Source organism: Marmota flaviventris, chromosome 6 (assembly GCF_047511675.1).
Source record: "Marmota flaviventris isolate mMarFla1 chromosome 6, mMarFla1.hap1, whole genome shotgun sequence".
NCBI classification, from domain to species: domain Eukaryota; kingdom Metazoa; phylum Chordata; class Mammalia; order Rodentia; family Sciuridae; genus Marmota; species Marmota flaviventris.
In genome coordinates, this window is record NC_092503.1 from 125,606,582 (window position 1) to 125,667,529 (window position 60,948).

Genomic DNA, 60,948 nt, shown 5'->3' on the forward strand with positions numbered 1-60,948 from the left:
TCCAGTGAGGACTCAGGCTCAGAAGAAAAGAGTTGTAGGGAAATCCTCTCTTCTCAGAGACTACTTAAGTGGTCATGAACAGAATGGTGTTAGAAATGTGAACAGTAAAGCCTATCATGATGATGTGTCAGGCAGAAATGAGAAATATATTAGCGGAAACTGGAGTAAAGTCTATTCTTGTTAGAATCTAACAAAGAGCTTGACTAAATTTTGTCCTTGTCATAGTCTTTTGTGAAAGACAGAATTAAGAGACTCAGACATCACATAAACCTTCATAATATCTTAATAAAATATTATCAGAATTTTAACAAAAATATTTATGTGAACAATGCAGAGCACTTTGTATTTTACAAAATACCTTTATGTTAGTATTTCCAGAAATTTTGTGAGAAAGGATTCTCCCCATTTATTTAAAAAAGAAAAATAAAGTCCAAAAAACAAGAAGCTAATCTGAGATTATGCAGGTAGATATTAGTAGAATCAGATTCCAAACCCATTTTTTGTTTGTTTTTTAATATTGTATTTATATATTTAAGCTACACAAAATTGTCATGGGTAAATGGTGACTGCAAGCTTCAAGTCTCATCTCCTGCGTTCCAACAAAAGAAAATGTAAAGTCAGTCACTAAAAGCCAAGCAAGAGAATTTTATTTTAAGTGAAGTAAGTTTCAGGCAACAACAAAAACACTCACAAGAAAGAGTGAATTGTATCCAAGTGGAAGAAACATAATGCTTCTTCCAAATTTATTACTGTTTGATGTTTCCCAGGAAAATAGGGATCTACCTTCTGTAATCATCACCATCCTGACACTTAACTCCTCCTTCATGTTGAGAAGGCTTGTTTTTGTCCTTTCAGTAACTGTTATGATGACCATCCCATTCAGGGGTATTTCATCTACAAGTATAACCTAAGTTAAAGGAGTGATGGAGTTGACCACCAGGCAAACTGTATCTTAGTGCCCCTGTGCTACTAATGAAATTTCCCTTCTGGCATACTTTAAGAAACTCATAGCTATAAATCCTTCCTTTACAATGATCCCAGTAGAATTAGCCCCACAGACCTTCTCTTCTTGACATATTTTTAATTGGCCTTGTTTCCACCTGTTTATTTCCAGGGTTAGTACACCTGTTGTTGTTCTACAATTTGCTTGATTAATCATTGGTCTTAAAGACAATTAAAAAAAAAAAAAACATGACCCTGATACATTACTGGTTTTTATTCCATTATTCTTTACTAAATACTGCCTAAAAACATAAGTTACATATAAAATGGTAAAATGGTACTAAAATGTTTACTATACTGAAGATTATCCTAAGCCTTCAATCTCAGTGTAATCCAAGATCTCCTTCCCCTGGCTATGGAAGGAGATCAAATATGTAGGACAAAAGATCCCTGAATATTTGTAATCCCCTGCTCATTGTGTTCACTAAGTATTCACTTCAATTGATGTCTTCAATGGCTTTTCATGGCATCCTGGAGTCCAGCCATGCCCACTTCTTGGGTAGCTCCAGCTAGCTATTAAACAATAGATGCAGTATCTTGACTAGCATGCTCACTAAGGACCATCCAGAACCTGTCTATGCTCAGTCTTCTACCTTATTCTGTTTGCTCTTTAGAAGCGAATTGCTTTGCTCAGCTACATGTTTTTTATACAGATTTTCATATTTAATGTCACCTTATAACTATAGAAAAATAATTTTTAAAAAATAATTGAGAGTGTGATCCAAACCAAGAATCCAGAGCTCCTTGGAATCTCTAACAGCATCAAAATCTCTAATCCCTTCCTTTTCATTTCTTTGTTGCTATTTTTCTATTGGTTTCCCTTCCATAAGAAGATATTAAGCCTGTTTTCAATGTGGTTCGAATACCATGGGTTGCTTTCCTAGATTGACACAGAATTAGAGAAATACTTCAGCTCAGGGAGCATTGTGCTAGACACTGCTTACTCACCAATATTTCAAAGTTTTTTCATACCTAAAAAGATTGTAAAATTTTTTAACCTGCTCAAAAATGATCTTGTCCATGTATCTTAATTTTGCCAAAGATAAAAGTGCCAAAGTGGTTGTGGTTCTGAGTAGAAGTGATAATGAATTGGAGATTAAACATGTATGCTTTATTCTTTACCTGTGAAACAGACTGAAATTAAGGGCACCTCTAAAATTGAGGGTCTCTTCCTCATATTGAAAGTGAAGGCTAAACAGGCTGACTTCAGGCCTGGGACACTGAAAGGAAGCTAAGAACAGAGATTTCTCCCTCTCCTATCCTGCCTAAAACAGGCTAACTAAATCTTCATGTGTACACTTCCTATCTTTCATTTCACTTTGCCACCTCTTCACTTTCAAAAGCTTTCCTCACCCCAAGAAACTCCCCAAAATGGAAAATGGATACAACAACAATAAAAATGTTTCTTTTATTTTCCTTCAAAGACAGCTTTGAATAAAACCTGTTTTCCCACCAATTTGACTACAAATGTTTGTGGATGAATGCAATGGAGCCTACCTCTTCTCCCAGGGTGCAGTAGTATGTCAGGTAACACCTGGACATGTGAAATATAAGAGTCTGTGATGATTGATTAACTATAGGCTCTGTGCTCCAGAGCCACATTTCTCTATGTTGTGTGATACTTAGGATTGAGTTATGAAAACTTTATTTTTTACCATTTGATTTTGCATTAACTTCTTCTAATAGGAATAACCAGTAAAGTTCTGAGGACAAAAGTAGATTGAAAGCAATTTAATTACATTTTCCTGTTGCTGCCCTCATTGCAACAGGGACCTCTTCCAAGTTCCTTAGGAACAACCCAAGCTTGGTCCAGTCCCTGGTAGAGCTGTGTACATTAGCTCTGCAGTGCTTCTCCTCCATGTTTCTTCATTTTTATTGCAGGTCTCTTTTTCCCTTCTTTTTTGACCTAGCTCTAGATGGCAACTGCTTCCTGCAATTATTACCTAGGGGTTCCCTGTTTTTGCCCTTAGATCTTTTTCTAACAAAAAAAAAGTATAAAAATTTAGAAAGGGCAAATAATCAATAAAAGTAGCAACATGAACAAATCTCAAGAGCATCATGCTGAATGAAAGATCCCAAATATAAATTTCCTGTTGTAAAATAGCAAAACAAATTTATAATGACAGCAGATGAGTGGCCACCTGAGGTTCTGTTGGGGGTAGGTTAGGAGGTTGATTGCAAAGAAGCATATGGAAACTTCTCAGTATTTAAAAAATATTTTAAATATTGATTGAGGTGGTAGTTACATCAAAGTATATATTTGTCAAATTTCATCAAACTGTACACTTAAAATGGCTACATTATTATATGTAAATTATTCCTCAATAGACTTAACTAAAAATCATAGAGACATGTCCTGAGATGAAGCTGGACCTTCTTCTGCCTGCCTCATTCTAAGCATAATCAACTTGGTGCCTCATCAAGATGCATTCTGTGTTCAAATTTAGAAAGTTATATATTAGCAAATGTTTTCAGAGAAAAGTTAGAAAGATTCCAAAGGTAAAAATAGACCAATACAGGGTCTAGTATAAAACACAATCCTACAAAATCCCTCTAGTGACACTTTGGGTCATATCCCAAAGTTGTCTTATCAGGAACTAAAGCCTTTACATCCCACATTGTCACTCACTATTTAAAGCTTATCACTTATGAGGGATAAATTCTCAGGCATGTCCATTGCTTTTGATATGAAAGAAGTGCAGATTCTGGCTGTCCATGGTCAATCCTCTGACAAAAAATGAAGTTACTGGATATTGAAAGTAAAAGAAAAAAAGCAAAACAGTGTTAATAATAACAATAATTTTTGAAAGAATATAGGCAGTGAATTAACAGAATTTGCCATCTTCTCCACTTGAATCACTCAGATCCATATTAAGATCCTCATTTTCAATTATTCTTCGGAATATAGATAAGGCAATAATTTCTAGGAGAAAATAATCACTAACAGAAAAGAGCATATAGGTAGAAAGACAGCCTTCACTCCTACAGGTGAATCTTAGGTCATTACTGACATTTATCTAAAATTTCCCTCTTCTACCACTAATTTAAACTCCCTTAACCATGCCAGAAGTCCTGTTTATCTAAGCTTTCATCTTATTATGTTTTTTAATCCAAAGGACCTGAACCACTATTTATTTTTACTTTATTAGTCTATGGATGCTAGTTTTTGTCATTCTTGCTTTAAACCTCACACCAGAACTTCAAGTGATTCAACACTGGATCCCCTGATTTCAAGTATGCAGCAGTAATTCTATCACCTCTGATGATTAAGGTCAATTATCACTATGGTAACTCTTTGTCTGCTGATACACCATATGAATAGTAAAAAGTGACTAGATAACATCTATAGTTTTGGGATTAGTGAAAATCATGTTGTATTAGCTGGTGGAAACATTATCCTTCTTAGATAGAACCTCTGCTTTCATTGAACTTAAACTTGCAAGGCAAGAAGCACAAAGCACTCAAGAGAAAATAAGTAATGATGTCATGGGCCACTTGTACTTTCATACATTCTTATATTCTCAACTATGTAGCAGGAACAAAGTAATAATATCTATTGGTAACACCAGTGACTACATAGAAAGGTGAGTTCCTTGCTGTGAAGTATTATAATAGACACCAGACCTTCTCTGAGCCATCAGAAATTGGTGCTCACACAAACCCTGTAGGAAGAAACTAAAGCTAAGCTTATTTTCTCTGCTTGCAGGTCATATACTTGGGAGTAGTACCTAGATTAACTTTGCTGGGATATAGCTTATGCAAATGGGCCCACATATAGCTTATTTCTTTGTCACCACAGATACTCTCTTTGTCACTTAAAGTTTAAGCACTTGGCAGTGAAAGACAACAGCTGGTAAACAACCAACCTTCCTGTTGTCTTTCCTGGGATACGACATGGAATTTTTATCCTTACAGATAATACTAGTACTGTGGCATCTCCTAGATCTTAACACTCTAAGCAATATGGTCACTTGTGTAGAATCTGGACTGCCTGAAAATCCCTATTTTATTGTAGGCTCTACTCAATGATGTTGGTCTTCTAAGCATCCAATAAATGGGCCAACAAAGTACTCCTAAATATGACTTATGCTGCCCCCAGAACTCAAACATGTCTCTAGGTTATAGAAGGTGCCATATTTGATGACTTGTTTTTTTTTTTTCATTAAAGAATAGTATAACATTCTCCAGATGACTCTACACCTTGAAACACTTCATCCATGAGCTTTTGAGAGTTTATCCCTCTGCCTGTAGAGTACATATTTCTTAAAAAGCCTCCACCACTTCCAGCTCAATAGGTCCAGTTGGCATAGTGTTGTCCATATGGTAAGTCAGTAATATTTTTGACAATATTTTCAGATGATAAATAGCCCATTGGATTATTCAGTGACAGATTCAGAGAATTAATATGGCCTTGAGACAAGACTGTGTATATGGACTGTTGTTCATCTCAAGAAAGTACAAATTACTTCTGATCCCTCTTACTAATGAGTACTGAAAATAATGCATTCACCAAATCACTCATGACAACTACCAAGTATAGGCAACTCAGTTGTATGGTCAGAAACCAAGAAATGGCTAGTGTTGTCCTGTGGAAATGGTGAACACACTGTGAGGTGGACTTAGAAAAGTGATCTTTTTGACCTTAATGCAGCAACACCCACTCTCCAGTCTAACACAGGACCATAAAAGCAGTCTGTGCTACCTGTTGCCATCTTGGTTAAGGCTATATAACCAAAGCTTCTAAAAGATCTGAATATTTCTTTTTCCAAAGTGTGCAATCACTCAGGTAAACAGACAAAGCTCTCTTTTGGACAAAAGCTAAGAAAAATTTTTGTTGCTATATATTCTTTCTGTGGTGCTGCATGTCTTCCTTCATGAGTACCCTGCATCTCCATCAATTGACAGCCTCTGAGAATTGGCTCAGGACTGGAAACTAAGTGAGGGAGGAATTGTGTTTTTTTTCCATTGAATCAGTTAATATCAACTTTCAGCTCACCCACTCCTGATATACAGCAAGCAGTCAATATTCATACTGGTTTGCGTAGAACTTTTCCCATGATCAGTTTGTCATTAGTATAAACCATGAAGGTCAAAATTCCCTGATTGTCTTTCCAAATTTGCTGCCTGCTACAATAATTTCATCCATTTTAGTCTGACAGATATTCTGCTAATCACATCTCTAAGGGGATACAATGTTTCTCTCCATCAACAACCATCTCATGCCAGTGGGCCAACATCATCATATTATCAGAATCACATATGGTTGAAAAGTGTAGAAGAATTAAGATAGTTTAAGGATACAGGGGACTACATGTATGTGTGCATAGGTGCATGTGTCTGCGTAAAAAGAGTGACAGACTGTAATGAATTCTGATACCAACTACTTGAAATTAGACCAAATTTCACATGTTATGAGCACAGTCCTCCAAAAGACTGTCCTCATTCCGGTATAAACTGTAGGTTTCAGGATCAAAAATGACCATCCTCACTCATGGACATGTAGCTACAATTTTGGAAGTCTCTATCACACCCTCAAGTGACTCATAGGACTGAAGAAAGTGATATACTTATGATTATAGTTTTATCAGAAGAAAGAATACACAAAGGGGAGACACACCAAGCAAGCTCTGTGAGGGTCCCAAACACACACCTCCTGCCTTGTTAAGGTACATTACTCTTCTGGCACACTGGTGTTCAAAACTGTGGACAATACTGCCATCCAAGAAGAGTGCCTGTATTTTAGTGTCAAGTTTCTACTTAGGCTTTCTTACATAGGCATATTGACTGAATTATTGACCATGTACCTAAAGTCAATCTCTATCCTCCCTCCTTGTCTCATGAAGGTCAGTATACTATCACCATGATTCAAAGCCCCAACTCTCCAATTATATGCATAATCACTCAAGCATGGTCAGCCCCCATCCTAAGCTAACCTGGGGCCTACCAAAAATCATGACATGAGGATAAACAAGTATGAACCAGGTGGTTCATGAATAACCAAGATACTTCTGCCACTTGGGAAATTCCTAGGTTTTTAGAAGCTCTATACTAGGAACCAAGACAAAGACCAGAGAAGTTTTTTATTATACATCAGGTACCTACTCTCATCCTTCCCTTTTCATCCTACTTTATTTTAGTTCTCCATAGGTCTTAATTTACCTGATAAGGGGTACTTATGGGTTTGTTTATTATATCCTCCCAGCACATTGAAAGTTAACTTTTATGAGTTGTGGAATTTGGTTCGTTCATTCCTATGTTTGTTGAACTTACTACACTGCATGATATAATACATGCTCAAAATTCCTGAGAGAAAAACAGAAATCAAATAAACAATCATTCATTACAGTAAAGTCATGAAAGTCTTAATGTAAAACAGATATAAGTCTCATTAGTCCCCTAGGTGCTAATGGCAATCTTTAAAGAGCTTCCTCCCAAAGATTTTCTTCAGAGCCAACATCACTTCTTTATTCCTAAGGGTGTATATCAGTGGATTCAGCACTGGGGTGACTGCACTGTATATGACAGCCACTGTCTGGTCCTCACCCATGGATGTGGCTGAAGCAGGATGAATATATGTAAAACCCACAGGTCCATAAAAGAGACACACCACCATAAAATGGGAGGCACAAGTGGACAGAGCCTTATGGAGTATCCTGCAGGACCTGCTCTTCAACACAAGGAAGCCAATAATGTAGAACTAGGAGAGGAGAGTGAGGAAGAAAGCTCCCATGGATATGCTCCCTGTGACAACAGAATAAATCCACTGGTTGAGTTCTGTGTTACTGAAGGCCAGTTCTAGGAGGGGTTTCACATGACAGAAGAAGTGGTTAAGTTTCAGAGAATGGCAAAAGTCCAGGCGTGCAGTCATGACAGAATGCATCAGAGCATAGAAGAAGCTAATGAGCTAGGCCACAGCTGCCAACAGGACACACAGCTGCGGGTTCATGATGACAGTGTAACAAAGTGGGTTGCAGATGGCCACAAAACGGACAAAGGCCATCAGTACCAGCAAGATGGCCTCAGTACTTCCCAGAAAGTGGAAGAAGTGTAGCTGAGTGATACAGCCTAGGAAAGATATGGCCCTTCGAGTGGACAGCAGGTTCATAAGCACCTTGGGCAGTGTCACCGAAGAATAACAAATATCCAGACAAGAAAGGTTTCCCAAAAAGAAATACATAGGGGATGGAGTTTGGTTTCCAAAATTACAATCATTAATATTGCTCCATTTCCAACTAAGTTGATCAGGTAAATAATTAAGAACATCACAAAGAAGACTGGCTGAAGCTCCTGAACACTGGTCAGGCTGAGTAAAAGAAACTCATCCACTGTAGAGACATTCTCCCTCACTCTGGGGAGCAAATGAAATAATATTTAGCTATTTTTTTCTAATGCTTAATTTTAAACTGTGTGGCATAAGTTAAGCAAGTTTACTATTTGGATTAATCTAGGGGTGAACTACAGTATCAGTAATGTTTAAGAATAGCAAAGGGATGGGATGTAGCTCAGTGGTAGAGCACTTGCCTAGCATGCTAGAGATCCTAGTTTTCATCCCCAGCACTTGAAAAAAATTGTAAAGCTGGTTTACATACAACAAAATTAAAAAGGTCAACATACCTAGTACATCCATAAAATGACTTTAGAATAATAAAAGCATCATATTATGAATAGATCAGGTATGGATAAAGGGAACTTTATTACATATGTATAGGACCTGACTATAATCTCATGTATAGCATTAGAATTAGAGTTTGGATAAGTTTTAAACATACAAAGGAAATAGCTATTCAATTTGTGATTGTAGGTTCTAGCAGTAATATAGATGTAATTTAATAGGAATTTCTCCACTTCTAAGGTGCAAAAATTTCACAGGAGATAGACACATCCTTCCTGACAACCTAAACCTTCAGTGAAACTAAGAGACATTAAAGCCCACAAAATTCTAATATTGTCTAAGTAGAGGGGGATAAACAGCAGAATTTGCATCATTATCCATAAGTTTGCAGCATGGCAATTAGGTCATGGGTGTAGTAGAGGAAACCTCAAAATAGTGAGAGGTACTAACAGTAGAAAAACTTTGAAAATGTCTCCAATATTTTAACCTAGAAGGAAAGAGCCCCACAATTAATGGAAAGTTCTGTTGGGGGTGGAGAGGAACTGGCAAGAATAAGACAAGGAATGGCCTAAACACAGAGGGAAATGGAGAGAAAAGGCATGGAAAATACAACACCAAAGGAAACTGCCATTTGTAAAAGAAAATAATCACTCCTGACTCGCAGGAAAAAGAAACTCTGGAACTAAGAAATTGATTGTTCAAATTTAACAACAACAACAAAAGAACAAGTCCAATCCACAATCATAATAAGAAGTTTTACCATATCTCTATACTTGAAGAACCAGCCAAAAAGCCAGTAAGGATGTAAAAATCTGAACAACAGAATTTACATGTTTGATGAACACATGTAGAACAATGAATTCAACAAGAAAAGAATTCACATGATTGTCAAGCACACATTGAACAATAACAAACATAGGCTGTCTTAAAAAAGAAAAATCTTCAAAAAATTGAAAAGAGGTCACTTCCAGCGGTCCCAAGGGCGCCCTTCAGTGAGGAGGGCAGCGGGGGCGGGGGCGTCCTGGTGGTGCAGGCTGCGCAGATGGTGGGGTGGACGCCAAGCTGGGGGCCGCATTCTTTGGGACAAAGGAAGCAGGGTGCTGTGGATTAGAGTGTCCTGATGGAGCCCATGGTGGAGAGGCTGTGAGCCCTGTGCAGGCCCAGGCCCTCGAGGAGGGGACAAAGGCCCCACCTTTGGGGAACTGTTAATAATGACCCTGGAGCTTGGAAAACCAGTCTGCAGCCCTCGCCTGGAATTCTGGTGCAGGGAGCAAGCATTTTAGTTCAGCACCTGGATAGATCTATTGCACGTTTTGATAAAGTAATAAAATATCACTGAAATGTAAAAAAGACACTGACTTCGCAGAAATTCCTCCCAGGGAGACCACTGCATTTCCTTGGAAGCCACTTCTTTGAAGTGCTGAGTAGACTTGGAAACCACCTGCTTCCAAGGGAAAATTGGCTTAGATTCGAATGCCTACCTGACCAGAGCCAAACCTCTGATGAAAGAATGATGAAAGGCTGAGCTCTGCCTGCAATCAATGCCCTTCCTCGCCTTAATCCTTGGCTTTTTCTCTAAATGAAGAAATACTTAAGAAATTTCAGATTAGAAGGGCCACACATTAACGTTGTCTGATCAGAAACAAAGAAGTCTTCCAACCTCACTGTTTAAACAATATGCAGATGACTTAGCGAAAACTGATTCAAGAATGCTAATATTTTCATCTGTGTTAGTGGAAAAACTGGCAAGCCCCTTCCCTTGATCATCATCAATCAGAATAAGGATTAAAATAAAAATAATAAAATGGAGTCTTTCAAAAAGCAAGCAAGCAAAAACACAAAAACAAAAACAAAAAAGCTTGAAAAGATTATACCATTCAAACAGTGTACTTTGACTATGATGGAATTAGAAAATAATAATAAAAAGATATACATTTGATATATATCTTTTTAATATGGATGCTAACAGACAACAAGAGGAGAAAATAAAAGTTTAGTGCATTAGATAAAGCAGAATGAAGGGAAGGCAGTAGAATGAATCTGACGTAACATTCCTATATACAAATATGAATACAGTCAGTGAATCTCCCCATTCTGTGCATCCACAAGACTGGAATCCTAATTAAAATAAGAGATACTCCATGTTTGTATAAATGTATCAAAATATACTGTATTGTATACTTTGAGCAAATAAAGTTTATAAAATTATCAGATTAAAAAATATATACATTTGAGGTGAATGATATGCTAATTATTCTGATTTGATAATTATACAATGTATACATATATCAAAATATCAGAGTGTACCCATAAACACACACAATTATCATGCACTAATTAAAAATGAAATAAAATTTAAAAGTCTATATTTTATTTCAAGAAGCTAAATAAATGAATGAGTGAATACTAAAAATAAACATAAAAGTGCAATAGAAAAAATTCAACACAGCTAAAACAATTATTTGAAAGTGATAAACTCAGCAAGATGAACATTGCCAAATTAAAAAGTAATATTATATACACTATCAGTGTCAAAAATTAAAAGGTATAATTACAAGAAATTTTTACCAATGAATTTAACAGTTTAGGTGAAATTTTGTGAATTATCTCAATCCAAAAATAATTAAACAAATCTCTAGGTAAAAGAAACATTTGAATAGTTTGATAATCTGTATGGAAAGCTGAAGTTGTTATTTAAAATCTTTCCAAAAAGGAAACACCAAGTCCAGATTTTGCTGGTGAATTCTAATAAATAGGGAAGAAACTATCACAATCTCTACAAATTCCTTCAAAGAAAGAAAAAGGTAGCCCTTCTCCATTTCCTCTACAAGGAAAGAATAACTTTGACTAACACTTGAGAAAGAATGTACTAGGAAGGAAAATTGCAGGTTATTCTGATTCATGAATATAAATGCAAAAATCTTTTTTTTTAACTTGGTAAAATCCTCAAAGTAGATTTTATTTATACATTTCTTTAAACGATTGTGGAATTTTTAAAAATCCCTCCCAAATTTGACAATATATGGGCAGCAGTAGGAACCAGGGGTCTTGCAAGAAAGCAAATACAAATAGACTGGTGCTCTTCTAGCTCACTGAGCTAACACCAAAAAGCCAATTTATTCTACAACCTTAAAGAATCTCCTATGTGGGTATGTTTGAATTGGCCCTTGGATAATTGTTCAAATAAACAAAAATGTTACAGAAGAGAGATTCATTTCCAAAAAGTGTGGTCTTTGAAAATAAAATTTCAGAAATGTGTATCTGAAAAGATATGCAGAGCTTAGTACAGTGTTTCTATGAAGCGATAACCCCAGTGACTTTAAAACTCAAAATAACCTAAAAAATACTTTAAATGGCATAGCATTAGTGACATTCTTTTCAAAGCATTCAACTTAAAAGAAATCAAATAAGACTGCTCTAACCCTTATGAAAAAACCTAACCCCTTTCTAAAACAAAAATGTATTTTGCAAGAGAAACACTGTACAATTCACTGGTAAATTAAGATTTCTGAAGTTGTGATAAACGGGGCCAAAACAAGACACAATCAAAAGGGATGGTTAACACAATAAATGTGCTATAAGTAAAGTGCATGAAAGGAAGCCTGCTCAGCTAAATGAAGTAGACAAAGGTCAGAAGTCAAGGGTCATTCGCCAGAGCAGCAGCAGGCTCGAAAACCACACTGCAAGTTCTGGCATCCAATGGCGATGTCAGCATGAGGACCGTTAATGTTGTCACAGTAGTAAAAGTATTCATCATTTAGAGAAGGACATGCTGAGACCAAATCCTGAAGGCCTGCACCAGTTACAGTAAGACAGCCAGAGAGATTAAGGTGCTCCAAGTAAGGCAGCCCTCCTCCCAGAGTCAAAACCCTGAGACCATGGTCTGTGATATCTGATAACATCCAGAAAGACTGAGAAACAAAAGTACACGGCCAGTCTCTTGATCAGGTTTTTCACTCCCAAGGTAAATTATGTCCTTTCCCCTAGGCAATGTAGTCCTTGATGATTTTCTACACATTGCAGAAGACTCTGGGAGTGCTGACATAGTTCTTAGGGCTGTTCCTGTGCAACAGAATGAATGACCACAATACGCAAAAGCTGGAGAAGCACAATGCTGCTGCCAACAGACACTATTCCTTAGTCCAACAATATCCTTACTATAACAAGCAGTTGAAGAACAACCAAAGTTGGATGCTGTTTCCATTACACAGAGACTTTCAACATTTCTATGTCTCCATTCTACAGCATCTTCAATATCGGCCAAATCTTCAGCATCTAACATCCACACATAAGGAGAAGATAAACTTTCAGAAGAAACAGACTTAGTCCAGGTGTGTTCGTTATCTATTTCTTCTCCAATGCCTTTGTCAGTTAAACTTTGCAAACAGGCATACCGCTTGGTGGACTGCATGGTTATGTCTTTATTTTTCCATGTAGTCGAAGTAATTTTGCTTGCAGAAGTTTTTAAAAAGCCACTTTGATGAGATGTCAGAATTCCAAGACCTCTGGAAATCTTCTCTAGAGCCACATCTGTGATTTTCTCACATCCAGACAGATCAAGATGCCTAAGACTCTGGCAACAATCAAGCCAAGACCAACTGTCAAATGCAGAATCTGAAATGTCAGTTTGGGTAAGATCCAGATGCTCCACGTTAGGACAAAGTTCTAAAATCTGCCTAACCATTTTGCTGGAAACTGCAGAACTGTATGCTAATACTAAAGTTTTTACGGAAGTACCAACATATGGAAGAACATTATGAATCAAGCCATGGAGTAAACGTTTTTCCATCTGTGCAATGCTGATAGCAATCAATTCTTCTGCAGACTCTTCAGATTCATCTATATCAGCATCTTCATCCCACTCCTGAAAAGCACGACTTTCATCTTTCCTACTTTTCACCCATTCCTCATCAGGCTCAGTATCAAGTTCAGTAGCAGGACCACTATACCAGTCACCTCTGGCCCAATGAACAGGGTTAAGATGTTTCCAAAGTGATCCCGTTTTTGCCAGTTGAGACCATTTAGTGCTGACTTGACTGCATCAACATAATTCTTGAGGATTAAGATAACTGAAAATTGACAGCATTACCTCAGGAGGAAGATGGGTTATACCCGTGGAGTGCTGTGACACTTCTGCTTCTATGTCTGACTTTTCATCCACAGAATATTTGAAAAACTTCTGTCGCTCTTCAGCTTGATTCCATAGGCTAAGCCCTCTAAGGAGTTCGGCGGTATCCTTCTGAGAGCAATGCTGTGCAATCACTTTCTTTTTAATGTCCTTAAGTTCCTCATAGGTGAAATATTCCATTAACATGGGCTGAAAAACCTCTTCCTCCTCTTTCATGTGAGGAAGGAAATCTCTTGTAAAAGCCTCCAATCGCTCTTTCAGCTGTTTTGCATAATTTAACTGCTCATTTCATTCTTAACATTCTTAAATCCCTTTTCAAAGAGGCTAAACATCTCAGAGAGTTTATTGTCAGAATGTACATTATAAATGGTCTGGCTGCGTTGTTGAAGCAAACTGATAATGTATTCATTTTCAATCTGTTCATGCATTTTGAACTCCTTGAAAGTAGCATACAAAGACTGCAGAAGAGCACGGAAATCGTTGTTGTTGGAAAAGTTGGTTTTAGAAAGCTTCCACTGTTATCAATTCTATTTCAAAATTTATTTTCAATGTGGAAATCTGCCAGATGTTGTGGCACACTCCTTTAATTCCAGTGAACTGGAAGGTGTAAACAGGAGGATCACAAATTGGAGGCCAGCCCAATTTAGCAAGACCCTTGTCGCAGTAGAACCCCACCAGCTGCTTCATCCTCCAGTGCGGGACGGTGAAGAAGTCCACTTCTTCAGGGAAGGGCGCCATCGCCGCTGCTTGAGCCTCCGCCTCAGCAGCAGAGGCCGCTGCCTCTCCATAGACCCAAAAATCTTGAAATACATATATACATATGTAAATGAACAAATCCAATTCTGAAATATATATACATATGAACATTTATATAAATGTATATACTCAATATACATCTTAATAAAACAGAAACTATATCAAAATCAAATGAAATATATTTCAGGATACAAGACTAAATTAATATTCAAATATTAATAAACACAATAGCCATATTAGAGAAAGAAAAGAACATCATAATTGCTACTACACTTCATAGGTTCAATTCCCAATCATGATTAAAAAAAAAAATAATTCCATGCAAACTAGTAATACAAGAGGAATTACTTTACTTAATAAAGAGGAACTATAAAATCACTAAAATAAAAGTTCAGATTCAATGTGTAAATATGAAAAGTTTCATATCAGGAATGAGACAAAAATTCATGTTACCATCACTTCAAATACTGTACCAGAAGTTCCAGCCAATGCTATAAAGCAAGAAAAAAAATAATAAAAGACCTTAAATTATAAAAGTGTTGTCTATAACTTTTACTGTATTACTTATAAGAAAATTCTTTTACTTTTGGCAAAAAGACCAAGAACTTTATTCCCCCCTACACCTTTTTCTGATTGTTCTTGTGGTATGAGCACAATTATTTTTAATGAATATGCAGAGGACAGACCTCCAAAAGGACTCCTGAAGGGAGAGACAGTAACTCAGAGAAATAGCTGACTAAGTTGGTGATGACAGTAGTTACTGGACAAAGATGTGGTGATATGAGACAGGTAGAGGGTAACTCACATTCCCTAGGACATCACTCTCTCTTTTTCACATTCATCCACATGTAGAGAATATCACTGTTGACATGACTCTGGCATAACTGAGTTTCTCTCCTGGAGTGAATATCACTGCCCAATACCCAGGTGAAAGAAAATATGGCTTGAGCAATTTTCCCTTAGAAAATCAGATTAGAATAAATGAAAAATATATAGGATATGGATTCTCTCAAGACTTTGGGATCTGTATTTCCAAGTTTCTAATTATCATGGAGTTGCTTAGTGTCCAGAACTTTGCTCTCTCAAGGGAGACACATAAAAGAAGGCATTTCTCCATGGGACATTGTTTGTTTTTCCTGTCAGACAAATTCTCTTATCCATATTCAGAATTCTCAGTTGTATATGTCCTTCTGTTCATTGTTATGGTGCTGTGGGTGAAGTCATTGTCATTGCTGTTAAAAATTAGCTACATAATTGGGTAAACAATTTTAAAATTATTTTGTAACAGTTGTCTCTTTTGTAACCAGTTATTTTCACTAACAAATATAAACTTTTTCGATGTCAGTAATTTATTAACCATAACATTAGTGTCTCACAAATATTCCATTATAAGGGTAGACCAAATTATTTGAATATATTCCACATTTATATACATTAGATTTGTTTATAATTTTACCATAGATTATAAATTTCTGAAATAAAATATTTTTATAATTAGATATGTTTTATAATTAATAATATGAATACATTATTATATATTTAATAACAAAATTTTCATAGTATGAGTCATAATTTTATATTTTAAGGAGTTAAAAAATCTATTTCCCATCATGTCAGTGAATAAGAGTCTCCCCAGTCATTCCAATTCAGTGATTATTTTTGTTTTCTAATCAGCTGGGTAAAAAAAATTACACATCACTATGGCCTTTAATCTGCCTTAAGAATACCTTTTTTAAAAGTATTTGTCTATAGTTTATCCCTATTCTGTGAGATTCATTGTTTGCAGTGAAATCCTCATATATTTAACCATCTCATGTACATTTTAGTTAAACTGGTAAGTCAGAAATCTAATATTGTCATTATTTTGATGTATCATCATTTGACCCATTAAATGATATATTTCCTTACTAATTTGAAATATAGTTATGTGACATGTTGAAATTTCTGATATTGTTATTTTTGTTACAAAGCTTATGAATTTCTCAATAATATGTTTTCCAGGAATATATTCACTGATTACATATAGTCATACAAATTTCACATTATTTTTGTTACTGTTGTCAGAGACCCTGCACCTAATAGAAAAAAAAAAAATTCACTTGATTTTTAACATAGATGTAAAATATGTCAAGATCATTGTATTGTCTTGAACAACTAATAACAAAAAAAGAGATGTTATAGGGGCTGGGATTGTGGTTCAATGGTAGAATGCTTGCCTAACATGTGTGAGGCACTGGGTTGGATCCTTAGCACTATATAAAAATAGATAAATAAAATAAAGGTATCATGTCCATCTCCAACTACAAAACATTTTTTTAAAGATATATGTTATAGAATTCTCATTCAATAACTGTTTTCAAACTCTACTTGGAAGAATGTCATTGGTATTTTGATGGGGATTTTATTGAATCTGTGTAACAATAATGGTAGTATAACCATACATTTTCCCCATCCAAGGACATAGGAGGCCTTTCCATCTTCTAATATATTATGAAATTTCTTTCTTCACTTTTTTTCTTTTTGAGATTGTTGTGAATGTGATCATTTTCCTGATTTCTTTCTTGCAGATTTATTATTGGTATATAGGAAAGTTATTAACTTTTGTATGTTGATCTTGTATACTGATATTTTGCTGTTTTGGGAAGCTAAGTAAGAAAGGAAGATAAGAGGTTCATGAAGAATAAAAATATTGTAACACAAAATAAGAGAATGTCTTTGCATTGATTTTTGTTATGTCACACACATAAAAAAGTATGATTGATACTTCTGTCTCTGAGATCATAAAACTTCTGAATGGAAATTAAGAATTCTATTTACATGTTAAAATGAAGCCCACTATTATATATAACTACAATGCACTAATAAAAACATTAAAAAGGAATTCCAAATATAATAGCAATTAAAAACAAATACAGGAGACCAGGCAGGCCTAGGACAGTCCAGTCAATCTGTGGGAAAACAAGGAAAGCCCAGGCTGGCCTAGGACAGTCTTGCCAACCCCCTTGGAGACCAGGTGGGCCTAGGACAGCCCAGAACATCTCCACGGAGCCCAGTCAGGCCCAGATAGCCCCACGGATCCCCTCTGAGCCAAAGCAGGCTTAGTACAATTTTGCCCACCCCTGTGGAAACCAGGCAGGCCCAGGACAGTCCCATCAATTTGTATAGAGACCAGGCAGGCCCAGGAAGGACAGCACCACCAACCAGCATGGAGCCCAAGCCCAGGCACAGGATGGCCCACTGGCTGAGGGTCAAGCCACACACTCCAGCACTACATCTCCAAACAGTCTGCCCAAAGCAATCATTCAGCTTGTGCATTCAGTCTCATCTCTAAAAGTGGTCACCACACTCTAGGGTGACCATCTTACGTTACCCCCACTGCTGCCACCATCATCTTTAGTTGCGGCAGATTTTATCTTGGGACACTGCCCAGTGACTGGAAACTCAACATTTACAGGTTTGTCTCCACCCTGCCACCAACTATAGATGTGGCCACTTGCATCTAGGGACAATAGCCAGGACCCAGAAGATCATCACCAAGGTCCCTGTAGGCTTGGTTACACAACAGGTATCCCTGCTAGGTGTGCTAATAGCCACCATCTTGTTACAGAGGCAGGAGAGAGGCAGGAGAGGTACTTATAGAGTAGGAGAAGTTGGCTGTTAATAGGAGAAAAGAAAGAGGTGACCCAGCAAGGGTACAGAATAGAAGACACAGAGACACACCCACATAAATATAGTTATCTCACACTAGACAAAGGTACTGAAAACATACATTGGATAAAAGATAGCACTCTTAACTAGGTGCTGGGAAAACTGAAAATCCATATGCAGCAAAATGAAATTAAACACCTATGTCTCACCATACACAAAACACAACTCAAAGTGGATCAAAGACCTAGGAATTAGATCAGAGACCCTGTACCTATTAGAAAAAAAAGTAGGCCCAAATCTTCATTATGTCAGATTAAGTTCTGACTTCCTTAACCATACTCCTAAAATGCAAGAAATAAAACCACAAATTAATACATGGGATGGATTCAAACTAAAAAGCTTCTTCTCAGCAGAGGAAACAATCAATAATGTGAAGAGGGTACCCAAAGAGTGGGAGAACATCTTTACTACACACACATCAGATAGAACACTAATCTCCAAGATATATAAAAGTACTCAAAAAACTTAACGCTAAAAATATAGATAACCCAATCAATAAGTGGGCTAAGGAACTGAACAGACACTTCTCAGAAGAAGATATACAATTGATCAACAAATATATGAAAAAATGTTCATGCAAATATATGAAAATATACAAAAATATATGAAAAAATGTTCATGTAAATTAAATGCAAATTAAAACTACATTTTCATCTCACTCCACTTAGAATGGCAATTATAAAGAATACAAGCAATAATAAGTGTTGGTGAGGATGCTGGGGGGACTGCAAATTGGTGCAACCACTATGTAAAGCAGTATGGAGATTCCTTAGAAAACTTGGAATGGAACCCCATTTGACCCAGCTATCCCACTTCTTAGTCTATACCCAAAGGACTTAAAAATCAGCATACTATAGTGACGCAGTCACATCAATGTTCATAGCAGCTCAATTCACAATAAACTGTGGAACCAACTTAGATGCCCTTCAACAGATTAAAGGATAAAGGAACTGTGGTACATATACACAATTGAATATTACTCAGCATTAAAAGAGAATATAATTATGGCATTTGCAGGTAAATAGATGGAGTTGGAGAATATCATGCTAAACAAAGTAAGCCAAACCCCCCAAAAGCCAAAGGCTGAAGGTTCTTTCTGATAAGTGGGTGCTGATGCATAATGGGGGTGGGGGTACATGGAGGAACTTTGATTTTGCAAAAGGGAGAGAGAGAAGAGGAGAGAACATGGGGGCAGGAACAATGGTGGAATGAGATGAACATCATTACCCTAGGTACATGTATGATTACACATGTGGTACAAATACATTGTGTACAACCAAAGAAATTAAAAGTTGTGCTACATTTGTGTACAATGAATTGAAATGCATTCTGCTATCATGTATATCTAACTAGAACAAATTTTAAAAAATTTAAAAGATAAATACATAGGTATAAGTATAACAACATCTTTAGGTCACCACTGTAATAATTCAAGTTAATTTAATTATTTAAAAACTTGAGTGGATTAAAATTTTTTATGTGAAGTTTTAAAATATCAATAAATTTTTCTGTAATTTGACATAATTGAATAATTCATCTGGAATAAAATGTCAGACAGGGAAAAGAGATTGAAAGGAGAGGAGTAGCATGGAAATGGTGTGGAAGTAAGTGTTCATACCATAAAGTCACATGTTTTAAAGCTAGAATATTTTAAATAGTATTGTGTTTTTATAAAATTTATTTTTTATTGAATAACAAGAAATTACCTCCCATTTATTTAAGGCATTTTCATAGAGTTCTTTATAGAAAATTATGTGGCATACACAAAAGTAGGCAAAATGCACAGTCTGTAAATCTTAATTTTCATTTTCTCTAAATCAGTCCTTTAAAAGTAAGATTTCCAGAAAACATAATTTTATTAAATACTATGTTGAAAATGCAATTTTATAAACAACAGGAAATCATAGAATTAAAAGTTAAACTCTGTTTATAAGAGAAAAAATCATAAAATATGAGAAACTATTTTTTAAAAGAAACAAATACATAAAATAAATGACAAAACATTAGCAATCTAACAGCCATCATTTTACCACCCTAATTTTTCTTGAGTTAGCTCAGCAGTTACACAAAAATGCTTACTTGCATCATCTCAACTGATCCTACTTCAGATATTCAAGAAAATTATTATCTACACTTTAGAGATGGGAAAATGAAGCTTGGGTAAATGAGTTGACTCTTCTTTCAAAAGGAGCAAGCAACTCCTTCAGAATTTGGTCCCAGGAGTTCCTGGGTTGGGATCCTGATGCCATTTAGAAACAGTGTCAAACAAATTGAAAAGGGATAAGGCTTAGTATAATGGTTATGGTTAAAGGTCATCAGTCTAATGAACTATATAAAAATTAAATGAAGAATGTTATATATGAAACCTTTTATTTCAAAAATGAGCATAAAAATATAAAATGGATTATAATACTCATGTTCAGAATTCTGAAAGAGAAGGAAGAATAGAGATTGAAAAAGAGTAAAGACAGATCATCAAATTATTACTGTAACAGAAAAAAAATAAAATTGCTTATATCTGTAGTATGTAATTAAGGATTTTGACCTATTTTACTTTATTTTTTAGGTTCTTATACTGAATATTGTTTTAAATGAATATATGTATATTTTTAGAGCTATCAGATCTTACAATAGTTTATTATATGAGAATTCTGTAATTACAAAATTACAAATTCTTTAATTCTGTAATTCTGTGGATCATCATCAAATGTCCAGCAAAGTCAATATTAACATACACTTTTCAAAAAAAGAGTATTAATCTGCATTTACTCAATGTATAAGTACAAGTATTTGACATGTTCAAATCTATGTATGTTTAGAATTTTACTGAAAGATTTCCTTAAAAATAGAGCCCATATTTATCAATGTCTACATTAGATATTATACTTCATTTTAAAATTTTATTACATGCATAAATACAAAAACTGATTTCAGAATTATCCAATTTACTTATAAATTTTACTAATAAATTTTTATATTTTACAACTCCAGTTACTTCTGGGTATAAAAGCAATTTGTTTTCTCTCTAAAACACAAATGTTTCCAAATTCTAAAGTGTATCTGGGCCAGATATTATTACTTGTATATTACTCAGGAGGTTGAAGCAAAAGGATTGCAAGTTGGAGATCAACCTCAACAATTTAGCAAGGCCATAAGGACTTAGCAAGACCCTGTCTCAAAATAAAACATAAAAAAGGGATTGGGATGTGGCTCAGTGGTTAAGCCACTCTGGGATCAGTACCCAGTACCAAAGTAATAAAAATATAAATATATTTGGACCTAGGAGTTTTTGATAAAGAATTGGGGGCTTAGTAAGAACTTTCTCTTAAAGGCCAGTTTCACTGGCCATGTATTCATATATGAACATAGTAAAGTTATATCCAATTCATTCTACTGTCTTTCCTATTCTTATTACCCTTCACTTCACTTCAATCCTCTTTCTCTAATACATGAACTTCTATCCTCCTCTCCTCATCCACATATGAGAGAGATCATTAAACCTTTGGTTTTAGGAGACTGGCTTATTTTGCTTAGCATGACAGTCTCCAGTTCCATTCATTTATCAGCAAATGTTATATTTCATTTCTCTTTATGGATGAGTAATATCCGATTTTGTATATATAGCTTAGCTATATATACATAGCTTAGCTATTGTGAATTGAGCTGTTATAAATATTTGTGTGGCTACATCACGGTAGCATGCTGATTTTACATCTTTAGGTATGTACCAAGACATGGGATAAAGGTGTAAAATATTGGTTCCAGTGTTCAAGTTTTCTAAGGAATCACCATACTGCTTTCCAGATTGCACCAATTTCCAATCCCACCTTCAAGTATGAGTGTAACTTTTTCCCCCACATCCTCACCAACAATTATTATTACTTATATTTTTAATAATTGCCATTCTGACTGAAGTGAGATGAAATCTCACAGTAGTTTTCACTTGTATTTCTCTAATTGCTAGAGATATTGAGAATTTTTTCATATATTTCTTGACCACTTGTATTCCTTTTTCTGTGAAGTGCCTGTTCTGTTTTTTTTTGCCCATTTAATGATTAGGTTATTTGGTGGTGGTGGGGGGGTACTTTTATTTGTTTGTTTGGTGTTACATTTTTTTGAGTTCTTTGTACAACTTGGAAACTGATGCCCTGTGTTGCAGGTAGCAAAGATTTTTCTCTTTCTATATGCTCTCTTTTTATGTTCTTAACTGTTTCCTTTACTGTGAAGAAAGTTTGATACCATCCCATTTACTGATTCTTGATTTTACTTCTTGAGCTTTGGGAGTCTTCATGAAGATGTCAATTCCTAGACTGACAAGATGGAGAGCTGGGCCTACATTTTCTATATTAGGTGCAGATTCTCTGAATTAATGCCTAGGAATAAGGGTTCTGTGTTTGGGAATGGGGTCTCTGGTAACTTCATGACTGTGGCATTCTTGGTGGCTAGGAAGTTTCTGTGCAAAGACACAGGATGCCTGACTGTTGTAGCAATGCCTTGCTTGAGGAGGCTCTGTGTTAGAGTCTTATCAGCCGTGGCCTTGATCTCAGGCACAGAGCTCCTGTGAATAAAGAAACTCTCTTGTTAGGCAACCACAATGTTTCACCAAGCTCCACTGTACCTGAATCTGTCCACATAACACTAACAATGAACTTTCTTCAGAGCTACACTAAGCTCCTAACATTGCACATTGCAACTACAGTATGTAACTGAGGAATAAGCTGCATAATGTTGCTAACTGTATAACCTGCTTAATGACACAATGAACAAATAATGTGTTACTGATGTCAGTGACCTAATGTAACCTATTGATATAAGTAAAGCTGGTAGTTTGGCCATTCTGAAATTCTACCATCTTTCATGCCTCTACATCTTGTCTCTGTGTCTCCTTTTCATTTTCCTTACACCTATGTCATTGATCCCCTTTGAATTTTGTTCAGGATGAGAGACAGGGGTTACAATTTGTTCTGATATATATGGATTTCCAATTTTCCTAGCAACATTATTTTTTAAGATACTATGCCGGGTTTCTGTTCTCGCGACTAAAAGGCTCAGGGATTACTCCAGTTGAACTGGGCTAACTGGGCTGTGTAAAATGACAAGTACCTTTTTCTTTGGGGTTGCTTTGATGGCTCCTCTGACCTTAAGGGTCTGCAAAAGAGCACACGCTGAGCCCTTTTATCGAGGAGAAGCTATTCAAATGAGGCAAGGGGTCAGGTTTCAGGGAGCTGAGTCTATCTTCATGCTGTGTACTGTCAGCAGGTTGACTGACACCTGGGTAGGCCACACCCAAGGGCACAGTTAGAGAGGGGGACACACACAAGGTACTTCCATGGAAGATTCTATTCTAAACAAGGCAAAGGGTTATATTACAAATGAACAGGTGAATATAACTTCACCAATGGGGCTGTAGCAAGACACACTCATGCAGGAGATACTGACCCTCAAACCCAAGAAGGGTGGGGAAATCCACATGTAGAAGAACAAAATGTTTTAGAACAGGCGCAGCGGCCTCCTGAGGGGCAGAGCCGCCCCTCCCCCCGCGCCTGCAAGGTAGGCGGAACTGTGACCCACTGGCAGAACTGGCCCAGCGGCCTGCAGAGGGGCAGAGCCACCACCCACGCCTGCAAGGTAGGCGGACCTGCTACCGACCAGCAGAACAGGCCCAGCAGCCTGCCGGCATGGTAGGCACATTGCCCAAATTGGAGGAGGGGCAGAGATGCCACCAGCGCCTGCGAGGGAGACTTTGCAACTATTCAAGAGCAATATAAATATATAGGGGGAAAATTCAATAGCACAAGAGTTTCACCAAGCAGAAAGAAACACGAACAGTATGAAGAGACAAGGAAAGAAAGGACCACAAGCAATGCAGGTCAACTCAACGTTAGATGAGGTAATATCCGCAGCAGATGGAATGTCAGATAAAAAATTCAGGATATACATGCTTCAGATGATCTGGAGTCTCAAGGAAGACATCAGACAGCAAAATCAGACAATGAAAGATCACTTCCACAATGAATTACACAAACAAATCCAGGAAGCAAAGGATCAACTATACAGGGAGAAAGAGGTTATAAAAAACAAACAAACATAAATCATAGAAATGCAGGAAGCAATAAACCAACTTAAAAACTCAATTGAGAATACTACCAGCAGAGTAGAACACTTAGAAGATAGAACATCAGACAATGAAGACAAAGTATTTCAACTTGAAAAGAACATAGACAGCTCAGCAAGACTGTTAAGAAACCATGAGCAGAACATCCAAGAAATATGGGATAATATAAAGAGACCAAACTTAAGAGTCATTGGGATACAGGAAGGGATAGAGTTTCAAACCAAAGGAATGAGCAATCTATTCAATGAAATAATATGAGAAAACTTCCCAGACTTGAAGAATGAGACAGAATCCCAAATCCTAGAAGCCTACAGGACACTGAATGTGCAAAATCATAAGAGATCCACACCTAGACACATTATAATGAAAATGCCCAACATACAGAATAAGGAAAGAATTTTAAAAGCTACAAGAGAAAGGAAGCAGATTACATTTAGGGGTAAGCCAAATAGGATAACAGCTGATCTTTCAACACAGACTCTGAAAGCTAGAAGATCCTGGAATAACATATTTCAAACACTGAAAGAAAATGGGTTCCAACCAAGAATTGTGTATCCAGCGAAATTAAGCTTCAGGATGGAAGATGAAATTAAAACCTTCCACGATAAACAAAAGTTAAAAGAATTTGCAGCTAGAAAACCATCTCTTCAAAACATCCTCGGCAAAACATTACAGGGAGGGGAAATGGAAAATAACAATGAAAAACAACAGTGGGAGGTAGGACACTAAAGGGGGGAAAATAATCAAAGAGGAAAACAAACCATGTTTAGTAACATAAATAAACAAATATGGCTGGAAGAACAACCCATATCTCAATAATAACCCTAAATGTCAATGGCTTAAACTCACCAATTAAGAGACACAGGCTAGTAGAATGGATCACAAAACAAGACCCAACAATATGCTGCCTACAGGAGACGCATTTGATAGGAAAAGACATACATAGGCTGAAGGTGAAAGGTTGGGAAAAATCATATCACTCATATGGACTTCGGAAACAAGCAGGAGTGTCCATACTCATATCAAATAAAATAGATTTCAAGCCCAAGTTAATCAAAAGGGATAAAGAGGGACACTGCATACTGCTCAAGGGAACCATACACCAACAAGACATAACAATCATAAATATATATGCCCCAAACAGTGGTGCAGCTATGTTCATCAAACAAACTCTTCTCAAGTTCAAGAGTCTAATAGACCACCATACAATAATCATGGGAGATTTCAACACACCTCTCTCGCCACTGGACAGATCTTCCAAACAAAAGTTGAATAAGGAAACTATAGAACTCAATAACACAATTAATAACCTAGACTTAATTGACATATATAGAATATACCACCCAACATCAAGCAGTTACACTTTTTTCTCAGCAGCACATGGATCCTTCTCAAAAATAGATCATATATTATGTCACAGGGCAACTCTTAGACAATATAAAGGAGTAGAGATAATACCATGCATCTTATCTGATCATAATGGAATGAAACTGAAAATCAACGATAAAAGAAGGAAGGAAAAATCATGCATCACTTGGAGAATGAACAATAGGTTACTGAATGATCAATGGGTTATAGAAGACATCAAGGAGGAAATTAAAAAAATTCTTAGAGATAAATGAAAACACAGACACAACATATCAGAATCTATGGGACACATTGAAAGCAGTTCTAAGAGGAAAATTCATTGCTTGGAGTTCATTCCTTAAAAAAAGAAAAAAACAACAACAAATAAATGATCTCATGCTTCATCTCAAAATCCTAGAAAAAGAAGAGCAAAACAACAGCAAAAGAAGTAGAAGGCAAGAAATAATTAAAATCAGAGCTGAAATTAATGAAATTGAAACAAAAGAAACAATTGAAAAAATTGACAAAACTAAAAGTTGGTTCTTTGAAAAAATAAATAAAATCGACAGACCCTTAGCCATGCTAATGAAGAGAAGAAGAGAGAGAACTCAAATTACTAGCATACGGGATGAAAAAGGCAATATCACAACAGACACTTCAGAAATACAGAAGATAATTAGAGATTATTTTGAATCCTTACACTCCAATAAATTAGAAGATAGTGAAGGCATCGATAAATTTCTTAAGTCATATGATCTGCCCAGATTGAGTCAGGAGGATATAGACAACCTAAACAGACCAATATCAATTGAGGAAATAGAAGAAACTATCAAAAGACTACCAACTAAGAAAAGCACAGGACGGGATGGGTATACAGCAGAGTTTTACAAAACCTGAAAAGAGGAACTAATACCAATATTTTTCAAGCTACTTCAGGAAATAGAAAAAGAGGGAGAACTTCCAAATTTATTCTATGAGGCCAACATCACCCTGATTCCTAAACCAGACAAAGACACTTCAAAGAAAGAAAACTACAGACCAATATCTCTAATGAACCTAGTTGCAAAAATCCTCAATAAAATTCTGGCGAATCAGACACAAAAACATATCAAAAAAATTGTGCACCATGATCAAGTAGGATTCATCCCTGGGATGCAAGGCTGGTTCAATATACAGAAATCAATGAATGTTATTCACCACATCAATACACTTAAAAATAAGAACCATATGATCATACCTCAATATTGTAAAAGCAATCTATGCTAAGCCTCAGGCTAGCATCATTCTGAATGGAGAAAAACTGAAAGCATTCCCTCTAAAATCTGGAACAAGACAGGGATGCCCTCTCTCACCACTTCTGTTCAACATAGTTCTCGAAACACTGGCCAGAGCAATTAGACAGATGAAAGAAATAAAAGGCACAAAAATAGGAAAAGAAGAACTTAAATTATCACTATTTGCAGTTGACATGATTATATACCTAGCAGACCCAAAAGGGTCTACAAAGAAACTATTAGAGCTAATAAATGAATTCAGCAAAGTGGCAGGCTATAAAATCAACATGCATAAATCAAAGGCATTCCTGTATATCAGCGACAAATCCTCTGAAATGGAAATGAGGACAACCACTCCATTCACAATATCCTCAAAAAAAAAAAAAATAAAATACTTGGGAATCAACCTAACAAAAGAGGTGAAAGACTTATACAATGAAAACTACAGAACCCTAAAGAGAGAAATAGAAGAAGATCTTAGAAGATGGAAAATATACCCTGTTCATGGATAGGCAGAACTAACATCAACAAAATGGTGATATTACCAAAAGTTCTCTATAGGTTTAATGCAATCCCAATCAAAATCCCAAGGGCATTTCTTATAGAAATAGAGAAAGCAATCATGAAATTCATATGGAAAAATAAAAGACCCAGAATAGCAAAAACAATGCTAAGCAGGAAGTGTGAATCAGGCGGTATAGCGATACCAGACTTCAAACTATACTACAGAGCAATAGTAACAAAAACAGCGTGGTACTGGTACCAAAACAGGCGGGTGGACCAATGGTACAGAATAGAGGAAACAGAAACCAATCCACAAAACTACAACTATCTTATATTTGATAAAGGGGCTAAAAGCATGCAATGGAGGAAGGATAGCATCTTCAACAAATGGTGCTGGGAAAACTGGAAATCCATATGCAACAAAATGAAACTGAATCCCTTTCTCTCACCATGCACAAAAGTTAATTCAAAATGGATCAAGGAGCTTGATATCAAATCAGAGACACGCCGTCTGATAGAAGAAAAAGTTGGCTACGATCTACATACGGTGGGGTCGGGCTCCAAATTCCTCAATAGGACACCCATAGCACAAAAGTTAATAACTAGAATCAACAAATGGGACTTACTCAAACTAAAAAGTTTTTTCTCAGCAAAAGAAACAATAAGAGAGGTAAATAGGGAGCCTACATCCTGGGAACAAATCTTTACTCCTCACACTTCAGATAGAGCCCTAATATCTAGAGTATACAAAGAACTCAAAAAATTAGACAATAAGATAACAAATAACCCAATCAACAAATGGGCCAAGGACCTGAACAGACACTTCTCAGAGGAGGACATACAATCAATCAACAAGTACATGAAAAAATGCTCACCATCTCTAGTAGTCAGAGAAATGCAAATCAAAACCACCCTAAGATACCATCTCACTCCAGTAAGATTGGCAGCCATTATGAAGTCAAACAACAACAAGTGCTGGCGAGGATGTGGGGAAAAGGGTACACTTGTACATTGCTGGTGGGACTTCAAATTGGTGCAGCCAATTTGGAGAGCAGTATGGAGATTTCTTGGAAAGCAGTATGGAGATTTCTTGGAAAGCTGGCAATGGAACCACCATTTGACCCAGCTATTCCCCTTCTAGGTCTATTCCCTAAAGACCTAAATTGAGCATACTACAGGGACACTGCTACATCGATGTTCATAGCAGCACAATTCACAATAGCAAGACTGTGGAACCAACCTAGATGCCCTTCAATAGACGAATGGATAAAAAAAAAATGTGTCATTTATACACAATGGAGTATTACTCTGCATTAAAAAATGACAAAATCATAGAATTTACAGGGAAATGGATGGCATTAGAGCAGATTATGCTAAGTGAAGCTAGCCAATCCCTAAAAAACAAATGCCAAATGTCTTCTTTGATATAAGGAGAGTAACTAAGAACAGAGTAGGGACGAAGAGTATGAGAAGAAGATTAACATTAAACTGGGATGAGAGGTGGGAGGGAAAGGGAGAGAGAAGAGAAATTGCATGGAAATGGAAGGAGACCCTCAGGGTTATACAAAATTTCATACAAGAGGAAGTGAGGGGAAAGGGGAAAATAATACAAGGGGGAGAAATGAATGACAGTAGAGGGGGTAGAGAGAGAAGAGGGTAGGGGAGGGGAGGGGAGGGGGGATAGTAGAGGATAGGAAAGGCAGCAGAATACAACAGACACTAGTATGGCAATATGTAAATCAATGGATGTGTAACTGATGTGATTCTGCAATTTGTATATGGGGTAAAAATGGGAGTTCATAACCCACTTGAATCAAAGTTTGAAATATGATATATCAAGAACTATGTAATATTTTGAACAACCAACAATAAAAAAAATTAAAAAAAAGAAGAACAAAATATGACCTCTATTGCTCATCCTTCACAAAGTCAACTCACAGTGGATCAAAGCCCTAGGAAATATACCAGAAAGTGCAACTGCTAAAATAAAATGTAGGTCCAACACAGTAACCTGTTGGCACAGGAAACAACTTTCTTAACTAGACTCCTAATGCACAAGAAATAAAACCAACAAATCAATAAGTGGGTTAACATCAAATGAAAAAACTTGTGCACAGCAAAAAACAAGATCATGAAGAAAAAGCCTACAGAATTGGAGGAAATATTTGCCACCTGCTCCTCAGATATATCTAGAATATATATAGAACTCAAAAAACTTAACAATGATAAACCAAATAACCCAATTAACAAATAGGAAAAGGAACTAAACAAACACTTCTCAAAACAAAAAATACAAGTGGCCAACAAATAAATGAAAAAAAAAAATGTTTCAACATCTCTACCAATTAGGGAAATGCAAATCAAAACTACATTGAGATTTCAGCTCACACCCATCAGAATGGCAATTATCAAGAATACAAATAAGTGTTGGTGAGGATGGGGGAGACGAAAGGTATACACAAATTGTTGGTGGAACTGAAAATTAGTGCAACCACTTTGGAAAGCAGTATGGAGATTTCTCAAAGAACTATGAATTAAACCACCATATGACCCAGTAATCTCAATCCTCAGTATATATCCAAAAGATCTAAAATTGACATACTATAAGGATGTAGCCACATCCATATTTATAGCAGCACAATTTACAATAACTAAGCCATGGAACCACCCTAGTTTCCCATCAACAGATGAATGGACTAAGAAAATGTAGTATATATACACAGTGGAGTTTTTCCTCAGCAAAAAAAAAAAAATGAAATTATGGCATTTGCTGGTAAATAGATAGAACTGGAGACTATCATGCTAAGTGAAATAAGCAAAACTCAGAAAATTAAGGTTAAATGCTTTCCCTAATATGCAGAATCTAGTCAAAAATAATGGGTAAGAGAGATGGAAAGAAAGGGAACAGGGGGCAGGATTCCATCAAAATAAAAGAAAATTGGTGAACTAGATGGAGGGAATTGTGTGTAAGGGAGAAGGAACCAGATAAGAAAAGAACAGCAGAATAAATCTGACCTAACTTTCTTATGTATGTGTGTGTGTGTGTGTGTGTGTGTGTGTGTGTAATATACCGCACTGAATCTCACCATCATGTACATCCACAAAACACTAACGAAAAAATCCTTAAACTAAATAACAGAAATATCAATAGAGTACAGTAAGGGATTGGGGGAAAGGGGGAGGAGAGTACTGGGGACTGAATTAGAGTAAATTATATTCCATCCTTTTGTACGTATTTCAAATTAATTCTAAAGTTATATATAATTAAGTAAATCTTAATGATATGTGAAATTAAAAAGAGTGAATAAAAAGAAAAAAAAAGAAAAACGAAATTGAATTATACCAGCTGAAACACTATCAACTTGGATTTAAAGGATACAAATAGGTCAAAATGAAGGAAGACTATCAGACTTCCTGGATTCTCTAGCATAGGGGAAACAGAGCTATTTGATTGTAAATATGTACTATCATTCAAGAAAAGCAAAGAGTGAACTCCAAAGATTATTCACAGAGTAGCATGACTGTTCCTCCCACCCCAGCCCCAAAGTGCACAGACTAGCTGGCCAAAGGCTGTCCTGGTATTCACACAGGGTGACCACATCTAGATTTAGATTTAGACAGACCAGGCTGCTGAGGCCCAGAACCTCAGGAACAAAGCACTGCCCAGAGCTGAGGAGGCAGCACTGCAGCCTTGTTGCCTGGAGCCCAGAGCATCATGTTAAAGAGAATTATTCTTGAACCTTAGAATCAAACCAAATTTGTCCTGTTAGCTTTTAGAATTATCTGGGGACTACCATCCCTTTTTTCCTTATAGTTTCTCCATTGGTACAGGAATGTCTATCCTGTGCTAGTTCCACTATTGAATTTTGGAAGCACATAATTTGTTTGCTTTCACAGATTAACAAGAAGAAATTTTGTCTCAGGATAATCACAACTTGAGTCTCACTCATTCATAATTTAACCAGTACTTAGATAAGACTTTGGACTTAAAGTTGATACTAAAAAGAATTAAGTATTAAGTGACAGCAATTCTATATTAAAAGCATTATTTATGGTGATATGAAGACTATATTTTGAACCATTACTTAAAAGAGTTAATCTCTCCCTTCTTTTATGCTGGATGTCAGAGTCCATTCCCCTCATCTCAGAAATCTGTTGGGGCAGTTCTTAGATTACAAATAATTGTATTTCATTTGGTACACAAGGATGCTCTACCAGTGAACTAAACCCCAATCATTTTTACTTTTTCTTTTAAGCCCTGGTCTCACTGAATTGTGGAATATAGCCTCAGACTTTCAGTACTTCTGCCTAAGCCTCCAAAGTCACTGGGATTATAAGTGCATCCCACTGAGCCCAGTTACAAAATGAATTTTAACTTCATGAATGTTTATACAGATATACACATTTCTGCACACACATTTTATAAAACATATATTCACTAAAAAAAACTTTTAAGAAATTATCAAAATAATTTTATACATTTAGTAGCATAGGTGATAGGAAGTAGGTGAATGATGTTAACATGTTTTGCAAAGCTCATTATGAGTAGAAATGAAGGATGTCGTCACTGCCAAGAATTTTAATTACACTCCCTCTCCCTTTTGCATAGCTTTATGTGTATTTTTTTGCTTAGTACAATAGATTGTTTTCTAGAAGAAAAAGAGGCATAAGTCTCTGCAATTCTTCTCTCCAGAGATCTATCTCCCTCTCTGATATAGCAATTGGAAATTGCCTGGGAAGAATAGCTCCAGATATGGCGACTGAATAAACAGGCTAAACAACATCTACCTGAGGATGGTTTGGGCCAAGAGATTGCAGGAGAGAGTTGGTGCTAACAAGTTGCCCTCACAGGGTTCCTCCACTACCTCTCCTGGAACTGTGTTCATGGACGACCTTTCCATCAAAACCATACGAGCGTCTATGGCTAGGTCATCTTTCTTTCTTTTCTTTTCTTTCTTCTTTCTTCCTTCCTTCCTTCCTTCCTTCCTTCCTTCCTTTCTTTCTTCAGTTGTAGATGGGCAGAATGCCCTTATTTTATTTGTTTATTTTTATGTCGTTCTGAGGATTGAACCCAGTGCCTCATGCATGCTTTGGCAAGCACTCTACCACTGAGCTACAGCACCAGCCCCGAAGGTAGGATTTCTTTTCATGTTATGGGAAAAAATAAAGGGAATTTTATCTTATTTAGCAAACATAATCATTTACTATTTTTTAGCCATAAAAAATGACTAATGTCTTCTCTTTCTCAGACAAAAATCCTCTTATCCTCATCTTTATTAGCAGGAATGTGAAAGGGGGAGGAAGGAGTTTCATACTGGAGTTTTCCTGGAAAATATCTATTCAGAGACACATAAATAAATACAAAAGGAACAAATTGAGACTATGTAGAGTTATATGAATAAAATGTGACCACTCATCTATTTGTTCTTCCAGTAGACATCAAATACTTCAACACAGCATAGTTCAAGTTATCCAACAGTAGGAAAGACTATGCCAACAAAATCAAGGTCATTTCAGGCACATCAAAGCATTCAGGATTTTTATTTTACTACCACAATACTTGGCTAGATAGAGAGATGCTAAACAATGTGATCAATGTCAATTTTCTTCTTATTGTTATAATTCTGGAAGAAGAAATAATTACTCAAAATATGAAATAGCTTCATCTTATCCAAATTTAAGTATGCAATTACTACCATGGATGCCAAAGAAAATTAGGCACATATTCTTCTTAAACTGGTCTATATAATTATCTGAATCTGAGCATAATGGCCAAAGGTTCTTGGATGTATTTGTTTTCTAATTAGGTTGTTTGAAAGCAATCAGAAAATTTCACTGGGAAAGATTTTTTAAAGGAAGCTTTTTATATTTCACTCTCATAGTTAATCAATGCTGTAGTCTTTTTGGAGACTAAACTTGACCAATCAGAAGTAGATTTTCATAACCACAATTCTTATTCTTTGCAATTTAATAGTTTGAATTATACAGTCTATATAATTTACTTTAAAAAAGGTGGTTTTCTTTGTGTACTTTTACAATAAAAGCATCTTAAAGCTTGTGGGCCTAAGAGTCATCAAGGGTAGTGGTTGCTTATTAAAAAGTATGAATTAGATTTTTCTAGAGAGCAATATTTGTAAATCAGACCGATGTCTCCAATAGAGAAATCACAGAAGCTATCCTTAGTTTTCCTGCTGGTTGATTCTACTTTTAGTAGTTGCTTGCTTCATAGAAAAGCAATGAATATGAACGATAGTCATGTCTAACCATTCATGCTTAATATTATAATTATTATAATTAATCTTACTGTATCTCAACTAGATATATGTTCTCTAAGTCCTATCTAGTCTATATATTTTTTAATTTATGTATCTATTTTATCTATTGTATAACTATAATGTATCAATGCATGTAGAAATCATTTTATTTTCAACTTCTTTGCTTTTTCACAGTTTCCACATTGATGTGTTTATTTTCAGATAGTTCACATATGTCTCAAATCAGTTTTGCTATTTGACCTCTATATATAATTCCAGTATTGAAATGCTTGTTATTTTTTCTATTTGTTACAGTATAGGATTTTTTTCTTCCCACAGGAATGAAATACAAATGATCAAGAAAGATGAATCTCAATTAAGGAACAATGAAGGGGTTCAATTTTAGCAACCCAGCAGGCTTTATCTTACTTGGATTCTCTGACTGGCCTCAGTTGGAGATGATTCTTTTTCTGGTCATCTCTGTTATCTACATTTTGACACTGATGGGGAACACAGTGATCATACTTGTTTCATACTTGAATCCCAAACTCCACACACCCATATATTTCTTCCTCTCCAATCTTTCCTTCTGGACCTCTGTTTTACTATAAGTATTGTCCCAGAGATGCTTTGGAATCTCAAGGGCCCTGAGAAGACCATCAGTTACACTGGTTGTGTGATCCAGTTATACATTGCTCTGGGATTGGGCTCCACAGAGTGTGTCCTCCTGACTATGACCTATGAATGTTTCAATGCTATCTGTCGACCACTCCACTATGGTGTTATCATGCACCCAAAGCTTCTCCAGCAACTAGCAGCTGTGGCCTGGACCAGTGGTTTTGTGGAGTGCAAAGTTCATACCACCCTTGTTTTCCAGCTGCCTCACTGCAGCCACCACAGAGTGGATGATTTTATGTGTGAGGTGCCTGCCCTGATTAAAATTGCTTGTGTGGACACAACCTTCTTTGAAAATGAGCTCTCCATAGCTACTGTCCTCTATGTGGTTATACCTCTGGGGTTTATCCTGGTCTCCTATGGCTGCATTGTTAGGAGTATGCTGAGGATAAAATCCACTGAAGGCAGGAGGAAAGCATTTGGGACCTGTGGATCTCACCTGATTGTTGTGGTTTTGTTCTTTGGGACTATAATTTCTGTGTATATACAACCCAAGAGCAAGTACACACAGAATCACAGAAAATTCCTTACCCTTTTCTATACTGTGGTGACACCCTCACTTAATCCTTTGATCTATACCTTGAGAAACAAAGAATTTAAGTAGACAATAAAAAGGTTGCTGGCAAGGGACCCAAGTTAGGGAGAAATGCAAAACACACCCAAGCATTCTCTCAGACTTTGGGGACTTGTAGGTTTTATCTAATTATAGTTTCTTTTTTTCATCTACAAGAAGCATAGCTAAATATCCTAGGTGGGGGATTTTCCTTAATGACATACTGACCTTAGCTCTTAGTTCTTCTTATCCTCCTTTCTAGAAATGTATGCATATTCTTTTTGCAGTACTTCATATAAGAGTTTTATGAATAAATAAATATTTGTATGTGAATCAATGTGTATGGAATGTGTATGTGTAAATAAATCTTAGTGTTACTACTCTAATGACCAACAACATGACTGACATGGATATGACAAATACATTTTCTTATCATAAAAGGAAATCCTACACCTTGTGAAGGTAGGATTTGAATAATAACTTCAGAAGTTTAAATTTATCTGAGAATGATTCCTTTTGATTTTTAGCGCTCACATTTGATAGTATTATAGGCAGTGGATGTCTGTAGTTTATTTAAAAGTGAGAAGGCCTAATATAAGACATCATTATCTAACAATTTGCCTTTTTGGGGGATATTTTATTCTTTTTCTTTGAGCAAGGGCATCTGAGATTATGTACAACCAGAAATTTTTCTGCTCTTTCTCACTCACAGAGGAAGCTTCAGAGATGAGACAGAAGATTTAATATTGATAGTCAGGGAAGTATTGATAAGTTAACTTAGGTAACTCTCTTATGCATATTTTGTCAGCATAAAATGACAATCAGTCTCTTTTTTAAAATTTTTTTTTAAAGAGAGAGAGAGAGAGAGAGAGAGAGAGAGAGAGAGAATTTTAACATTTTATTTTTTAGTTTTTGGCAGACACAACATCTTTGTTTGTATGTGGTGCTGAGAATCGAACCTGGGCCACAGGAATGCCAGGTGAGCGCGCTACCACTTGAGCCACATCCCCAGCCCAACAGTCAGTCTCTTTTAATAAATATTTTAGATCTAAATCTGTACTCTAAGACACTGCAAAAACAATTTTAAGTATTATTACTAAGTCTGAATATTTACGTTTCACAAAAGTAAATGCAGCTTTACAATAATGTTTGCCTTTGTCATTTATATACCATTTTTCATATTATAAATTTGTAGAATTTATGAGATGGTTTATCTTCATATTTAGTATAAATATTTTATGTGTTCTATCTAATTAGATATTTAAAATTTGATAATTTTAAAAAATTAACAACCTGCCTTGTTTTCCAAATATTCACAATATTTTACTTACAAAATATTATGATCCTTATGGACTTCAGATACTTGCAACATGTTATTATTGGATATCACTTCATTAAATAAAATAAAAATTATAACAGAGATTGATTCTGAAGAATCTTTTAAATACATATAGATAATTCTAGGTGAATATAGTAAATAGTGGATGATAAAAAAATTGCAAAAAGAAAAACATGATGTGCAGTCAGAAAAGATTGATAAGGTAACTAAGGAACTATCTCTGTAAACCTTGGATTTCTCTGTTCATAAACTGTAATTTGACATTCATATTTATAACTACTCATATTCAAATTAAATTTTTATTGGTGGATTAGGATAACCAAATGCTTAATGGGCAGTATAATTACCTAAACAATTCAAAATCTCATAACTTCAAACAATAAATATGAAAACCAATAAAAATTATATTCCTACCCAGAAGAATGTAAAAATTCTTTATATTTCCTATTTATTCATTATAGTTTAACCAAACATTTTAGCTAATATTTTTTTCAGTCTCAATTGGCTTTTTATACCTGTTATACCATAAATTAATTGGGACTTGTTTCTAGAAGCTCAGACTTCTTCCCACTGGATTTCACAAAGTGTGTCTCTCTGGTCAGGGCAGGCTGGTGCTGCTGTTGTACACAGGGAACTTTTTTCTTGGTTTCCCTCTATTTCTGATCATTTTCTTTCACACATTTCAGGAAGTTACCTTGACTTAGAGTGCTTAATATGCTCAACAATCATATTATTTCTCTTGGCAATAATCTTGCCCTTAACTTATTTGTTTACAATGGCACCAACAGCATGCTGGGTAACACTGTAGCAGTCCCTTCTGAACAGTACACATTCCCTTGCCATCTACAATGTAAACCTTCTTGTAGATTCACATGTATGTAGCCAAAGGAACAGTTCTATGATTTATAAAAGGCCTAGAGAACACATATCAAGTGCCTCTCTTTCCCCCTGTGATTTTCGTTTTGGTGAAATACTGGAAGGTGGTGGGTCCTTTAGTTAACCTTTTATTGCAACATAGAATTCCTATTATACACTTGTACTCCAGTGACTTTAGAGGCTGAGACAGGAAGATGGCAAGTTTGAGGCCAATCTCTGAAAGGTAGTGAGATGCTGGCTCAAAACTTAAGAAAGAGGGCAGGGACTGGGGAGAACCACAGCCTCTGAGACTGGAGTCTCTGTGCTTCTCCTTTGCTAGCAAAGCAATAAACCTTTTTCCTTTTTCTCAAAACTGTGTCTGTCCTCATTATTAAATTGCTATCAGGGATGATGATCAAACTTTCAGTAACAAATTTGACACATCAGATGAGGCCTGAGAGCTGCCTCCACTTTTGCTTTCTTGGGCAGAACTGGCTGTCCAAGCAATCCCACTTCCAAACATGTTGAGAGCTGACTGCTTGTGAGTTAGGACACTGGGCGAGTTTGCCTCAGGTTGAACAAGAGGAGCTATTCCTATGAATAAAGGGAAGAACTGGGGGACTATCTCAGAAGCTGCCACAACTCTTTTTGCTTTGGGGAACTCCAGCCTTTTCTCCCTAAAATGTACAGGTTGCTCTCTCTTGGTCTACTTTGAGAAAAAGGAAACTGAACTTAGTGAAGTTGAGACACGCTTAGGCACCAGGTAAGTTCCCCAGTGTGCACACTCAGACTCCTGATTCCACGCATATGGCTCCTCTTTATGGGAACATCTAGTCCCTCCTTGTAGAGATATCTGTGGTTCCACTGGTGTAGGAGTCATGGTTGAGTAGAACTCAAGAACCCAGGTATTTTTACACCCTTCAGGTCTGTTCTAGGTTCTCATATGTTTGCCCACCTTGGGTTTATGAATTCCCTCTAGTGTCTATCTATGTTTTTGTTTGTGTCTGTTGCTGTCCCCTTTAAAATATGGGCAATACTGTGTCAATCCTATTGATAGCCTCTTGGGAAAGATCTTGGCTGCTCTCTCCACTTTAAAGATTCCCATTTGTTGGCCATGGTTTTTGAGGTTCTTTCTGGTTGTGTGTTTCCTTTTGTACAATCTGGCAGTTGGAGTTGATCTCTCAAAGGTAAACTATGTGAAAGAAATTTGTTTATGCAGGTCTCTCTATTTAACCACATTTCTGTCAACCATGGCTTCGGTTATCCTCTTGTCTGTCTCTGGTTTTTGTAACTGTTATTGGCCCTTTAAGACAAGGGCCATGCTGCATTGATCTTACTGGTAGGTAGTCTCTTGAGAAGAGAGATCTTGACTGAATGGGCCACCTATTGGGTATAACTGTTACCATCTAGGGGTTCTGGGTTTGTTGTCTCCATTTACCAAAGAATTGAAGACCAGGACACAGAGATAGCAAGCAAGAAGTAGATTTATTGCAAAAGTGACAGAGATACAGATATAGAAGTCTCCAAAGAGAAGAGACTCCAGAGCTTGAGATCCAATTGGTGAGTTGGGGGCTTATTCTCTTTATGGTCTATGGAATTTCCTCATTTACTTATCTCCTCCCCTGTCCATGCTCTTCTCACTATTATTGATTGGGTGCCTCCTTTGTTTTAGCTTTTCTATTGGATCCCCAGTTGAGGAACATGAGTAAAGAAGTATCTGTCTGATTAGGTACCCTGCTTGTGTTCACCAGCACTTTCCTAAAGCAGGAAGTTGACCTCATCAGAAGACCCTCTCCATGCACCTTTGTTCTGGCCCTGCCCCTAACCTCCTCACTCACCACCTTGCCATGGCTCCCTAAGCCCTATCTCTTCCTCATACTCCTATCTAAGAGAAAGATGTGGTTTTGAATGATTTTCTGGATTATTATACAATCTTACATTTGGACTTGGTCTACCAGAGGTAAAGTATATGGAAGAGATTCTCCATGTATAGGCATTTGTGAAGTTGCATGATAAGGGGTCTTAACAATCAGGCATTAAGTTGAAGGCACAAAAAGGCACTGCCTCTGGTGTGCAAGGACAAGAGGACAGCAGCCCAAGGCTGGGGAAAAAATCCCAGGAAAGCTTCCTGAGCTGAAAAAAAGTTGGCAGAGGGCAACTTCCAACCCCTTTTGCACACAGGAGGGTGGAGGCTACTGACCACAAAGGACATGGCAGTAAGTTCCAGCACTGTTAGTTTATGACTTGGGGACAGGAGTAGTCTCCACTTTTAAGATCTGACAGAACCCTGTATTTGGCCAGGGAATATCTGTCATTGGAGGAGAGCAATTCTGGTTATGACAGTATCCCATCAAACTAAATGCATTTGGGTCCTGGCAGGATGAACAACTGCATCAAAAAAAAAAAAAAAAAAAAGAATAAAACAGAAACTACAGTCAACCCTTGTTTTGATGGCAGTCTCTGCCAACAGATATAAATAAATACATACATATTTACATATTAAAAAGGGCTCTGTCTTATATCTGTTGGCCTTGACTAAGCCTATTTCTGTTCATAAACAGTGTTTTCTAAATGTACAAGAGATTCAAGATTATTCTTTGATTTTTGCTAATACTGCTCACCCATGTAGACATGTATTATGGTTACCATACACTATGGATTCTAAATTTTACTTTAAAAGTTAAACTTAGCTAAACGTAAAGCTTAGTAGGATAGTTTACCAAGTTGGTTTTTTTCAATATAAACTTGTCTGTAGCAATAGTCTCCTTCAAATTTATATAGCAATAACAATTGTGGCTGCTAATTTTTTTTTCATTTTCTTTCTTTCTTTTTTTTTTTTTTTTGGTCATTTAAGGTTTTTTAACTGAATAAAGAAAACCTGTTATCAATGTTATATATAAAACTTGTGTTACTGTTGCACTGGGATGAAAATTAAAATGTATTTTTGGAAGACAATAAATAGAGCCTGATTTGTTCAAAGATTGACAATGGGGAACATGAAAATATTCTGCCACCTTTTCCACAAAAGGGAAGTTAAGAGCTCTCCTAACCTCTCTCATTATTTCAGATATAATGTTGTATTATGTTAACTGATGTTCAGCTAGACTCAGGAAATAATACATGAGAACTTTGTAGAATGATATTTTATAAGGGAGCAAAGGTCAGATTCAGAAATAAAACACTTTTTAAGATTTGTCAAAAGGTCAGCCTCATCTGAGTTAAGCCTCCTGTTCTTCCCTGTGTTAAGATGGCTCTGAAGTAGGCTAGAATTAAGCTTTTTTAAAGTTGTTTTCAAAAGATTTTTTTTTTGTTATAAAGATTACTGTGATCTCAAAATAAACAGGGAATATAATAGAAAACTTACGTAAAGGTTTAGGTAAATTGTTAAAGGTATTGAGGCTTGTAAAAGTGTTTTAAAAGAAGTAAAACTTGGGGTTGGGGTTGGGGTTGGGGCTGGGTCTCAGTGAAAGAGCACCTGCTTAGCACATGTGAGGCACCAAGTTCGATCCTGAACACCACATACAAATAAATAAATAAAATAAAGGTACTGTGTCCATGTACAATCAAAAATATATTAAAAAGAAAGGAAGAAAGAAAGAAAAGTAAAACTTGCCAGGTGCAGTAGCACATGCTTGTAATCCCAGCAGCTTGGGAGGCTGAGACAGGAGGATCACAAGTTCAAAGCCAGTCTCAGCAAAAATGAGGCACTAAGCAACTCAATGAGACCATGTCACTAAATAAAATACAAAAGAGGACTGGGGATGTGGCTCACTGACAAAGTACCCCTGGGTTTAATCCCTGGTACCAAAAAGAAGTAAAAGTTGTATATAATTGAGTATTAAATATATGAGTATTTGTAAAGGCAAAATAGACATTAGTGGGTTTTTTTTTTCAACTTTATAACTGTTGTCTGATATTTTTTTGTAGAAGTATTACTTCTAACAGAGTAACCTGAATTGATTTGATATGTTATAGTTAAAGCTTTGTCCTGGGGTTTCATAAACTGACTTCCAGATCACTCACATATAATTGAATCAAGCCTTTATTGAAGCACACCTGTGGTGGCTGACCAAAACATAAAGCTGTTCCCCTGATCAGCTCTGAATAAATGCAAGGGCACTCCTTATAAGCCTGAAAACCACAAAAGTGATGTTCAGGGGTCCATCCAATGCAAGCAAGCCAGGTTACAGAAGCAGGAGAGTGCAGTCAAGTGGAGGGAAGCCTAACCAATCACAGTTAGCCCAATCACCCCAGTTACAGAAACAGAGCCCTGTTACCCTAGTTACAGGAACAATGCCCCATTAGATAGTTCTTAAAGGTTTCTATAGCAAAAGGAAAAGAACATTTTGCCCTGGTCATGAGCCTTCTATTGGCATGGTTGTTTTACAGGATGAAGTCATAAAACAAAATGGAGTCACATTTGCTTCTCCTATCACAGATACAATAATCCAACACCTGTAGGACAGATAGGATATAATGCTGACTTCCAGTACAATATTTACTCCAGTTAAATGGAGGGGATAACTGTAAAATTATAGGTATTGAAGTTATAACCCATTACTCTAACACTAAGACTGAAACTGGCCAGGTAGCTGAAGAGTGTGGTAGGTAATGGTCATCAGCGCGAGGGTAATTTCATCGCTGGGAAGGGATGGCCCTCGCCCACGCTGATGGTGGTTATCAAGATGAACAAAGATGCACAGATGAGAGCAGCAATTCACCAAAAGTTAATTGAAACTGGAGAAAGAGAACACCTCAAAGAGTTGTTGAGAGCTAAATTAATTGAAAATGGCTGGAAGGATCAGTTGAAGGCACACTGTAAAGAGGTAATTAAAGAAAAAGGACTAGAACATGTTACTGTTGATAACTTGGTGGCTGAAATCACTCCAAAAGGCAGAGCTCTGGTACCTGACAGTGTAAAGAAGGAGCTCCTACAAAGAATAAGAACATTCCTTGCTCAGCATGCCAGCCTTTAAGAATGTACCATCTAGTGGAAGAGAGAACATTTGCAAGCTGGCTCCACACCAAGCTCCTCCCACATACTCTACTCATCTGAACTTTGAAAGCAGACTCTATAAATTGCATCCCCACATACTAAGGTCAAGAAAGAACTTAATGGGTGAATAATTTCCACCCATTAGCTTTACTCTGACATCAGGATTGCCAAATCCAATGGACTCTTGTCTATTCTTATGTAACCTCTGCTGGAAAGTGAGAATGTTGACCATCCTGCCACTTGGAACCCTCGTCCCACTCCTCACATTGTTTCTTCCTACCACTGGAAATTCCTTCTGTTTCTTGTGGAGTACCTTTTGCTGATTGTGACTTTTACTGTTTCTTAGAGCTCTTTCCTGAGCCCTTTGCCTGACTAACTAGATATAATTTTCCTGAGCAAATCCCAGGAAACGGGTCAGACCGTGATTTCAAATACCAACAGGTTGATAAATGCTAAACTGCATCTCCAAACAGACTTATTTCTAGCCTCCAGACCCATAAATTTAACTGCTATGGATCACCCTCATTGGATATTCCTCAAACACCTCAAAATCACCATACCTAAAATAGCAATTTTATTTTCCCCCACTAACTACTCTTGCTGTGTTCCCTATTTCTGAATGGTACCTCCCAGACATACAGATCACCTGAGGAGCTTGTTAAAATGCTGACTCTGAAGGTAAGAGATACAGTACAAGATTATCCTTTATTTCTAACAAGCTCTGAGTGGGGTTGCATGCTGCTAATTGAGGATCACTTTGAGTACAGTGAGGCTATAAATTTATCTTCTGCCTTCTTTATAAGCATACATTATTCCTGTAGACCCCTAATATTTCCTTGCTCTTGTTGTTCTATGCCTCCCCCAACATGTCTTTCACACTATTGGCTAAGTGGCCTTACTAAAATTCACATCTGATCATTTTATTTCTCTACTTGAAATGTTTCAGTGCAGGACAAAATTTGAACTTGGCATAAAACTTATGCCCCTCTAGATCTGTCATCTACTTAAGAGTTCCTCAAAGTTAACAAGTTGTTCCATCCCTAATTCTTTTGCAAATCTATCACCCTAGGAAGTCCTTCCCTCCTACTTATCTCATTCCTACTTACCCTTCAGTGTTCAGCTTGAGTTGCTAAAATATTCTGACTCCTCTGGTGTAGATTTCCCCACCACTGTTTTTCCACAAGAAGCAGCTGTATGTTTCTCTTCAACACAGTGGTTCTTCAACTTGCATACATCCAGAGAAGAGGAAACTTGATTTCTTTGACTTTGTATGATGTTTATTTGTGAATGAGTGGGTAAGGGAATAAATGAGCAAATGAACCAGTGAATGAACATGGGAGCATGAAGAAAGGTAACAACAAATGGGGTGTAATTGAGGGAAAGCTTCACTTTAATCTTTTGCAGAAATAATTTCATCTTTCTAATGAATTTTGTAGTCTTTGAACCTGGGCTTAATTGTGTAAAGTTTTGAGCCTGAGAATACACAGTCACAAAAAACTACCCAAAAGAGTTTTTTGATTCTCTTTGTCTCTTATAAAACAATGTTTTAAAGTGCTGATAGGGATACTTGTCATTTTGCTACTCATTTTTTCAAAAAAGAAAAGCAATCTTAAAAGTTACACAGAAAATGTTAGAAAAGTAGTTCTTATTTCTGAGAACTCTTCATGGAAGCAAATCAAAAATTAAAAATTGTTCATTTAGATACTATTTTAATCGTCTAAAAGATTATGAGAAAATGAAAACAATTTATGAAGATAGTTTGAATGGGACAGGAAATAAACTGAATTGAAAATATTTCATAGCCATTTTTAGTACTGAAGAGCTTAGATTTAAAGTGATAATACTAAGAACTTTACCACCTCTAACCCGGAAAAAAGACTTGAGGTTTCATTGACATCATATACATGTCTCATTTGCTTCTAAATCCATTGATACCTTGTAAATAACCCAACTTTGTGGGAAAAAAAGACTGAAACTGGCTTGCCAGATATTTAAAACCAAAAACTTTAAACCAAAGTCAAGGAAGTAAAAGGGCCAAGGAAAAATGAGCCAATATGTTGGCCCTTGTTCTCTAAGGTCAGCAGGACCCAGAGAACAATGGGGCTCCTCTAAGGGCACTGCAACTCCAGTGAGTCACCTTATCTGCTGACTTGGGAAAATCAAGAGAACCCTAGAGAACAGGAAGCCAACCAGTGCACATTCTGCAAAGGGGAGGGTCATTGGAGAGGTAAATATCTCTCATGCTTCCAAGATAAGCCATGTATATTCAACAAGACACTGATCCATACTGGCAGGTGGCACCACTGAAAAAGGAAAGGAACCAAAAGGCTTCCCACAGGTCCCCAAGAGTGATCTCTGAGGAATCTCAGCTAACTCTTAAGAATAAATAGGAACAAGGTCAGTTTTAACCAGCTTGGTCTCAAACACGTGGCAGGAGAGTCTACATGGACATTTAAAAGGAAAGGCATTTTTTAATGTAACTTAAGATGTTCACTTGAGTCAGTCCTACCAAAAGTAAGGAAAGCTGGAGGCTATAAAGGAAAGATTATTGTGTGGGAGTGCCTAATGATAATGATCACAAAGTACTCTAGAATCACAAGTTTGTCTTGAGTTAATTTTAGCCTAATCTCATAGACCTCCAAACCTTCTTAACCTCCTACACAGATAAAATCAATCTGTTTTTCACTGATAATGATCATGGGTGACTGTATTCATGATTTTCAGAGACTGAAATACTAATTGCTTTTGTGCTACTTGTTTACAAAAAAAGTAATGTTTTCATGTCTTGTTTATTGTTGACTTAGCATGATCCCTGCCCTAAACATGCCTTGTCAAGTTACTCACCAACTGTCACCATGGACCTCTGGACAGCCCTGATGTTAAATATAACTGTCCACACCCAACCTGAGAGAGAATAAGGATTTCTGTTCAATTCCCCCACAACTTCAACTTCTCTCAACAAGAAGCAGCTTGGAGATGTCATCAACAATTTTCCATAGAAATGGAATGTAGAAATTGACAATGGGGAAATGGGACAGTGGTCCACATTATGGTTTGAATTAATCAATCCTGTTCTGCTACTGAAACTTATTTTTAAAAAGACATGTCTCTTTTTTCTTCATCTCTCCCTACTTCTCCCTAATCTCTCCCCCTCCCTAATATCAGGGCAAACATGATAATCTTTCTTGGAATCCTAGGCAGATTTATCTGTCCTTGAGCACACACCCACCACAGGAATTAAGTAATTCAGACTTTGAAGATGGCACCAAAGATTCCAGAAATTAACATCTCCTAAAGTAACAAGAAAATTACAACTCCAGACAGAAAACACATGGAATGTAGCCTATCTAAAAACCTCCTGTTCCCCTAGATGGGCAGAACCACAGCCTCTGTGCTGGAATCCTCCCTGCTTCTTTTGCTACCAAAACAATAAACCTTTCTTTTACTTTTTCTCAAAAAGTGAAGTGGGGGTGGGGGAAACCTTTGGATGTGACTTGTTGGTAAAGCACCTCTGGGTTAAATACTCAGTACCAAAAAATAAAAAATAAATTTTCTAAAAAATTAAAAGGGCTATGGATGTTTCTCAGTGGTAGATCAGCCCTGGATTCAAAAAATATGTACAATATTTATGTTTAAAATAACTGTCCAAACAGATTTTCTGGGAAAGAGAGAGTAGTGGAGGAAGAAATAGACTCTGATATTGAACATAAAAGAAGAGAGAGAATTGGAAATTCATCAATTCTTTTAAGAAATGGTTCAAAACAAAGACTTCATGTCACCAAAATAATGCTGTATATATAGAATTGCTATCACTTAATACTTAACTCTTTTCAGCATCAACATTAAGTCCAAAGATTTATTAAAAATGAGTGATGGGCTGGGGTTGTGGCTTAGCAGTAGAGTGCACATCTAGTATGCATAAGGCCGTGGGTTTGATCTTTAGAACCACATAAAAATAAATAAATAAAATAATCGTGTTATTAAAAAAAAGAATGAGTGAAACCTGAGTTATGATTCATCCTGAAACAAAATTTCTCTTTGTTGTTCATCTGTGAAAGCAAAACAGATTTTCAAAATATCATGACACTAGAATTAAAACTGACACATAGACCAAGGGGTGGAATAGAGAATCCAAAAACAAATCCATAAATTTACAATCACTTGATTTTTGACAAAGATGCCAAGAACACAAAATGGAAAAAAAAGAATGGTCTCATCAATAAATGATGTGGGAAAAATTGGAAATAGTCATGCAGAACATGACTATTTATTTAAAGAAATTAAACTTTTTTTCTCACCAGGTATATGAAAATGAGCTAAATTAATTGGGAACTTTAAAGTAAGACATGAACCTATAAAATAATTAGAAGAAAGGAGGAAAGGAAATCATACTGATATGGGCAATGATTTTTTTTCATATGGCCTCGAAAAGCACAGGCAACAAAAACAAAAAATAAAAATACAAGTGAAACTATATCAAATTAAAAAGTTATGTAGAGCAAAGAAAGCAATAAGCAGAGTGAAGAGAAATATAACAATATAACAGGGGGAAATGTCTGAACATTTGATAAAATGTTAGTATCTAAAACATAGAAGGAACACAATAGCAAGAAAATAAATAATACTCTTTAAAAAGTATCAAAGCACTGGAATAGACATTTCTCAAAGACAAAATTGTTCAATGTCACTAATCATGACAAAAATGCAACTTGAAACCACAATGAGATATCACTCCATACTTAGAATATTAGAACTGCTATTATCCAAAAGAAGAAAAATTAAAATTTTGGAAAGTATGGCAAGAAACAGGAACCCTTGTACACTGTTAGTAGGAATGTAAATAAGAATAGCCACTATAGAAAACAGTGTGGAGGTTCTTCAAAAATAAAAACTAAAACTACCATTCAATCCTGCAATTCGGCTAATAATTATATGCCCAAAGGAAACAAAATTTATTTCAAAGAGATATATCTATACTCACATGTTCATTGATGAGTTCACAATAACCAAGAAATGGAATCAACCTAAATTCATCAGTAGATGAATGTTTAAGAAAATGTAGCATATATATACACAATAGAATACCACTCACCTTAAAGATATTTTTAAACTCTTATTTATGACAACATGGCTGAATCTAGAAGATGTTATGCTAAGTAAAATATACCAGGCACAAAAGGCAAATACTGACTGATCATACTCATATTTGGAAACATAGCACATGCTTACCTGGGGATAGGAATCACTGGGAGGTGACTGGGGAAATGACAAAGAACACAAATTTCAAGTAGGAAGAATAAGTTCAAGAGTTCTATAGTAAAACATGGAGACTATAGTTAATAACAATGTATTATACATTTGAAAATCACTAAATGGAGATTCAAAGTGATATCATCACAAAAATAAATAAATAAATGTTAATTAGTTGAATTAAGCCACTCATTATGTATACTTATTTGAAAACATCTTGTTGCCCAACATAAATATGCACAATTTTCATTTGTCAATTGAAAATAAAATCTAAAGTAAAAAATATAAAAATATATTAAATAATCTAACTTTACAGTTCAAAAAAAATCTATACAAAGAGCAGTTATTATTTCAGCCAATTGCTAAAATAATAAAAATGAGTAAAAATAAATCAAATAGAAAAAAAGAAAAACACAGGATAAAATCAACAAATCTAAGAGTTGATATTTTGAAGAAATTATAAGTGCAGCCAGGCATGGTGGCACACACCTGTAATCCCAGCAGTTCAGGAAGCTGAGGCAGGAGGATTGTGAGTTCAAAGCCATCCCCAGCAAAAGTGAGATACTAAGCAATTTGGAGACCTTGTCACCAAATAAAATGCAAAAAACAGGTCTGGAGATGTGGCTCAGTAATCCAGTGTCCCTGAGTTCAATCTCTGGTTTCCTAAATAAATAAGCGCAAATGTATACACTAAGTCCAACTTCAACAAGGATGCAAAGAATAAACAAAGGGAAATGAATAGTCTCTTCAATAAATGATGTTGGGAAAACTGGATAGCCACAGGAAAGGAAGAAAATGGACACTTATTAGACTGGAAATGATGATTTAAACAGGAGGCATGAAACCTTTAAAATTCCTAGAAGAAAGAAATTCTTCTTAACATTGATATTGTCAGAAATTTTCAACGATGACACCAAAAACATGGGCAATAAAGCAAATAAAAAAGTAGGACTGCCAGGCACAGTGACTCATCCCATCAGCTTGGGAGGTTGAGACAGGAGGTTCCCAAATGTAAAGGCAGCCTCAGCTATAGGCTAAGCAACTCAGTAAGACCCTGTCTATAAATAAAATACATAATAGGGCTGGGAATGTGACTCAGTGGTTGAGTGCCCCTAAGTTCAATCCCCAGTTCCCACCCCCCAAAAACTAGGAAAACATCAAACTAAAAAACATATCAAAAATGAAATAAAGTGAAAAGGTAACTTATAAATTTAGAGACAATGTTTACAAATCATATGTCTGCTAATCTGTTAATATTTCAAAATGAATAAGGATCAGACATATGCAGAATATTCTACCCAGGCCTCAGATTTATCTACTATAAAGAAAATTATTTGTAACATTGAAATTGTTTTGGAAATGAGCTATAAAAATTCCTCAATGCATTTACAAAAGAAAAGATCAGACCTAAGCTACAACATGTTCTAATATCTGTTCTACCAGAACATAATAAAGTTCTAGTAACTAAGATACAGCTTGGTCAGTGGAAATAATTTAAAAGCTTAGGAGCAGACCATGTATTTTTAGAATGTCTCAGAATATTGTATAGTGAGATATCTGTATCAAGCCACAGATGTGGGTCTCTGTTCCACAGGATGGGGGTTGTTAAAGTTGTCAAGAATAAGGCCTACATTAAAGGTCCAAATCACTATCATGTTGGCTTAGGAACCAAATTCCTCAACAAGAGTACTAAAGCATAAGAAGTAAAATCAAGTATCAACAAATGGGATGGTATCAAACAAAAAACATCTTCACAGCAAAGGAAACAATAAAGAATGTGAAGAGAGAGCCTACAGGATGGGAGAAAAACTTTGCCACACACACCTCAGGTAGAGCATTAATCTCCATGATATAAAAAGAATTCAAACAGTACCAAAAAAAAAAAAAAAAAAAAAAACCCACAAATAACCCAATCAATAAATGAACAAAGGAACTGGATAGACACTTCACAAAAGTGAAATGAAGAAATACAATTGGCAAACAAATATATGAAAAAATGTTCAACTTCTCTAGCAATTGGAGAAATTACACTGAGATTTCATCTCACTCCAGTCAGAATGGCAGTTATCAAGAACACAAAAAACAATAAGTGTTGGGGAGGATGAGGGGAAAAGGTACACTTATACATTGCTGGTAGGACTGCAAATTGATGCAACCACTATGGAAAGCAGTATGGAGATAACTCAGAAAACTTTGAATGGCACCACTATTTGACCCAGCTATCCCACTCCTCAGTTTACACTCAAAGTACTTAAAATCAGCATACTATACTGATGCGTCTATGTCAATGCTTATAGTAGCTCAATTCATAATAGCTAAGCTATGGAACCAACCCAATTGCCGATCAACAGATGAATGGATAAAAATGTGGTACATATGCACAATGGAACATTATTCTGCCATAAATAAGAATGAAATTATGGCATTTGCTGGTAAACCGATGGAACTGAAGATCGTCATCCTAAGTGAAATAGACCAATCCCCCAAAACCAAAGGCTGAATGTTCTCTCTGATATAAAGATGCTGACTCACAATAGGTAGGGGGAGGGGGCAGTCACCAGATTGGATGGGGAAGGGTGTGTGAGGAAAATAGAAGGCAGATGGGAATGGGAAAGACAGTAGAATGAATCAGGCATAACTTTCCTGTGTTCATATATGAACACACAGTGTAACTCCACATCATGTGCAACTGAGAGAATGGGAAGTTATACTCCATATATGTATAATATGTCAGAATACACTCTACTGTCATATATAACTAAAAAGAACAAATTGAAAAATCTTAAAGAAGAATAAGGCCTACTTTAATAGATATCAAGTGAAATTTAGAAGATGAGAGGGAAAAACTGATTCCCGTGCTTGTACACACTTGGTGATACAGGACAAAAATCAGTACTACACACCCAAACACAGGATGATAGTTCATGTAACTAACAGAGATATCATTCGCCACATTTCTAATGCCTATATAGAAGGGGATACGATAGTCTGTGCAGCATATGCCCATGAACTACCAAAATATGGTGTGAAAGTAGGTCCAACAAATTATGCTGTATCATACTGGCTTGCTGCTGGCCCACAGGCTTCTCAATAGGTTTGGCATGGACAAGATCTATGAAGGCCAAGTGGAGGTGACTGGAGATGCAAACAATGTGAAAAGCACTGATGCTCAAACTGGTGCCTTCCCCTGATATTTGGATTCAGGCCTTGCCAGAACTACAACTGGCAATAAAATTTGTGGGGCCTTGAAGGGCTTATCTGTCCCAAACAATTCCTTGGATATGATTCTGAAAGCAAGTAATTCAATGCAGAAATACATTGGAAGCACATCATGGGTCAGAATGTTGTATTATCTAAGGAAGAAGATAAAGGTGCTTACAAAAAACAATTCTCTCAGTATATAAAGAACAATGTTACCCCTGACATGATAAAGGATGTGTATAAGAAAATCCATTCTGCTATAGAAGAGAATCCAGTCTATAAAGAGAAGCCCAAAAGAGAAGTTAAAAAGAAGAGGTGGAACCATTCTGTAATGTCCCTTGCCCAGAAGAAAGATCATGTAGCTCAAAAAAAGGTAAGCTTCCTCAGAGCTCAAGAAAAGGCTGCTGAGAGCTTTTCTATGAAGATTTTTCAGATAAAGACAATAAACTAATATATATATGATGGTATAAAAAATCTGTGGCAAAAATAGCCACAAAATATATAGAGCCAATTCTGGCTGATCAACTCACAGCACATGCAAATGTAACTTCTAAAAGTCTGTGATCCAAGGTAGAAAGTAAAAACTATATATCCAGTAAATAAGACCAATGGGACTCACTGCTAAATAAAAATCTGGTTTCCCTTGTTTTCTAAAAAAAATGTTAAGAATTTCAAGATAGTGACCACAAAGCACTAAACCAAGCATAGGACCCTTCTGAGAGCAGTGTCCTGTGGGACTGCACAGCACATAAGCCCACAAAGCTTGCTGTGTAATAAAAGAAATGTTAAGATAAATTCACTTTGACTAGAGAAGGAGTATGTAAATAAGACTTCCAAAAGATAAAACTTAAAGAAAATTTGCTTTTCAAGAACTTCATCAAAATTTTGGATTTCTAGTCCACTCATAGGTAAAACTAAGCTTGGTCACAACTTGAAAATATGGAGATGACATAGCTGCAGTCTCTAGAACTAAAGAGCTTCAGTTGGAATACTAGCTTCATAATTATTGCAAGAAATGAGGCTATTAACCTATGTCTTTTGAACCTTTGTTTTGTTTTGGTAAAGTAGAAATTATTTTAATACTTCTTCCACAGGATGTTTTTGAGAATTTAATAAGCAAATGCATCTAATGAACTCAGAACAATAACTTTATTGAGCACAAAATACATGTTATTTATATTCATTACACTTGTAGTTTATAAAATAATGAATGGTTAATGTGATGAATATGTAATAAACTCCTATAAGAAACAAGAATAAAAACTCAATAAAAAGATGGACAAAGTACATGGCAGGGATAACAGTAGAATCTTTGGATAAATGGCAGATCAGATATAGATTTATCCTTTGGATAATTCAGAGAGGTGCCCGGATTTTAACCTAAAAGATGTCACAAGTAGGGAAGAATTCACATTGAAAAGACCAGGATTTACTCCGCATGAGACAAATGCACTTTTTGGAAAAAAAAAAAAAAAGAATTTAGTGTTGTCAGCAACAGTTAAGAGTCAGATCTAGGAAGAGCAAAATCAAATCAACTCTTTCCATTCCTCTTTCTTTGCTGTCCTTAAAACCACAATAATAAATGAGTAGAATATTAGATGTAATCACCTTTCTGTCCTAATCAAATGGGCACAACTGCCAACAGTTCCTTAATTTTTATTGCCAATTTCTTTCCAATGTATGAACCAGAATATTTTCCAGGGAAGTTACCAAGATAAGAAAAAGAACTCATACTTTTTCTGAGAAAATGAAAGGAACTTCATGAAAACATATTAGGCCCTCAAGACCTGTGCTGTCCCTGGTTCTGAAACTAAGAAATAAACCTAAGGAAAGAATATAGAAAAAAAAATATATACAATACCACATAGGAATTCTCCAAGGCTGCTCCCTCAAATTATTGGTAAGGAGAGGTCTCCTGTTTATTAGAACATTCCTGCTCATCACCAGGGGACATGCTGTCTCAGGACATTTATGTCTAGAGATCTGTGTCTCATTAAAGTACCAGAAGAATTTCTGAAAGACAGAGAGAGAGAGAGAGAGAGAGAGAGAGAGAGAGAGAGAGAGAGAGAGAGAGAGATTTATGAAGGTGAAAAGCTTATGCCACAGTCACAATATGAACTATCATTTCAAATACTTTTCAACTTTTATAATTGCTGGGAATATAAACCTGAAAAATGTTCTTATCTGTGCTTCTGAACATTAAACCAGGTAAGAGAATGAAACAGAATACAAACTTGTTTTGACTGATCTGCTTGCTATTACTAAAACCCAATGCTCAGGACATAGAACTAGTTTCCTCCTTTCTTAAAATGTCTTCCATCTATAAAGCTTAGAATCCCAGTACTCTCTTGCAGTTTAACCCATGTTTGTTAATTTTATTTACTCTAGTCATAAAATTATTTTCTTCTCCCATCCATGATTTCTGAAATCTTAAATGAAACTCTTTTGTAGGAAGGATCTGAATATCAACAGCTCTGTTAAACTTCCCTATATTTCTTATAGTCCTCTCAATGCCTCCCATTTCTACATTTCCCATGAATGCTTGCTTTTTCCTTCTACTACTCAAAAGCTAATCCACTACATCTTTAAATGAAAAGAACAAAGAGAAAGTTATTTCACACAATTTGGCTACTTTTGCTGATGTACCTCAAGGAGACAGATAATTGCAGGTATTTTGCAAATAATGGAGAAAAATAACCGTTCAAAAAGTTTTCTGCCTCTAAGTAAACAGTGCAATTTTATTCAGATATTAAATCTTCTTACAATTAGGGTAGTTGCAATTCCTCAGGAGTTTCACATGCAGTGAAAAAAAATACTATTTTTCAATTCTTCAAATTAACTGAAATAAAAAGTTGCCCTTCTTTAGGAGAAAATAAGACTTTATTTGAAATAAATAAAGAGAATATATTTTTTAAATGAGGAGAGCTGGAAATTCCTAGCAACTTTGGAGAGAACTGATATGAAGCAGAAAGACTTCTGGAGTCATGGAAGATAACATAACTACCAGTTAATGAAACTAGAAAAGAGGAAGGTGAATGTCCTTAATATCTGAAGAGTGAGTTGATTTCAGGAAAAAAATAAATAAAAACAGACTTAAGAAAATAGATCATAAGGGAAGACAGAAGGGGTTGGAATTCAAGGGGATTGAAGTCATGGAAATTTTGAGAAGAGGTCAGTATTGGTAAAAGAAAGGATGAATTCTTGACTCCATCAAAGGAACAATTTTTCTTATACAGAGATTCAGGAATCTAGAAAAGTATCTTTTAAAAGTCTCAAGACAACCAAAGAATAGAAGTATAATAATGCCAAATTTGTCATGAAATAAGTAATTTTGGATTATATTTTGAAAATATTTAATGGCTCAGATAATAGGAAAATTCTAAACCTATCAGCAGATGTAGTAGTGATACAGCCTCATGTATGTGGTCATGTTTCCTATTCCAGTAGGGTTCCATGATGTTTCCAAGTATGTGGGTCAGAAAGAGATTTCAGAGAGGATGTCTCTAACCCTATTTTCATTCAGATGAATAAGTGCAACTATAATTTGTTAAAAAGCATTCCTTCTTTAAAGAAGAAAAGTCTTTAAAGACTTTGCAATTATAACAAGTTCATCCTTATCTTTTTCTCAAGTTCACATCATCCAGGTGACTTCTAACTACTCCAGAGATAGCCGCCTGGTGGAACATTTAAAACATTGCTCCTTGTTAGTGATACTTAGAAGATGAAAGGAGAGTTGTATCAGAATGTAGATGTTCACAGGCAGAGAAGATAGTAGGCTGAAAACCTGTCTTTAATCCCTAAGAGAAAAACAAAATCAATGACAAATGTGATAAGTTTAAAAAATGGTTGTGCCAAAGTTAAAAAAAATATTCACCTTTAATATTTGATAGTCTGATGGCCAAAAACTATACAATCTCAGGCAGCTGTTATTTAAAACAACTAATTTTTGTCTTGGCAAGAAAATCCTGGGCTAGAAAAACTGATTCTCATTAGACATAGATTTCCAGAAATTACTCTGTCTTTTCTTTTCCTTTTAAGTGATGCTGAATCAAACTTTAGTCACTGAATTTCTTCTTCTGGGATTGACAGACCTTCAAGAATTGAAGCCTTTTATTTTTGTTGTTCTCCTCACCATCTACCTTGTGAATGTGGCTGGGAATGGAGCCATCCTGATGATTGTCATCTCTGATTCCAGACTCCACTCACCTATGTATTTCTTCCTGGGAAACCTGGCATGTCTAGATATCTGCTACTCCACAGTAACACTGCCAAAGATGCTGGAGAACTTCCTCTCTACACACAAAGCAATATCTTTCATGGGATGCATAAGCCAACTTCATTTCTTCCACTTCCTTGGTAGCACAGAGGCCATGTTGCTGGCAGTGATGGCATTTGACCGCTTTGTGGCTATCTGCAAACCACTTCATTACACTGTCATCATGAATCCCCAGCTCTGCACCCAGATGGCTATCACCATCTGGGCCACTGGATTTTTCCATGCCTTGCTGCACTCCATAATGACATCTCGCTTGAATTTCTGTGGTCCCAACCACATCCATCACTTCTTCTGTGATATTAAGCCATTGTTGGAGTTGGCTTGTGGGAACACTGAGCTCAACCAGAGGCTGCTCAACACTGTCACAGGGACCATCGCCACAGGCCCCTTCTTAATGACCCTTCTCTCCTATTTCTACATTATCACCTACCTCTTCCTCAAGACCCAGTCCTGCAACATGCTTCACAGAGCACTGTCCACCTGTGCCTCCCACTTCATGGTGGTTGTTCTTTTCTATGCTCCTGTTATCTTCACCTACATTCGCCCTACCTCAAGGAGCTCCGTGGACATGGACTGGCTCATTGCCATCATGTACACTGTAGTCACTCCTGCACTAAATCCATTGATCTATACTTTGAGGAACAAAGAAGTGAAGGGTGCCTTGAATAGGGCAATCAGAAGGAGGTTCTGACTTGAAGGAATCTAATGACCTCTTCTAAAATATACATAACCAACCAGGCAATAAGGAAGTTGAAATGTGAAAATATATTGCTTCTCAAATTATTTAAAATATGTATAACAGGATATGTTAAAATATGTATAACTGGATAAAGAGAAAATATGGTCTAATTGTATTTTAAAATGCATTCCAGCTAGCATAGGGGAGATTTAAACAAATGGGATATTAGTCATATAATCCTAATGCTGAATATTTGATGGGATATCTGTTGATAAAATTAATTTGGTACATTTTCTTATATATCTTGTATGAAATCAAATAAACAAATATGCCTATGTTATCCATGCACTGAGTAGATGGGTATGTTTTTTCAGTATGTTTAGTGTAGGGTCCCTTCAGGTTAACACATCAAAATGTGATGAATAAAATTATAATAGTTTTATATTTTGAAGATTTTAATATAAGACCAGGATTCCATTATTGGAAAAGTTAACACTAAGAGACATATGACTTTAAGATAATTTTTAGGAAGTATGTCCTAATTTCTTTTTCTTCAAATGGAAAGGATAAATAAGCAATTAAATAAATGACATTGTAATCAACTAATGAACAGAAATAAAATAACTGGGAGTTAATCTGAAGAGTTCTAGAGTCTCTTTCCCCATAGATATTTTAGAAATCATCTGGTAAAACTGTTAAGTATTATTAGAAAATGTTATTAAAATTGAAGGCAGATTGAAAAAAAAAACTTTCAAAAGTCTTTCCATTTCATTAATATGTCAATTTCCCCTCAGCCTTTGATGATGAAAGATTATGACTTCCAAAAATTTTTCCTTTTTAAATTTTATTTTCCTATGTTTATATTTATTTTGACAAAATTTGCAGGGGGCAGGGGGGGTTGCTGAGGATTGAACCCAGAGCAGTGTGCATGTGAGGCAATCACTCTTCCAACAGAGCTATATCCCAGCCCCTATTTTGACAAATTTTAATGTGAAGCAATATGATATAATGTAGGTTACATATAAAGAATTCATCAAAAAGTTGTTCTCTTTTATTTACTTGGCACCAAACTCATACTAAGTAAAAGAATAGAAGTCACAATTATAGAAGTATTTCTAGAGTTAATAGGCAAGAACAATTATTATATTATTTTCTTTCTAGGTTCCTACAAGTAGTAACTGGCCTTGAAAGAGTTGTAAATTCCAGAATTTACAAATATTTGGACATATTCTATGAAGAGATATTTTAAGCAGATATGTTGACTTTTCAGTCTGTTTTCATTTTCCAAACAACTTGATTCTGACCCTTCTCCTATACTTGTGTCTCAACTCCACCTTTGGTCCCTCTTATCCCATTTAGTTTATGAAAGACTGTGTGTGGAAAAGGCAACTTCCACTCTGAGCTGGCTCATGCTAGCTCTAATAAACCATTTTTATTCTCACTTCTATTGGTGAAATTGGTAACATCATCAAATTTGAATGGTGTTGAACTATAAAGGAGTGTGTAGGGTTCTGGTAACTATTGCTGCATTACACACCAGGACCTGAAATATTTAAAAGGTTTAAAACAATTATTATTTTTTTTTTATTTCTGTGGGTAAGAAGCTACCCACAGAAGTGTTGTGAGTCAGAGTTGACTCTGACCCAGACTTGTCTGGGACCTTGGCTGTGATTAATTTAATAGATGTCATGGGAAAGGTGGGAGCTGACAAGGCCTTTTTCTCTATTTCTCTGTATCCTTCTCCAATTGCTTCATGTGTTCCTTCAGCAGGGAAGCTTAAGGTCAGACTTTTTTCATGGAACCAACAGATCAAGGTAAAAATTGCCAGTTATCTCAAAGATAGAACTATGATCAGCATTAACATAACTTCTACCACACTCCATTTGCCAAAACAGTTGCAAGCCCAATTAACTTCATGAGAAGAGAAAATTGTTAGCACTCCTAAAGAAAAAGCATCAGAGATTTTGTGGACACCCTTAATCTACCACACTCCCACTTCTGACTGCTAAAAATTCACATTGTCGCCATATGCAAACTTCACTTACTACCTCTACCTAAAATCCTAAATTCTCATCTCATTATAGCATCAACTCAAAGTTTAGTGTTTTGTTTTGTTTTCTTTTCTTTTCATCTATATTGAGCCCATAACAGTCACATAGCCATTGTAAATCTGGTTGTGGACATTTTTCTTACTCTGTCTTCCATCTTGCAGGATGGTGTAATTGAAATTGATAATACAAAAACAATTCTTTTTTAACATAATTTAGGGTTTCTTTGGGGGTTTTAGTCAGTTAATCAAATAACATATCCACAAGTGTCCTTAAGACAGCTTCTCTATAGCTTAGACTGAGAGTCAGAATATTATGGAACAACACCTTTAAAATTCCCATCTATCTTTATGTCCGTATCATGCTGTTTTATTCACTGTAGTTTTATTATATACTTCAAAATCAGCATGTATGATGCCTTCAGCTTTGTTCTTCTTTTTAAAGATCTGGGTCTTCTCAGAAGATGATATACAACAATTAACAAATATATGAAAAAATGTTGAACATCTCTAGCAATTAGAGAAATGCAAATCAAAACTACTCTAAGATTTCATCTTACTCCAGTCTGAATGGCAGTTATTAAGAATACAAACAACAATAAGTGTTGGCAAGGATGTGGGGGTAAATTGTGGTGAGCCGCTTCTGCCGTTTCTGCAGACTATGGTCGCCATTACAAGATGGCGCTGGCTCCGCTGTGGTCTGTGACAAACAACTCCTTATTTGGGAGAGTTGGCACATGATTTTTCACCACCCTATGAGAAAGCTCCACGTGGCAGCTTTGCATTGGGGCTTGAGATGCTTTATTAAGGCTGGGAGGGGCATCCGAAGGTAAGAAGAAGAAATATCAAGGGCCTGAATAAACTGCTGAAAGAAGATTCCTGAGTTGCGTCTTCCTTGTGGGCAAGGGGTCGCGACAAGTGGTGCTGAAACCCGGGAACCAGAACTTTCAGCAGTCAGGGGTGGTGCACTGGTTAGTCCCAGGTAAGTGGGATCCGCGACCAAAGCGGGGTTAGTCCCAAGTAAGTGGGATCCGCGACCAAAGCGGGGCAGCTCCTCTGTAAAGAAAGAGAGAGCATTACATTTTATTGCAGCTGCACTGTGTACTTTCGCTTCTACTTTCACTTTTGTTTTCTGTGTTTCTTTTGTTGTGTCATTTTGCTTTTGTTTTTTGTGCTTCTTTTGTTGTTGTGTCATGGGTGCCACATCTTCAAGTCCGCTTCTCCTGGCCCTAGATGGCCTGTTACGTTCCAAGGGCCTGGAAGTGAAACATAGTACTTTACAGAGATTTTTACAGAAGATAGATATTGCTGCACCGTGGTTTGCATTTTCGGGCAGCCTTACTGTACCTAGTTGGGATAAATTAGGCAAAGATCTTGACTTTGCTTCTGAGCAGGGCATATTAGAGGGTGGGGTGATACCCCTTTGGAAAATGGTCCGTAGTTGCCTTACAGATGGCAGATGTCAGGAAGCACTTACTAAAGGACAGGAAGTTCTAGAGCAATTACATGAGGAGAAATCGGAGATGGCAGGAAGTGAGGTGCCTCAGGAGGATGGGAGTGTGCGGAGCGTGAAACAGGGGAGGAGACGATTGTATCCAGATCTCAGTGCGCTGCGCACACCCCAATGTGAAAGTGGGTCAGAGGAAGAGGAGGATGAGGAGGAAGAGCTCGGGAGGCTGTCTCGTCAGCTAGAGAGTTTAGCTATAGGAGAAGGGAACAGAAATAAACAGGGGCTCAAGAAAAGGGATCCCCCGGATCCACCGCCGTATGGTGGGGGTGTTTCGGGGAGAGCTTTCCATGCCCAAACATGGAGGGCTGTTAACGCTGAGATGGGTCTTGCTTATCCAGTTTTTCAGGATGACAATAGGGGAAGATTCCATGAACCCTTAGATTTTAAAATTGTGAAGACCCTGGCGGAGTCCGTGCGCACTTATGGGGTGGATGCCGCCTTCACACTAACTCAGGTGGAGAGTCTGTCTAGATACTGCATGACTCCCTCTGATTGGGCTAGCCTTGTTCGGGCTTGTGTTTCCCCGGGTAAATATTTGGACTGGAGAGCATTTGTGCTAGAGGGCGCAATAGAGCAGGCCGCCCAAAACCATGCAGCGGGACACCCCCATTGGGACAAGGATATGCTCTTGGGGCAGGGTAGATTTGCAAATCAACAGACAGGATTTCCTCTTGAGGCATATGATCAAATTAACAACATTTGCATTCGGGCATGGAAGTCGCTTCCAAATAGAGGAGAGGTGTCTGGTAATTTGACCAAGATTCTACAAGGCCCTACAGAACCCTTTTCAGATTTTGTAGCAAGGATGGTGGATGCCGCTGGAAAGATTTTTGGGGATCCTGATAGAGCCATGCCCCTTATCAAGCAATTGGTCTTTGAGCAATGCACCAAGGAATGTAAAGCGGCAATCACTCCTTATAAAAATAAGGGCATAGAAGCATGGATGAAAGTGTGTAGAGAGATTGGAGGACCTTTAACTAACGCAGGTCTTGCAGCTGCTGTCCTTCGGATTGCAAAAGGGGGCAGTCCTGGTGCCGGAACATGCTTCCATTGTGGTCAACCCGGTCATTTCAGACGTGAATGTCCCAAAAAAGACAATTTTACTGGACCCTCTCACGGTGGCCCTTCCAATGGCCTTCGTCAACCGGGGCTGTGTCCAAAATGTAAAAAGGGGAAGCATTGGGCAAAAGAGTGTAGATCAGTGAGGGACATCCATGGACAGCCTATTTCAGCTGGGCCAAAAAATGGCCGAAGGAGCCCCCGACCCCAGGGCCCACAAATATATGGGGCAGTGGAGAATGTCACACCTGAACCCGAGACATGGCCATCTCTGCGCCATCCCATGAGACGCGGAGAGCCACTACAGGTGCCGCGGGATTGGACCTCTGTTCCACCTCCAGACTCGTATTAACACCTAAGATGGGAGTCCAATTGGTGGAAACTGAGTTCAAAGGGCCTTTACCACCTGGCACTGTAGGTTTGCTAATTGGACGTGCATCCTCTATCTTACAAGGTCTTCATGTCTTTCCCGGAGTCATTAGCCCTGATACTGTAGGGGCAGTAAAGGTTATGGTGGAGGCTCCAAGGGGCATTGTGTCTATCTCCCCAGGGGATCAGATTGCTCAATTACTAATTTTGCCTAGCTTACATAATCACTTCCCTGCTGGTACCACCGGAGGGAATTGTGCCTATTTGTCACTAGATATGAGCAATCGCCCCACTTTGGAATTAAGCATAGAAGGTAAATCTATTGTGGGATTGCTGGATACAGGAGCAGACCGTAGTATCATAGCCCTTAAGGACTGGTCTAAGGGATGGCCAATGCAGACTTCTGATCAATCCCTGAGAGGACTTGGATATGCCCAAG

General features: G+C 36.7%; 1 protein-coding gene and 5 pseudogenes across 1 annotated transcript; 4 read left to right on the plus strand and 2 right to left on the minus strand.

Annotated features, from left to right (window-relative positions):
• Nucleotides 1-7,405: 7,405 nt before the first annotated feature.
• LOC114080036 (olfactory receptor 12D3-like) lies at nucleotides 7,406-9,689 on the minus strand (annotated as a pseudogene).
• A 2,340-nt stretch (nucleotides 9,690-12,029) lies between these two features.
• LOC114080037 (F-box/LRR-repeat protein 5 pseudogene) lies at nucleotides 12,030-14,272 on the minus strand (annotated as a pseudogene).
• A 19,814-nt stretch (nucleotides 14,273-34,086) lies between these two features.
• LOC114080038 (olfactory receptor 2G3-like) lies at nucleotides 34,087-34,979 on the plus strand (annotated as a pseudogene).
• A 6,813-nt stretch (nucleotides 34,980-41,792) lies between these two features.
• LOC114080034 (transcription and mRNA export factor ENY2 pseudogene) lies at nucleotides 41,793-42,098 on the plus strand (annotated as a pseudogene).
• A 6,865-nt stretch (nucleotides 42,099-48,963) lies between these two features.
• On the plus strand, nucleotides 48,964-51,020 carry LOC114080040 (large ribosomal subunit protein uL18-like; annotated as a pseudogene).
• A 3,589-nt stretch (nucleotides 51,021-54,609) lies between these two features.
• On the plus strand, nucleotides 54,610-55,536 carry LOC114080041 (olfactory receptor 12D1-like). Its single transcript, XM_027921576.2, has one exon. The coding sequence runs from the start codon at nucleotides 54,610-54,612 to the stop codon at nucleotides 55,534-55,536; it is 927 nt and encodes a 308-aa protein (XP_027777377.2).
• The last annotated feature ends 5,412 nt before the right edge of the window (nucleotides 55,537-60,948 follow it).

Bases quoted from the DNA above. Each gene is read 5' to 3' on its own strand.
- LOC114080041 (XM_027921576.2), top strand. From the start codon at position 54,610: ATGCTGAATCAAACTTTAGTCACTGAATTTCTTCTTCTGGGATTGACA.